At 51.1% G+C, this 62,130-nt stretch overlaps 1 protein-coding gene across 1 annotated transcript; it reads right to left on the reverse strand.

Annotated features, from left to right (window-relative positions):
* Positions 1-1,908: 1,908 nt before the first annotated feature.
* On the reverse strand, positions 1,909-39,137 carry LOC119109433 (mucin-5AC). The gene is made up of 5 exons (XM_037233049.1): positions 39,063-39,137; positions 19,457-19,586; positions 11,655-11,756; positions 8,703-8,892; positions 1,909-5,028 (listed from the first exon to the last, which is right to left on the reverse strand). Exons 2-5 carry the CDS (start codon positions 19,529-19,531, stop codon positions 2,897-2,899), a joined length of 2,499 nt encoding a protein of 832 aa, XP_037088944.1. The 5' UTR covers positions 19,532-19,586; positions 39,063-39,137; the 3' UTR covers positions 1,909-2,896.
* Positions 39,138-62,130: the final 22,993 nt, after the last annotated feature.

The raw sequence follows: 62,130 nt of genomic DNA on the forward strand, positions 1-62,130 counted from the left end.
GGTGCTACTCAACAAGTCTGTCAAAAAAGCCAGAAAACTTTGTCACGGAAGCGTTTTAGTTTTGCCGTTAGGAACCTGTTCGTCCTTTTACGTTTGAGACTTTGGCCTAGTGAAAGCCAGGCATAAACTGTCGACATGAAACGACGCATAGGTACATGGTGACGAAACAAAAACCCGTGTGAAGTAAAATTAAACGACTGTTTTGATTGGCTTGACGACAGTTGTTTCGCTCCCAGGTCCCGTACATTTCAGATTTGGTATAAAAAGTTCGCTGCCATGTCCAGCTGTCTAATAATGCTAATATGTTGAGTGCTGATGGAACGGACGCGTAAGTCACGTTGACACCAGCTCCAAGATCAAACCCATTGTCACCTTCACCTCGGATGGCCTATCAAGGCCATATGCAATGTTGCGGTTCATGCCTACCGATCGCTGGCGCGGCCGCCTCTTGCCAAACGACAAATGGCTGGGTAGATAGCATTACGGAGTCACAACGGCACGATTGGTGGAAAGCGTGGCAAAGATAGAAGCAGACGGACAGCAACCTTGTATGACAAACTTTTATTGTCATATTGGAGAAGCCGCAACGCCAGTTATTGGTGTAAATGGCCGAGAAGTCTGTATGACAGCCTGTCCTCAGGTGCGCATACTTTGATTTGAATTGAAACACCATACAACTGTGTGAAACGCCATGGTGTGATTTGTGGCAGCTTTTATTACAGAAAAGGGAATACCTCGCACGAGGTTTCTGCCTTCCTCTCTATTGACAGTGCATGTTTGCTTCAGAGCAGCCTCACTTATACCATCATTAATTGTTCACCAATCTTATGTAAGCAGAGTCTGTTCGATATTCATCAGTTGGAACGCAAGTTTTCCTTGTTTAGGCACCGAGTGTGCACGGCTTACAACTTTTTACCAAAAGAACTTGAGCTTTGGAGTGTTTATAACTTAAAAAATATGGCGTCCTCTTTGAAAACTTGTGCCAAATGGTTTGATTATTCTAAAGGAAAAGCGGGGACGCACCACAGGTCGCTACTAGGTTACTTTTCCCTCCATTGTTTTCGCACGAAGGTTGGTTTGTCACCCGGATGCAAATGCACGAGTGAAGTGAAAACTTATTTCCAGCCTGAGGCGTCACCCGGACATTTGATGTCTATAGAAGGGCAGGAAGCATGCAAACGATCACCGTAAGAATGTTACGTACACTTTACAGCATTTCTTCGGGACCTATGGGTTTTCTTCACCAACTCATTGATCATCAAGTTCCACTTACGTTGTGGGAATGTGAACGGTTTTGGTGACTTCATGCCTTTTCCTGTTGGCTATTACGCACTACCTCGGTCACAACACACGGCGTTGTCGGCATTGATACTGTGGCTCTTTTGAGCTTTATGCCGAGGGGCATGGAAGCAAGAAAATGTCATAAATATTTGCAGATTCTATCGGTAAAGTGATACCAACCTAATCAATCCCTCAAGCTCCCACATCGTAACAACGACCAAACAGTAGCATGTTGAGGCTGCCCGAACCACAGACGGGCAATCTGAAAGGTGTCGATAGTCCATGCCGTGTTTAAAGTCAGAAAGTACCTTGCTTTAGGACAACAAACGACTAGGAAGCTATTTCGAAATGCACCACTCCTGGAAAGCGAAGCAGAAATTACGTCCAAGACAATGATTTGGGACCGTTCGGGGCAGGAGAGGAAGCGTCGCGATTTTGTCCGCTTAGCCGTCTGCACGTGTCGCACAGCCCTACGCACATTAACAGAAATTGGATATTCTAACGTAAGGACTTCATTGGTTGGCTATCGTGGTTATACCTTTTTTTGGTAAAGTCTGCGCCGGCCAGGAGGTTTTTGTGTTTCACGCACCATGATTTTGAAATCTTGAAGCCAAAAGCAGTATCTCAGGTCCTGTCTGGTCAAGTCTTATGAAATCACGAAAAGCATAATGTCGACGCCACCGCGTAGCTTTTGTGCTGTTGTTAAATGCCGGCGCCACCGTGACTGTTCCGCATTATACCGGCCTCGAGTCTGCCGACCGCCTGCATTACATTTATCTTCAGCGATAATCTACAGGAATATCTTCAATCAATATACTGCACTCAGCCACTTTGCGATGCACAAAGCGACTTTTGGAGATTTTATTGTGAAAGAATTCACACCAGATGTCGATAGCATGCATGCGCATGCACATACAGCATTTCAATGTGATATAAACACCAGACATCTCCATTTACGTTCAGATGCACGTGCATAAATACGGTAACACCTCCGCTGATTGTCGCTGCCTATCTGTTTTAGCACAATCGTTTTGAATTGAGCAGGCTCGACCGCGCGGTTCTAATTTTTTTATGAAAAGATCGGCGAGCACACACACATGCTTCTAATCTATATAAGTGCTTAATGCTACGTACATCATGGTTGAAGCTACAAAATTGATCTGTAAGACAAGTGCGTGGCCAGAGAAATCAGAATCTTTAAATTTTATCAGCATGCGCAACCATTTTAAATGCGATAGAAAAGGACGTATCACTGACTGGTAAGCTGTGTAGTTAATGGAAACGGTCGGTAGCTGACAGCACATACGTGGATCTTGACAAATCCAACGTCACTTGACCCCATACGCTCCTCATGCAGAAGTTCCACGCCGTCTCATTAGCTCACTGACATGCGTCCGCCTGATCCACCGCGTCCGGATTCAACACTCGCTTCTCTACAACACCTCACGGAATCACAACACTCACCACTCAAGCCAACCACGATCAACGGAATTTGATTTGTTTTTCATCGCAGGCCCTAGACAGTAACTGCGAGTCAAGTCCAGATTTACCGAAAAAGTCAGTTTGACTCGTCTTACTTATTCGTTTTACCGGTCGGCTGACGCGCGCCGACCGCTCACCGGATTACGACGCACGGGTGGCAGTTATCCAGGTCCTTTATGAACGACTTCATGCAGGGATAACAAACCTCCTCCTTGGAACCGTGTGAGTCCCCCACCTTGAAACCCTTCTTCTTCGTCTTCTCGAACTTCATGGTGAGTCCGGGTGGATCCTCCTTCGGCGTCACCGTTCTTCGGGACGAAGGCGGTCGCTGCGACGTCGCCGACGTCGACGTCGCCTGCGTCGACGAGGCAGGAGTCGACGCCGAACTTTGTGTAGATGTCGCTGGCGTCGTGCCGCCAGGCGACACTAGCTGGCCCAGATCCGGCGGTAGCAGACTCTCCACGCCCCCCGTGGCCAGTAGGTCGTTGGTGCGGCTTCGCCGGACCGGCAGTGTCAGAGTGCTGATCATCCCGCCGTCTGGTTCATGATGCTCTGACAGCAGCGGCGGCAACAGGTTCAACGGCACCTTGAGTGAGGGGAAGTAGACGGGCTTCAGCTGGTCCACCATCATCTTGCGCAGCGCCATCTCGCCCGTGATGAGTTCGCCGCGCACCTTCATCTTGCGCTCCTCGTGCGGCCCGTCCTCCCTCAGCGCGAACTGCGGCGGCTCGATCGTAAAGGACAGCTTCAGCGCCTCCAGCTCGTCGGGGGCCGGGAGCTGTTTGGCCGGCGGCCGCCGTCTCCGCGCCAGCCTGGCGGGCTTCGCGGTCGTCGCTCGCCGAGATCCTGCGCTGGGCCTGGGGATCACACGCGCTCGCGCTGTTGAGGCGGCCGCCTCCGCCTTTCCTCTCTCTGTGGTCCGTCTCGTCACTGCTGGCCGCGGCGTGGTCGGTGGCGGCGTCTGGCGTGTGGTCGCCTTCCCCGCGGTGGCCGGCGGAAGCGTGGTCCTTCTGGGCGCCGACCGCGTTGTCGGGGGTCTCGGGGGTCGCGTGGCTTCCGTCGTAATCCGCCCGACAGTCGACCTGGCGGTCACCGACTTCGGAGTGGTTGTGCGCGTCCGGACGGTCCGAGCCGTCTTCGCGGTGGTTCGGCGAGTTGTCGTAGGTGACGCTGTGGTCGGCCGGGGCGTCGTGGTGCTTGGCGCTGCCTTGGCGGTGCGGGGTTTCGGAGGCAGGACCGCAACAGGCCTGCCCTCGTCCATCTCAATCCCAAACACGAAACTGCCCGGCAGACCGAACGTTTGGAATGTGTTCCTGGGCAGCGCCGGGTCCCGCCGCTCGAACGCCGCTAGTGCCGCGCTGAGGGCGGACGGCGGGCTCAGTGTCTTCTCCACCGCTGAAACTGCCTCGGCCGCGATGTCTGCGGCTGACGATGACGTCCTGTTCGCCGGTATTATGTCCGACAGCCGCAAGCGCGGCTTCATCCTCAGCGAGCCGCCTCTCGTTTTGTGCGCCTCGCCGCCGGACACCCGCGGCCGGTCGCCGGTCTTCGCCCGGGGTCCCGGCCTCTCCGTGACGGTCACAGCGCCGATCGCACCGACAGCGGGCGCCTTTGGCCGCTCCGTGCCGCGAAGCCGCGAACGGGTCTTCTCGCCGAACACCGGCGGCGACCGGGTCGTTGGCACTGCCGTCGTGGCGGCGGCCGCCGGCTGCCGGCGCCGCGGCGGCGCGTTTGTGCGTGCGGTGGTCCGCCTCGGTGCTGGGGTCGTCACTGTGCCAGCGCTGGCTCTGGTCAGCGTGGTGAACAGCGCGCGTCGCGTCGGCGCGGACGTAGGAGCCGTTGGTTTGGCTGGCTCGCCTCGGCCGCCGACTGTGGAAGGACTCGCAGCTCTGCCGGTAGGCGGCGCTGCAATTCTGCCGGCAGACGGCGCTGCTGTCGACGCCTTTGCACCCGCCGCATTAGAGACTGTTGCGCTTCCGGTCGCTGGGGCGGGTGTGGTGGCATTCGTTGGGCGTCGCCTTCTGGCGCTCGAGGCACCCGCGCGCCGGTGGCTCTGCACTCTCCTTGGGGCAGGGGTGGTGGTCGGAGACAGACTGGAGGCGGCAGCTTTCGTAGTCAGACGTTGACGGGGCCGGAGCCGCGGGCGTAACTTGGGAAGCGGCATGTCCAGCTTAGTCTCGAACTCGAACAGGACTTCACCGGCGGGCGCCGACACATCCACCTGATTGTCTGCTTTGGAGCCCTCCGTGTCCTTCTTTTTGTGATCTGCGGGCAAAGCGCATCGATCGTGAACGTCCAATACCGTAGTCAAGCATGCTGGAGAAACGCGACTAAGGTTCGGTCGTTTGGACGTTGGTCGGCCGTCGTCGAAAGCCCGTCGGAACGTCTGCATGCATTCACAAATGGATGTTTTAAAGTGCTCCTTTTGGAATTTTCACACATCACAGTCAATTTTGCAACGCTGTTGATGTCATGCTTGCACAAAAACTCATCGAAATACGTGTGGAAAGAATTTCAAGATTATATTGCACAGAAACCGTTCTGTCAGCTGACTCTGCTTCCTAGCGAGGTGAGAGGTCTTATCTCTCTGCATCACGCACCCGCGTGATCGACATGTTGCGTGATACCGTGCATCATTCCCTGTTTTCCGTTTAAGTACAGCCCGAGGCAGCCAGCGTCAACACTGCCACATGTAATAACCTCAAACGCCTGACAGACCATCAAACAAGGCCAAGCCTATTAAGAAGGAGGCATCCATGTGTGGTCTAAATTGCACACACAAACAAAGCTGAAGAATTGTGGTTAAAACAGTCTGTGGTGCTTTATCGGCAAAACAGTGGAGTTTGTCACTCACTGCTGTGACAGCACACGGCCACAAGTCCTTAGAAAGGCGCAGTTCATGGCGGCACGCCGGGAAGAACATCATGTCGACGTCCGCTACCATCTCTCCATCTATCCCCGCTCCTTCCTTTCCCTGATTTACTCCCTGCACGTCATCTTTCAGTCCAAGGTGAGATGCGTATCGGACCTCTTCAGAAGCGCTGGGTCAACCATAAGTGCGTTGCCTCGAAGCCGGTGAAGCGCTGTTGAGTCGTTAAAATATCCGTGTCAGCGGATATTGGAGCGGCGGTCGCGCCCTCAGAGAACCTTTTCAATGTTGGTGGAGAACGAACATCGCAATTTCCGGCGACGGCGTCTACTCAGCCAGAACACCTGAATACTCACGTACTTACATCGATACCTCTACACTGTAAGGCGTCAGCACTGATGTCAGTTTGGGCACGATAGTGAGGGATGGCACTTGTCGTGGGAGACTATACCTGTCCACCGGCGGAAGACGCAGAAGTCTATACATGCGATGTCATTCGACACAACACCGTGATAGCTGCAGAGCGCCACGTAAATGCAGCAGAATCGATGCGCTGTAAGTGTTTTGCAGAGGGTAGCTCATACCGATAAGGGAGATGGAAAGTAGGCAGAGCTTAAACGCCCGAGAACTTTCTGCACACCCGCGTAGCTGGTGTGCAGAAAGTGGTCACGGTCAAGTCATGGTCAAGCTGTAGCGCAAGGTTCTAACAATGTTGCCTCCGGCTGTTGTTGCTTCTCAGCAGCTATTCCCTTGACACTGCCGGCACCCCATTACGATGGAATTGCGGGGAGCGCTTTGCCTACTTTCACCGTTCCAGCACCGTAAGCCGCCGCGAGCCGCCGGAGGTCTTGCACAAGCTCCTTCTCAAGATCGACAACAGATGGACTATGACGGCAGATTCTCCGAATTGCACGGTACCATGCCCGCGTTCCCTCTGTCAAGAGGCTTCTGGCTGCGGTATCTGACCGCACCCAGCTCTCAATAAGTGCCTCGCCAAACACGTCGCCCGGCAGTCGGCATCATTGAAGGTAAGAATAATGTACCAATAAGGAGAATACTCACATGACATTTACTGTATGGTGTACGAAATACGTGTGAAATATGCAGGCATGTTATGAAACTGAAATAGCATCATAACTGCGTGCAATATCAGCCAGTGGGAGCTTCGCAAAGCGAGAGCAAATCAGCGCAGAGCGGGCCGTCTGGAGTAGAGAATGCTCCACGTATGGTACGAAGCGGAGCACATGGACGGTTACACTCCAAGCTAAACATCACTCGACGAAACGAGTGGCAGTGCAGGGTCGAGCGTGCCGACCTGCCTGCACTGTCCCTCTAGTACTCGCCGAGTAAACAGCTCAGGTCTTTGAAGAACCCTGGCTCTGAGAACAGAAGACGCCAGCTCTGCGAGATATAACGTGCGTCGTGTGAGAGCTCTCTAGTCAGCGTTGTCAGAGGTCCCCACCAAGACTCAAAAATCTTACTTCCGAACAAATTCATGCGTCCATTCTTCGTCCCTTTCCCACGCTTCTTGTCGTCCTCCCTCAATGGGCACACAAATCCCCACTAAACTCTCGGTCGCGCCTGATCACGTAAATCCGCCGTGAAACAGCAGCGGTGGCACCTGCGGCGGCCACACGAGCCAGCTGACCTCGCTCTCCGGGACCTGGGCGTTCTCGCCCGCAGCCCCGATCGCCTGACCACCAGCCGCGACCTTCTGCAGGCGAATCGACCCGATGACGACCGGCTGGCGGTTAACGCCGGCGGCGCCGCCCCGACTGGTGATGATGATGAAACATAACGGCAGCCGCGGCCCCGTGCACTCTGGGGGAGGGTTCAAGCGCGCAGCAAGAATGCCTTAAGACCGCGTTTCGTTTGCGAAAAAATCGCGCGTTCTTATCGGCCGTAAAAGTTCCTATAAGCCAAAGATGTAGTGCTTTTATCTTCTGATTCCTCACCTGTGCAATGAGCCTCATTAGCTTTCCAAACGCGTACGCCAAATCCGCGGAGTTAAGTTCCCGTTTTAGGGCTTTGTGAGTGAATTGATTGTACAGTATACGCCCTGACTCCTCCCCAGCCAGACTAGCAGAAGTCCTGATTAAGCGACCAGTGGTTCTGACGGACGTGCAAAGCCACTACTGCCAGGTTATCTGTCGACGAAGCGTGTGGCTGTGTGCCAGACAGATGGGACACGATCTGCACTAAATACTTTTTCAGACAGATCTCTGAAGTTGGCACATCATCCGCATATCCTAACGCGCCGGTCGGTTCTTCGTACAAGTAAGCCGTTAAGCGGGTGAAAGTCCCATTTTGCGGGACGCTGCAGACGGACAATGCCGAAGTTCCAAGTGACCAAATGTGTGCTTAGCTTACAGCCATCACGCCCCGTCCTTGTGTGCATGACTATCCGAAGTTAATCACTGGCTACCAATACCAAATGAATGACGTGCTTCGTTGGTTCATACACCGACATTCCAGATAGCGGCACGACAACATATATCTAAGCTTGAATGCAGTAACATTTAGACGACATTCTGCCCTTCATCCGCACCTTCATGTGCATACACATGCGATAATTCTACATTTGATTGGAAATGGCACTATATGTAAACAGCAGCGCTTGTGAATTTCATCTCACTGATCTTGCCATGGCTTTCCTACGTCCACTCAGCGAGGAAATTAATCATACAGCTAATTAAAGCTGCCACCTGTTGCGGACACGCGGCGGACCGACCGGCCGCTCTCCAGCTCCGGCACGTGCCATGCTCACCGGAAATCAACCACCGCCGACCTCCGGAGCGTTCACACAGGCGGGGGGTCACCTCAAAACGCACCTGGCACGGACGAGGCTCGGCCGGGCACCTGTGCCCTGCCTGGGTGAACCAATGTCGCTGTTTGTCAGGAGCCTTTAAAAAACTGACGTACGTGGCTGGCATTCTTTTTGCAGCGTCGGTGACTACAGAGGCAAAGTCAGCGATCTGGGCCAAGGCTCTACCGCGATTCGAACCAGGGCCTCCCGCGTATGAACCGAAGGTGCCGACCACTCGGCAATCAACCCCTTGCCAAGTCTCACCGTCGTGGTGCAGGCTGTGGAAGCGCATGCGGGGCTTGCCGATCATCTCGTTCATATGGTAGAACTTCTCCGACATGGAGCAGTTGACGCGCTCGTGCTGCACGCACGTCATGTAGAACTGGTTGAACTCGGTCAGCGCCGGGCACAGGTAGCTGTAGCGCTTCGACTGCGGGTCGCACATGTGGTACATCTGCCGGCAAGGCGCACGGCATGGTCACGTCCTGCGCCTTCAGCCTCCGGCTCTGGCACGACTGACACATCAGCCAATGGGAATGTGGCAAGCGTCAACGCGTCAGGGGTTGTGATCAGACGTTGCAGCCACCGGCGTTGGTATGTCGGCACAGTGAAAGCATCGGCCGCGACCACGACTCGGCCCACCGTGCAGCGGACCTGAACTGGTGAAGATAACGTACACGTGGCGATGCATGATGTTCAAGGATCGCATTGGCGCCTGAGCATTGATCAGGCTACTTCAAGAAAATGTGGAACTACCGTCTGGTAGATTAACGCCCTTGTTGGTAGAATGTGACTGGAAATGACGAAACAACACATAATTACTGGGACATTTCTCTCAGGACTTCTTCCGATTGCGAAGGGTAAATAATCTTATTGAACAGAGAAACCTCGTGTGGCTTCGGGTCATACAACCATTTAATATGTATATACAACTGAGAACATTTGTTGCATACATACACCACACGGATTCTGTCAGTCAAATGACACATCGGAGCGAATAAATCCATCCTAGCGTTTGTCCGTACTTGCTCGCTTCACTTGCAAGCACACATCATTGCACGCTCACTACAATTTGGAAGCAATCACTCTGCCTAACACGCTTCCAGAAGCATTGCGCATCGGGTCGTGCCATCCATCTTGGGGCCCGAGGCGCGGGCAATGTTCCGGCGTGGCTTATCATTTAAACAATATCTGTGCAAACATTATCTGAGGGGAAGAGAGCGTCGTCCTGTGGCAGACGATCAAGTAAGCTGGTGACGCCATGGTGGTACCGACTTGGGACTCAAACGAGCAGGCCCTTGTGTGTTTGCGAAACACATTACACGAGTATTTGGGGAATCAGCTGGCTTGGCGACAGCGAAGGGCGTCTGCAACAAATGTACACTGTAGCTTCTTTTGATTTGAAGCGACATGGATTGCGGGCCTCAAGTATAACATAGGCGCATATCCACTGGTGGTAGTAGCTGGCGCTCCTGTTTCCAGGCTAGCTGTCCAGCCCAATGTCCGTGCATGAGTACCTATGCGGTGCGCTGCGGGCTCCTCTCAGGCATCCTGCCGCACACGTGCGATGTATAAGATGCATGCACTCACGTTGCTTGTTTCGTCTGGTTTTAACTCGGGTCCTCGTGCCAAGTCTAGCCGAGACACCGGGTGGCTCTGAGCCCAAGGACCGGACTTGTGGGAGCCGCTGAACCGTTAGCAGCATCCTTGGTGCAAGCAAGCATGCATTCACCTTCTGGTCTTTTGGAATTTTGAGCCTTTCCGCCGAAAAGAACCGGCCATCCTTGATCAGGACGTGCTGATTAAGGATGATCACAGGCAATCGTCCAGCTTGTCATGAGAACACCAGACGCTCCCAGCAGTGTTCATGGCCCCAAAGCACGACTCATGACAAGTTGACTTGTATCTAGGGTCGTGAGTGAGTCGTGACAGGTGACCATGAACACCGCTGTGAAAAGGTTCGCTATTTACATAACATATTTTAATAATTGATCCACTCATCTGTTTACCACGACCACCTGATATGCTGAAGGTCGGTTCCGTTCAGTTTTACACAAATAATTGGTGCTGCTCTTTTTCATCCTGAAAGAAAATTATCTATGAGTAAAGGATCTTGGCAGCAACAAGAGCGGTTGTAAATCCCGTCAATTGAACCGTGCGATACCAAAAAGCCTTCAAAGGACGTACTGTTTTAATGTCACCAATCCCAGTTCTCACACCCCTCTGGCCTTCACTGCTTCCTTCTTTGGCAGATGCCTCCGGTCCGCCCGTGACCTTGAACGGCACGAGCCTCCGCAGGCCGATCACGTGACCCACTCCTCCCGGGCGGCAGCCGAGCCGCCCGCGCGGGCCGAGCCGTACACAATGCCAGTGGCAGCGGCGCCGCGTGTCGCGCAAAGGTCGCCGCCGGCGTCAAAGGTCGCCGTCCAGGGCACCTCGGACGCCACGTGCCGCGCGGGAGGGCGGCGGCCGTTCTGACGGGGACGCGCGCGTGGTGTCGGTGCTGACCGTTAGCGCTAGGCCGGCGCCCGCTGGGCACCGGAGGCGGGCCCGATCCGTCCCGCCGATGATTGGTCACCCGAGCCTCATCCTGCCGGGCGTCTCGTTATAACGCCACCCACGGTGGTGTCACCTGGGCCGCTGGCGGGGTCCGGGACGCGGGCGGGCTGTTCGGGGGAGGGGGGGGGGACTCCAGTACGTGACAGAGGGATGGATATGTCAGTCCTCCAATGGCAGCTCGCGGTCTGTCGCTGAGGTTGGCCTGTCAGACTGAACGTGGGGCCCAACGGCCTCCTCGCTGTCTCACTTTTACGTGGTTCGTGAATTTTAATATAAAAGCACCATATTTCTCATCTTTCTATGCTTGAGGGGGATTGAACGCATTTCCACAACCCACCGCTTTGCAATTTTGCTATCATCGTGGAGCATTTCAATTTTTAATGAAATGACGCGCCTCTGAGCATTCACGATTTTGCAGCGCCTTTTTCCAGACTCAGACTGGGTCGTACAAGGCGCTTGCAAATCATCGTCTCGCTTAAAGCAACCTAGAAAGCGCAAGTGTCAATGCCACTGCTGTGCCCACATCCTTGGGTCCACGGTCAGCCCCGAGAGGCCGCATGCACCCTCCCTCGCCATAAACAGCAAATGTGCATGCCGTTCAGTTGCAAGTTGGCTCTCTCGGCGCCCGCGCCTGCTCCGAGCGCCCCGCCCTCTCACCTGACAACCACTGTCGACGTCGGCGTAGTAACCGGGAACGCGACCTGCGCAGCTGAAGCTGATGTTGGTCGGCAGCAACGTCAGCCACTCACGCGGCGTGTCCTACCGGCGGAGAACGGTGCGGTTAGACACGATTAGACACGGCACGGTTAGACGCGAACATCTCACCGCCGGTGCACAACCCGAGATGACGTGAAGAAAGGCAGGATGTTTGTCTTTGCATTCGACTGTCTTTGTGAGACAGCTGTCTTACGAGGATGCTGCTGAGGAAAGCCAATGGGCTCACAGTTCGGGAACGGTGAGCTCTAAGCTGGACTTTCTACTAGCATATCCCACACCGCGAAAACACACAAAGGTGGAAGCGCAACAATCACGTCACCTTTTCGTTTTTTATCGCTTCCGTGGCAGACGATGATATAAATACAGGAAAATCGCAGTGTTTTGCAGTCGGTGTGAGCTCTGTCACATCGATATGCTTGACTTTCGAGAGCGGTTAGTTGACGCGATTCGTCCGAAATTAAGCCATTCTACATTTGTACCGGTCACATGCGATAATTAGTATGACCTTAGTATGTGTAATGATTGGACGATCCTTGGGATTGGCTTGCTGTGGCCACGCGCCTGTTTATAGCAACTATGATCAAGCTATTCCATGAATTATCGCGTCATTCTTGCAGACGAATGCAGCTTTTATCAGCAGGATTCTAGTGCTAAAACCAGCAGACTAGCACCGAATTGGCTACTTTGACAGGCTTCAGTTGACTGAGGCTATCTAAGCCGTGCATATCCCCTGGTTATCTCATGTTCTTCCAGGTAAAAGGTCTGGCCGGCAGACATAACCTTGGCAGGGATTCTGCTCAATCATCAAGCGTTCATTTCCACGGTGCCCGTTGTCGCCTCGAAATAGCTCGAAATTCTACGGCGCTCGCTTTCGCCTCTTATGTTCAATGCTTTGCATGTTGCAAAGATCTGCAGGAAATGTCGGATGAAAACTTAACAGTGAGATCGTCTGACAATAACAAACACAGATAATCCAGGCACTACCAATGAAGAGTCTACAGAAGGAGTGCAGAAGCGTTGGCGTGTGCTGTGCCCCCTCACAGCTGTTCGGGAGATAGCAAATGGCAATCTGCAAATCCAATACAATTTGAAGGCGCAGTGTTGTTCTCAGCAGGCGGTGATGGGCACATCGGGTGTATCGCCATGCGGCCCCGAACTGGAGTTCGAATCTGAATGGCCGCGGAGCTCCGTCTTGTTCGCGTCAGGTAACGAAAGAGGTGTCGATCTGCAGAACTCGCAGGCTACTGCTGCCGGTGTGTGTCTGAGTTGTAGCTCTCTCGCCGCACAGGAACCTCCCTCTAGCCCAGTTTTGTTTTTGCAGTACCAGAAGACTTCTTGCAACGTGATCACAAAAATGTTTTGCATTCGCAAGGTTTTCTATCAACAAAATTGGAATTCTGAACGTTCATGAGGTTACTTCGAGCAGGTCATGTGTCACCCAGCAGACTTCCGTCAGTACCAAGGAGCGCGATCATAGATCTCTGTACTACTTTGAAGCCTTTGAAGATTATGAATAAGTGTCCTGTAACCACGGTGGTCATGCGTGTCTTCTCATACGTGAAGGTCTCCAACTACCTCCCGAGGACGAAGAAAGGTGGCTGGTTCTGCAGGCCAAGGGCCCTTGGAAGCTTCACGATATTGATAGATTACTTCAAGGGCGACCCCTGGCGCCTGCGGCCCTTTCACAATGGTGTGACTCGTGTCTAGATGTGTATGCGTCAGATTTGCTTCAATAGTACGTATCGCTGTAGGATTACAGAGCTATTTCAGCTCTCGAACGTTTTACAACTGATCACGGCCATTTTTGCACTTTGGAGCGCTTGCGATCGACCGATTCCTTTTGGACGTGACGAGCATGACGTGAATCTGATTTCAGACCAGGACCCCGCTGGACGCTTCGGAGCCTTTCGGCTTTTGCACGGAGGCCCCTATCCTATAAGTACCTCTCTCAGGCGCCGGGGCCGTCTTAAGTGCTGTCGTTTTCTGCGTACTGTCCACGTTATACAGCAGCGCAACAATGCCATGCAACAGATCACGTTACACACAGTGCATTTTGTACTTCAATGAACGATACGCACGAAAGAAGGCAGGCCACCGACAGCGACGCTCAGAACACAGTCCCGACAGCAAGCCAGCCGTCTGTAAAAAGATTCTCCATCCGGATCTCACGTGAAAGACCCTGAAACACGCCCTAGATTACCAGGCGGACCGTGCCTTATATAGCCTGGTCTCAAAGCAAGCTCGTGGCCAAAGCCACCTGGTCACTGGATGCCAAAACTCGTAGCCCTGCTCCTTGTATGCAAAGCGGTCCCTGGAAAGTGTCACCTATAACCCGAGCCATATTGGTGCAGCTTTTCGCTGCATTTCCGGCTGTCGGCTGCGGAGAAGGGAGCGGGAGACAAAGAGCTCAAACACTGCTTGCAGGGTGAGACGATAGGGCCTTATCGAAGTCTGCCGTAGCTCAGTGACAGAATACTTAACTCATTTGCAATCATTTTGAGTGACAGACACCGCTCATTAGCAAGGAATGGTGCTCATATGCTTGTAAGGAATATAGGATTACTGGCGCTGTATAAAGCAGAGCACTGCCTGATTACCACATAAATCCACCTTTATAATATATTAACTGAGTACGACGGAACCTTACCATCCGTCACTAGTTGGCAGGTAGCCAAGGGCAATGCCTCCCGACACGCCTTGATGCAAAGCCTCGTCCTTCAGCTGAGCTTTAATCCCCGCAAAACAATCATACTAAATGTTGCGGCACCCCTAGCCAGCAAATGAGGAAAAGCATGACATCATGTTATTAAGCCATGCAAGAGGACTGTATGTAAGAGGGTTCGCATGACATGCTATTCGTTGCCCTTAGTTTGTCCGTTTATTTTGTTTATTTCAGCTGGCGTGCCATTCACTTTTGATACTTCCACAAAGGGCAAAATGGGCGAGTAGGCTAGCCGACTTTTTCACATGAAATCAGCGCCGTGCGAGTTTATGCTTGACTTGCGTTTTTGGCGCGTGCACACCACGTGCCGCCGCCATTAAAACTCGTTTTTGGTTAGGGGCGGGCCGGCCGACAGGACTTAGCATGTGCTCTTAAGTCTAGAAGAAGGCCTGAATGGATAGGACTGAATGGTGCCTGAGGTCCCACGTGCTGGGCATCACATCGTATTTGAATGTATCTATGTCATGTATTTCACGACGGAACTAATTGAAAATAATGATGACTTCATATCGATGCTAATAAATGTATCAAAGTGCTTTGCCCTTTTGTTTACGCCCAGAAAGGCTGCCCCTTCCCACTGAAACGTACCGGCAGTGTATTGGACATTCATTTGTGAAAATTTAACGCATGCTGTTGAATGAATTTTGAAATTGCAATAACTGTGGGCTGTCGGGGATACGCAATTATACAGCATATTTTCCAGTGGCTGTGGCAAGCTGAACCAAATGTTTGTGCAGTATTGCTCGGCATTGACCACCATAGCAAAGGTAGACGAAAGGAAATTGACTATCATCACAATGAAAGTCGTAAAAAATACGTTTAGTCGACTGCCGTGGAAAGGGAAACTGGAAACATTTTTGATATGGATGCAACTTTCTGAATGCCAAGAGGTCCAAGTTCCCAAGATTTTAAACTTTCGCACCGGACTTATATGCGCTGTGTGGAAGAAATAAACAGAACCTCTATTAAGCGCACCATTTCCTGATGGCGTAGTAAAATTTCACCTTTCAGATAATATCCAACAGGTTTTGTCACTATATTTGCTAATACTTACTGAGCGATCTCTTAATTATGAGAAAAACCTTGACCTCACCTAACAGGGTCGGAACTCCAGAATTGTCGTCATCTACTCACACTGCGTCACTCTTCTTATTTCTGGTAGAGGTCGCAGCAGGGGCAAGATACGCCCAAAGCGCAGGTATGGACAGACTGGATTTGAACGCTGCCACAAGTGCTCAGGTACAGCAAAACCAGCACCAGATGAAATTTTGAGCTATAGCTTGAGCGGAACTGCGTGATACACGAAATTTGGAATCCTTTCAGTTGTACCTAAGCGGGAAAGCTGCATCTTTAACATCACTTTTCACGACTCTGGCATAGATCATTTGCGGCGGTTATATGCCATATCGAGATGCGATAGATAACAGGGATTTGGTCATCCGTCATGGGGGACAAAAACACTGCCGTCTTTCTTGTGGGTATTGCAACACCAAAAATGACCGCAGAGGGATGACAAAGACGCCGGCGTGTTCCATCCAAAATATTCGTAATATTTGAGATCGCTTGGCCAACTAAGCCATCATTGTGATAATGCCAACTAATGATAATGCCAATCCACCACGCTCTCATTTGGGCCCTTCGCACCACATCCACGGCGCGCACTCTTCCCAAGTCAAAGCTGCCTCTTTCAAGAGGCAACTGTAGGCCAATGTATTCCAGAAGCGAAATTCCCCAGACAACTATGTTCGCTATGCTTTCAGTTACTCTTTTAGTACGTGTCACACTCGGTAGTCATCAAGGTCAAGCGAGTATGCGGTAATGTCACCGCCCTCTTTCATTCATAGATACGCTAACTCGAATGTCGTCGCAGTCTATGCGCGTGCAGTTTTTGCACGTTAACAATTCATGAATTCCCCTCGGCAAAGTCGCCTTTTAGTACATCAGTTCGACCCAGGGCACAGAGCGGGAGACCTTCGTCGGTAATTTGTGTCACCGCCCGGACGCGGTCCGTGTCCGCCGTCCTTGAAGAAGACGCGCCGCCCGGTATCGTCTACGCCAGCCAAGTGCCGATGCGCTATGCGGCCCAAACAATGCAATTAAGCGAGGTCATCTTGCTCGCCACACGACGGCACCAGCCGCGTGCTGCCCGCGAACGTGCAGACCGCAGTCAGGAAGGATCAATCGAGGGCGGACGAGCACATGCCGCCCGCAGGAGACGAAAACTGGACAAGATGCGTGCAGCACAAATCGCAAAAGAAACGTCATGAGCTTTCAACGCCCATGCTCTAAATGTATCAAAATACCTACGACTTTTGAGAAGCACTTGAGAAGCAGCTTCAGAAAATTCGTAGATCGCGGGGCTATCTCTGAACAAGAACGTTTCTTGAACGTCAGGTACATCCGAGTCGAAATGGCGGGACCAGTACTGTTCTATGCATGTCACGTTGCTATCTACACATCGACAATGTTTCCCTACTTCCCACATCCCTAGTGATGTGAGTGGACTTGCACGGGTTGAAACCAAAGAACGACAGTCACGCGCGATTGGCCAGATATACCCGCAGCCGGGCTGCATGACGCATTTATTGGTCGGGTTCTTTTCGGACGGAGCATGTCTCCTTCAAACATGGCTTATTGCACGATGCAACTGACCTCTGACCCCGTGACGTAATGTCGTGCTGGTGTTGCACAGTGACTGTGATGGAACGAGTTACAAACTTTGCATACGCGCCTGAAAGGCAAACACGCCATTCCGGGGACATTTCCTTTTAACAGTGTTGATGCGCATCTGATTCCCTTTATTTCACCATGTTAAACAATATATTACATTCATTTCCTTATCCTGAAATCTGGCTTTAATCGATCCACGACAGCTGAACTAGACAAACCATCGCGTATATATATACGCGACGGATATATATATATATATATATATATATATATATATATATATATATATATATATATATATATATATATATACATGTATATACATATATAAATATACAGATCTATATCTGTATATATATATATATTATATATATATATATATATATATATATATATATATATATATATATATGTATATATGTATATATATACTGTATATACATATATATATACAGATATATATATATATATATATATATATATATATATATATATATATATATATGCGTGCATGCGTGTGCATCTGTCACAAAATAAACGACTGGTCTCTGACAAACTATCACTAGCGTCGGATTGCACACAAGTGTCCGCAACCATAGGAATGCTTTATGCTGCAGCGCACGGATTATACTGTCCCTACGTCTCGATGTGTTTTCAAGACAACTTGAAATGAACTGATCAATAGCCCGCAATTAAGTAAAGATCAGATAGGTCTTATCACTAAAAACAAAAAGACGTGATTCTTCGTCAGGCACCGGTTCATAAGCAGAACGCGTGCATGTTTAGAACACAATCTCACGGTGCAGATGCTTGCCTAAAGTCAACGTGCCTAACTCGGATTGGGGAGCCAGCCTTCTTGAATTTGCCTTCTGTGTTCATGCCTTCCATTTGAAAGCCTCTTACAGAGTTTTCCACTGGAATCCACGTTTCGTGGTTGAATGGCGCCTCTACAACGAGACTATTTTCCCACTGTAATCCTAGTTCGCCACCATGACAAACAAAAGTTGCTGCCTGGTTAGATTAGCGTTGTTCTTGTACACCTGCCCAGATTTGTGTTCGACAGACTTTGGTCAATTCATTTCGCAATACTAACGTCGTTGCGAAAGTTATATTACCTTCTTTCGACACAGATGTCTTATATTATTTGTTTCATTGAAATTCCAACGGAATCCTAGGTAGCAAGAGCAATGCACGCAATTCTTGTCTATATTCACTACTTTTTGGGGTAATAACTGTTTATTTTTCATGGCGCTTTGCCACTTCACATACATTTCATCTCATCAGCACCGCAAAAACCTCTCTGCGAAGCAATGCGGCGAACGGGCACACGCATTTCAAACAGTTAATCAGAGATTGACTACCGGCCAGCAGACATGCACCTCGACTCCCAAAAAAAGATTCCGAGATCTGGTCCCATCACCCCATCAGCACGGAACCTTGGCATTCTGGGCCCATCCTTGGGATCCAGGGGCACCTCTGCCAGCCAGTTCACTGATGGTACCGGCCTTGCATGGACTAGGCTGAGCTTGGGCCCGTTTTCAGCCGTTGCCGGTTTTTAAAGTCATATGTAAAGGCAATGGTTTTTCTATCTATGCTCCGGGTAATGAGGTCAAAAGTAACAGCTCATTGGATGAGCGTTTGGAACCCAATATAACTTTCTAGCGACGCTTGTAGTACTTGTAGCTACTCTTGCGCGTTCATTACAAAGGGTTTCTGTGGCAGCATCGAAAAGTGGTAACAATTCTCCGGCTCTGATTGTTTACACGGATTCCGTCCCGTAAACTGAGCTGCAGCTCGATGCTCCATCACATGAAATCGTCTCACCGAAGGGTTGTTTATTGGCCTACGGTTGTTTTTCCGGGCCAATTAGTGAACCAATCGGAGCAGTATTTCACGCACGAGGATCATTTCTGCTTCATTTGTCACGAGGCACGAAAGTAAACACGCGTGAGAACTCGAGATCGTTGATGGATTTGGCCTTGTGAGAGCGGCCCTGAAGTGAAAACAAATTGATGTCAGAACATCCGATATGGGTGTGATATCACGAATGATCGATACGGAGAAAAGGTTGAAAACAGAACAAGGGACGAACAAGGGACTTAACATTTAGCAAAGCCAGTGAAATCTTCCCCGTGTCACTGCTGGTGTCCTTCCTCAAGCGGAACCAGTTCAAATCGAATATCAATATTATTTTAATGCGTAAATAAACTGTCTTTCCCGGCCAAGATCGACGACCGCCGCCAGCTTGGTGGCAGCAGGCTTCCAGCACAATCGCCACCGCTCTCTTCCCGCTGTGACGTCACAACCGGGACCAGGTCAGAAGGGGAGGGGCTGGGAGATGCGGTCTCACCTGGTCTGAAGGGAGGGGGGCGACAGCCGCGGTGGCGACCGCCGCCAGGGCGAGCAGTGACGTCACCGCTGTCATGGCCGGCGCTTGTCGACGACCGTGGCGCGCTCTTGGCGCATGTCCTCCCCGTACCCTGCCGGAGGAGCGGTGAGTCGGTCAGTCACGAGGCACAGGAAGAGCGGTGAGTCAGTATGACACGAGGCACAGGAGGAGCGGCGAGTCGGTATGACACGAGGTACAAGTGCTGCGTTGGGACCACTGCGTTTAAGTGCTGCGCTCGAATCTTCTCTACAAGCTCTAGTCACGGCAGCCAGCAGAGTTGTGTTGGCTGTGAGGAACGATACATGTGGATTGCTTAACACTCTGCGCTGTCGTGGTTTTGACCACAAGCACCACAGGTCTGCCAAGATGGCAAGAATGTGCAATTTTCTGTGGTCCATGCTGGTTGCGCTCAGGCTCTCTATTGCTCAGCCTTACCGAACCCAAATAAAACTTCCGGTGACTCTCCTGTTTTGGATGTGAAACAGGTCAAATGCGATACGTTCTCAGCTGTTGTTACATTTTTGTAAAAGGCCTGGTCATAAAATGAACAGCCAATGTACTGGCGCCATAAAACCACACCAATACAGGCTGGAATGGATCGCGTGATTCTAAAGCCGAGTTGCGATAGCCCGTCCAGGTGTCACAAAAAGCTAAAAGCTGCTTTTTTGTGTGTAATGTGAACGTAAGACTCTTACATGCCCACAACTAGACTCTAAACTAGAGTTTTGGGTTTGTTGAAAAACTGTTCAGTGTGGTTCAGTTTTAAACACGTCTATTTTAGTGTATTTCACTGCACATTCCACGGGTTCAACTATATACGTATTGGACCCGTGGAATATGCAGCAAAATACACCAAAATGTAGCTCTTTAGAATTGGACTACATTGAGTACTTTTCCCGATAAAACAGAGGCATAATAATGTATCCATATCAAAGACATGACGCTCCAGTCACACATTTCAAGCCTCTTAACCCAACGAGCGCGGGAAGAACGCAAATATCTCTACTGTTGCACAGTCTCTCTCGGTGTTCCCTCGGTCACGGCTTCCTGAGAACACAACGGTGCGGTTCAAAGTACCGCAAAAATTATGGCTGCAATAAAATACTGGCCTTCTACAGGGTTTACGTTAAATGCATCATGTTGTTGAAATATTGCAGCGTTAAAAGTGGAGGGGCAAAAAGAGCTATTCGATACGACTTGACGGTGCTGAAACTATATACGAGCAAAGCTAGCAAAACAATATCATGGGATGACTCCAGTTCCGTAAAAGGCAGGTTTTCCACTTAATGGGTATTCTCGAACTGGGGTAGGTTTGCAGTAGAGAGAGATCTACATAATCAATGCATTATTTATGCCCCACGTATTGCAGAAGTCATGCTGTAGTTCGTGAGCTTCAGGCTAACCAGTCCTATTCATAGGAATATTTTGTTTGAGCTATAAATTTGTCAATTTTCATGTTGTAATGACAAAGACAAAAACTCATTCGCTGCAATGTACTGCACCACACTTCCTGAGGAGCGCTCCATTCAAGCAGATCACTGGTCGTGGCATTGCGTGCAAAAGCGTTGCTTTCGGTCAGAATATATCAACGGTGACTGGCGATTGACGAGCAAGAGGGTGACGTTACCTCACTGGATGGTGTCGTCATGACAGGATGATGCAATAAGGCTGAATATTTCGCCTTCCAAAGCTGTGTTATCTGCACCGCTTCTGACAGCAACAGATGGCAGAACTGCTGCAGCGTGCTGTGATTGATCACACAAGAGTGGAGAGAAAAATACGATATTCTGCTCTCCGCTGACTATCCACAGAGCAGAGACATTCCATTTCAAAGTGCAAGTAATCTGCATATGAAATGACACCAAGGTGATAATGTGAGGGAGCGGTAGTTAATCCGATAAATCCAACGATGTTTCCGCTTCAGATTAATGAAGCCGCGTCGACCACGCCGCGTGGTGGCGTGAAACGAAAATAGCCTGTCACGGCGCAGGCCCCTTTTAATCACGCAATCAACAACACAGCGACGGGGCGGCTCGAATTCGGAGCCCACCGAGCCCGGCCACAGTCGGCTGAATCTATGTGCCGCATCACCGCCGCCGCGCACTGGGGCTCCCGTCGCCACCTCGCAGCGCCGCGCGCCCGCAGGACAACGCCTCTGTGAAATCCACGCGGATTTCTTGCGGGCAGTCCGATGGCCGTTCCCCAGTAGATCGATGACAGTCGCCTGGGTCGATGGAGCGTGTAGTCGCGTTTATTTCAGCTCAGATGCTCTCGGCTGCGGCTACCGTTGCAAGAGTATATTTTCGTGACAGCCGGAGTGTCCGGTGGGGGTGGGGGGGGGGGGGGGGGGGGGGCAGGTGCACGTGCGTGCGTGCGCTCGCATTGATACACAATTGTGCGCATGAATGCAGGTTTGTAAAGTCAAATTATTATTATCATACTGGCTAAAGGTCGCTTAGTGTACTATTAAGGCGGTTTGCAAAGGAGGTCCATAACAGATATCGTGCTTTACCTCATCCAGTGAATCCAGCGAAGAGCACGCAAACAGAACCCTGGCAAGAGGGCGCAATGGGTGCGAGCGCAGAGCCCCGGATTGTGATGACCTAACTCCGAAGAGTAGCTGGCCGTGACGCAAGACCGGGCTCGGGTCAGTGACTATCAGCAAACGGGCTACACCAGAGGCCGTCCGGTGCTGAAAGACGGCCAAGCTGACCCGGCGCCAGAGCACGCCCGGATGAGTTGCAGATCATGCTGACCCAGGTCACACGGCCGACCAAACAACATCGGTCGGACGGGGCCGGGAGCTGCCAGACGTGTGGATTGTATTGGGTTGAAGTGAAGCAGGACGGACGGGATCGGAAGAAGAAGATCCGGGCAGCACCGGATCAGACTGGCCCGGTGCTGAGTGCTTTTGGAAGGAAAGGTGCTGTATCAACTGTGCGATCAGCCCAAAGTGGATAAGGATGCTAGACGGGTTAATGTCAATTCACCGGCATCCTGTTGCATAATGGAAAGGATGCATTACCACTTTTTGTCTTTCAATGCAATAAAAAGGCCAGCTGCTCAGAGGTCATTTGTGCCGCATCCTCTCCCCACCCATGGCGGCGGGGACATAACGATCGCACCTGGACCCACGACCTCCCGTCCGAAGTCCGGCGCTCTACCCCAGAGCTACTCTTCTCTGGTTCAGCACTGCTCTATCCCCAACTGAGCATGTCATCCCTGTCGGACGGACATATTCGGCAGAAATGGGCCCCGCCTGTCCGTACTTCGCGGCCAGAGCCTGATCTGGCGATGTTGCGACACAGCAGCGGCACCCGCTTCAGGAGGAGCCTCATGCTTGCACGTACAGACGTGAATTCTGCATCGGACCGCCCGTGGGCCGCGCCTCCAGGTCAGGTCAGTTTCCGGTCTCGACCTTTAACGTCCCACTGACGTCACCGGCGTGCTGGAAATCCCATTCTGCTGCCACCTAGGCGCACGCGCGTCACGTTCTGATTGAGGTTTGAACATTGGACGGCGCCGGCGCCGATTGCGGGTCGCTGGGAGACCGATGCCCGACATCAGGAGGGGAGATCGATGCCCGACATCAGGAGCGCCGTTCAGCAGGCGGCAGAAGGGCTGTCGGTGTTGTCTCGCTCAGGCCGGGAGTCCTTGAAGCGCCTGAGACGAAAGTTGTCGGTTTTGTTCCACTTCTATCCAGTGCCAAACTTATTTTGCGCTGGCGAGCTTCCGTTTGGTTTGTCACATTTGACCGCCGCAGGTGTTGGTGGCATAGTGGCGTTGGCTGTGGGTGTCGCGTGCTTGATATCGGGGTTTGAGCTGCGCATGATTGAGGGTCAGTAATCTTGAGCTTCAAAGACCTGTATACGAAAATGCATGGATCACTGATGGCTGAGGAATTTGCACGTTTTGTTCGATATGATTTATCAGTCTCTTAATTGCCAGGTCCATTTGATCTTGTGAGGTTATCAAAGCTCCGACACGCCACATCTCCCCCGCAGGGAAGATATAGCTGGTGCTCTACATGGTTGCAAAGCTGGCCGCCCACCAAGATTGCTCTCTATTTCTTAACGTGGCAGTTTTCAGGACATTTTCGACATCCATCCTATCATCACATGATACCAACGATGGCAGCCTAACGAAATAACATTTTATTGATAATATCACTGGAATGTACTCTATTTGCTTGTGTTTACACGAACCCGCGAACCATGATTAGGTTTTATACAGATAATCATGTTGTGTGTTTTCTCTCAAAGTTTTTTGCTCAGTAATTTTTTCCGTGAAAATGGTTATGCTATCACATAATATAGTTTCCATGTTGGGCGGGGTCCAGTTGGGCCGGAAGGGCATCAGGGTTCCGTGCCTATGCGCGCGGAATGGCAGACCACAGCAGTGCACTGCCCGTCTGATCTAGGGCCTTCCGTCTACTGTAACCGATCCGAACGCCAAAAACCGCATGCATTTAAACATTGTTTCAGATTACCCAGCATTCCACGTTGCCACGTCTCTCGGCAGGTTCTGCCACATTTCTCAAGTTTTTGGCCCAGCACGTGAATGGGTTGAGCAGTGGACAGTATCAGCCGTCTAGCAAAGCTGCCGTTGTCTGCTTACTGCTCCAGTGCACATCCATTTGGCATCGTTTCACAAATTCCGATTCAACTATGCTCTCCAGTGTTAGGACATGTGCTACCATGCAAAGGTAAGATTTTTATCAGGAGTCCCTACATGTTCCCCCTAATCCACCCACGCATGCATGTTGCCACGCAAAGGGCTTGCAAATGATTCTGTAAGTGTTTCAAAACATTTCTAAGATCTAAATGCGTCAGCTGGAAACACGGCATCAGTACCATCGTAGTGTTGCAGCTTGTCGCAGCGGTGAAGTTCAGCATGCATGAACTGTTAGCAGCGCATTAGCACGACACACACGATACGTTTCCTGGTCGTACCCACGGTGGCCCATTTCCCCGCGCAGCGCCGGCCTTCAGTGCAAGCACGGAATATACGCATGCCGCACACGTGGTTTAGCGTTTACCAACGCTTTCCACAAGCGTACTAAACATGAACAACTACCTGATCAGAGAAGACAAGAGAGAGAAGAGAGAGAGAGAGAGAGAGAGGAGAGAGAGAAGAGAGAGAGATAGAGAGAGAGGAGAGAGAAGAGAGAGAGAAGAGATAGAGAGATATAGAGAGAGAGAGAGATAGAGCAGAGAGAGAGTAGGGAGAGAGATGGATATATATAGAGAGATAGAGAGGGAGAGAGAGCTATAAATAGAGAGAGAGAGAAGAGGGAGAGGATATAGATAGAGATAGAGAGAAATATAGAGAGAGAGAAGAGAAGAGAGAGGAGAGAGAGAGAGAGAGAGAGAGAGAGAGAGAGAGAGAGCGAGCTGCGTCTTACGCTGACCAGCGCCAGCCAGCCCGTCTTCAAAGGCGGCGGGTCAGAGACGCTCCTGATCGCATTCGTGAGCTGCAGTTGCCGCTGACATCCGCCGACCAATCGCCGTAACGCGTCGGTACCGCCGCCGACACCTGAGCGGTGAGGCTGTTGTGTGCCTGTATCGACCAGCGGACGGCGTCAACGCTGGTCTTCGAGCCCGCGCTCGCCTCCCAAGACAGCCTCCCAGGCTGTCTCGAACGTAAGTGCTATCCAAACAGTTCGAGCAGAAGGCGCGCCACGTGGCGTTTTGGGAATTCGGCGCGGCGAGCGCATCAGTCAGAGGCCCTCGGGCGCCGTGAACGGGGTTAAAGGAAGCTCTCGCTCCTCGGAAGCCGCGCTACAAGTGTGCGGAAGACGTGGCTGTTATTTCATTGTGAGATTGGTCTCGCCATTTATCAGGATTTACGGAATGGTGCGCCGAGCCGATTGATATCTCTGACAGCTGGCGCGATCCTGAAGATGTGAAAGAGATAACAAGTAATTACGAGCGAAGCCGCATACCGAGCGAGTTTTGACGTGACCTGACCTCCAATTTGGAAGCTTCGGCGGCTCGGCCCAGCCGAGTTAGGTCCTGTCAGTCACCCTTTTGACGGATAGTCTTTGCAATTACTGGCCATAACGGCGTTCAGTTGTTAGCAACAAGTGACACTTTTTTGAAGGATGCGCTGAAATGGGTCGGCAAAGGATGTATCGGTTAATGCAAGCGAAATTCTGCACGCTGCCATGCACAAACCATGGATCCATCCCTTTTGTGGAATTTGTAAGGACTGCTGCAAAAAAATCAACAACGCAGTGCGGATGAAAACGTGATGTAAACGTGAATGTGACTCGCGCGGCGTAGGCGAATATAACGGCTCTCACTCACCACCAGACCCGAAAGCTGCCTGGCCCGCAGGTGCGCCAAAAATCTTCCTGAAGGCTCCCAACGTCATCCTTTCCAAAACCGGTGCCGAATACAAGACACCGTGGCCCGATACAGAGTGGGCCACGAGAACTACCGAGGCGTGTACTCTGCCCCATCGCGACCAATATCCTCCAAAAACGTGTGCTCATTTCGCGATGCTGTGGTCGCAAAGACGTGTGAATGCATTTTTTGGCATTATCTATGTGGTGATGACAGTCACGTCTGCCGTCAGGACGTTCGTCCCGCGCCGCAGAAGATGTTTTTTTCTGATTTATCAGATTGCATCAGATTGCGCAGAGTGTTATTACATTGTCCCAAAAACTGCAACCGGACTAAGGGCTGTCTTTAGCACTTGCAGACAGCCTATTTAGTATATTTTGTAGCTTTAACTATCACATAACACGCGTTAAGTTCGCAGAACAAGTGAATGGGACCCCACGCACAGGATACTGGTTGTAAGAGAGGTTCCATCTTTCGATGGTATCGCAACACGGCTAAGGAGCACCCCGCGGCAAACGGCCTGGGGTCAGTTGGTGGGCAAAATTCGCAGCCAGCTACATGATGCTCGCCCATAAAGCACGAGACGCGAATGGACAGCCAACGAATCTGGAGGATATGCTCGGGACAGTTGTCAACCGCGGCTGACTCTCTGGTAGGCTGACAACACCGCATTGAGACAAGCGAATCGAAGCCATGCTGGATTTAGCTCCGTTTCCGTCTGCCTATCTGCACAGGCTCACATCGGTGATGGATTTCGGAAATCAAATGCGATATTCACAACGAGCCTGCCGCAGCGCTAGCGGGTAAAATTCGGACTACTCCACTAGCACATGCTGACCTGGCCTTGATATGATTTTCCCCTCCTGCGAAATGACACATCCCGAGAGTGACCGATGAGGTGCCGTATGCCATGCTCCGCTATTTCAATCACAGCCACGTACCGGATGCTCCACGTCACGTCCTGCTCCGAGACATTCGGAGTGTATTTGCCGCATGTCCCCCCCCCCCCCATAAGCTCGTTTTCAAAACTAAGGGACGAGGAGCTGAAAAAACTGTTTTTCGTTCCAACATATCAATAGGTAAAGCTTGGCTTCCTGGTCCATTTGTTTCGTTTGTCGTTACGATTTGCTTACGGAGTTTCTGTTACGCAGAAATGATTTCGCGAAGTGTTGGCTCTAACACCAGCAAGTGAATGTCATTGTTGGTGACTCCGTTTTGACAGCTCTTTGGCCCACGACGTCACAGTAGAATACAAAGACAAAAGTGATCATATTTTCGGCGTAGCTGATTTCCTGTCGTTGAAAACTCTCTACCATGGAGTCGAAATGCTTCCGCTTGTTCGAGGTAAATTTAAATTTTAAAATGTTTTTGTTGAGCCCCGGCTTTGAACCTCCCATGCGAGACTAAGAGCGCCCTGTATCCAGCCTGCGGCCGCTCTCCGGTCGGCGAGCTTGACCCCGCTCTCCGCCGCGGGCTCGGACGCGCGCCCTGAGAGGGCCCGAGAGGCCTCTCGCCGCTGCCGGACGTCGTGCCACCGCGGCGACGGCGGCGCGGCCGGTGAGCTGTCCGGCTGGCCTTGGTCTCGCCACTCCTGCGCGGCGCCGCGCCACGGTTACCTGGTGACTCGTGCCGGGCAGAGCTGGCTAGCCCGGCACGGTAAGACCGCACGCGGCGGGGCGGCCCGGGCCGGACCGCGGCAGGCGGAGGAGAGTGCTCCCCTCGGGACGCGGAGACTGCAGGAGCTCGAGACGCCTGACTGGGGCAGCTGGGGCCGGACCGCGGCAGGTGGTGGAGAGTGCTCCCCTCGCAACGCGGAGAATGCAGGAGCTCGAGACGCCTGACTGGGGCAGCTGGGGCGGGACTGCGGCGGCCGGCGGAGAGTGCTCCCCTCGGAACGCGGAGACTGCAAGAGCGCGAGACACCTGACTGGGGCAGCTGGGGCGGGACTGCGGCGGCCGGCGGAGAGTGCTCCCCTCGGAACGCGGAGACTGCAAGAGCGCGAGACACCTGACTGGGGCAGCTGGGGCGGGACTGCGGCGGCCGGCGGAGGGTGCTCCCCTCGGACCGCGGAGACTGCAAGAGCGCGAGACACCAGACTGTGGGCTTGCCGCGGTGGCGGCCGTTGGCAAATGTCCTGAGCTGGGCGGACAGCGATCTCACGTATGTAAAGTCTGCAACCCCCGGGACGGTCACGTTCGCCCTGCGGCTGCAAGTTAGCCTCGCCGGTAGGATGAAGGCCTGCCGGCTGGCCGGAGCCCGTCCGTGACGTGTCACCAGCACGAGGCTCCTGCGGGGCCGACGGGTCCGTCGGTCGACTTCCGCCGCCACGGCCGCAGCTGCCGACCCCGCCGCACCGATGACAGATGCTCGGAGGCGGGCTTTCCCATGAGAGCCGCCGACGCCGCCGGTTCGGAGAGGAGTCCCGAGAGGTCGGCGGCTCCCTCCCGGCGGCGGTCCGTTTATCAGTGCGGTCAGGCACGTCGAAGGCAGCGAACGGAGCGTGGCCGGCGCCCTGCAGCTCACCTTCGCCCAGTTTGCGGCGCTGAGTCATAACGGAGCTCGTCTGTTGTACAGCTAAAGAGGTACATCGTGGTGTAAGGATGGGGTCAACCTCGGCGCCTTCCTTTCATCATGAGCTGCCAATGATTTGCATCAACCGCCCGGTCATCAACGTCAGCGTCAAAGCCCATCAACCCACATCAGCTCCCCGGTCGAGTGCCTTGCAGCGCATTTATCTTCGGCCCCAGACTATTCCTCTGAAGCTGTGCGTGGTGCAGATTGGAGCCAGTATCGATGATATATCATGATTTGGAGCTGGCGGTCTCACGCGCTGAAAAATTCGGACTCTCCTGTATGGCACACGCATGGGCGTGTTGGGTTGTTTGTTGTTTATTTTTGACCATGAACAGGGAGCAGTGCATTGTGCGATGATTGGGCTGGCGCATCAGCGGAACAAACCTGAGCGTGCCTCCCAACAATAACGAAAAACAACCATCGCCAGCCAGGGAACACGCGACCAACCGGCCGCTGGTCCGACCTGCCAGCTGTAACAGGCCACGTGTTCGCCGCAGCTCCGGGTCGTACCTTGTCATCCTGCCCGCGTCCCCGTGTGGTGACGGACGCGTGCTCGACCGCGCGACCTCAAGACGCGAGCCGCGTCAAGATCAGAGGGAGAGCCGTCTCAGGCGAGTCGGACCACACCACACCGGAGCGATGAGACCGGATCACACCGGACCGGCAAGACCGGATCACACCGAACCAATGGGACCGGGCCAATAGAACCAGACCGTACTGGACCAATGAGACCGGACCGAACCGGATCAATGGGACCAGACCGCACTGGACCAATGGGACCGGACCGGACTGAACCAATGAGACCAGACCAAGCCGGATCAATGGGACCGGGCCAATAGAACCAGACCGCACTGGGCCAATGGGGCCAGACCGTGCTGGACCAATGAGACCAGGCCGAAATGGATCAATGGGACCAGGCCACACTGGACCAATGGGACCGGACGAAGACCGGGGCGGCGGCGGACCGCTAATCCCGTGCCGCAGCCGCAGCCGCCGACGGCCACCGGCGCCGGCCGGCCCCACACGGATGCAAAGTAGCGCCTCGGCTGTGTGGGTCAAGGTGGACCACACCAGGTGCCCGTGCCCGTCTGGCAGACGGACACGCCCCTGCGCAATGCATGGGGCCGCTGACAGGCAGGCGCCTGCCCTGACGGATGCACCGCGGCGGGAGATCGAGGACGAAATCTGGAGTGGAATCTTGACAGCGGGTCAGATGTCAGCAGCGCGGGCGTTTTTTATCCGGATACCTACCCGACGTGGGAACGAGTCTGCTGACTGACACTGGTGACTAACGCCGGAGCGCAAATCAAGCTGCCGCTCGTCGCCGCGTGATTGATGGACCCGGAGCCAGGAACTCTGAGAATTCGTCGCATGCGATTTGCAAACAGTTACTGTTACGGACGTGTCAGCTGTGTGAACAATGTAATTTAGGGCCTTGCGTATTATTGCTGGTTTGCGAACACGAGTAGCAAGAGAGCAGGACAGCGACACGTCCCTCCATCGACATTCGACAAGCGTCGCTCTGCCCCCTGGAATTGGGGTACTGCACTTCTTAGCCCCTGCCTCATCGATAACTGGTTGAATGCGCTACAACTTACGACATTGGAGAATCCAGACAAAAAGCTCCATTGATGGTCGTTTTGAAGGCACTACCGCATGCCTGAGTTATTTGCTTAGCTGCTATGGTAATAAGACTTAGGGTAAGAACCTGCAGCAGGCTGCTAGAAATGTATCTCACAATTCTCACTTGAGATACGAGATCATCGAGATATAAATAATTTGTTGCAGTCATCTTTGTGGCTGGTCAAGATGTGGGAAGCTGCTTCAAGACATAATAACGAACAGGCGGGCGAGATTCGAAGGACAAGTAAATGTAACTCAACGAAATTATAAAACCACCAAATGTAACTATGAAGCTGATGAGTTCGTATTATGTGATGTGCTTTCAAATACTGCAAGCGACGTTTGCAACATGTTCGTGAAATGCGTTACACGTAACATCACGATATGGTGTCAGAGAAACACATAACTTGTTGGCCTATGTATTGGTACAACCATTATTCGAAATGCTCGGCATGCTGTGCTAGTCCGCTCAAATTGAACAGGACCAAAGACACTGCGGCTGCATAGAAACGAGCCTATTAAACGGATCAATGCCTATGTTCGCCTGCATTGCTGACAAGTCGGCGAATGGGACCACATAGATGTCCTCGCTGAAGCAAAGCAACTCGTGCCCAGAACACCGTCGGAAAGTGAAGAGCACCCCGGCTGGTTGCAATTATTGAGTATAAATAGCCCCCTGGACGAGGATGCTCCCTGATGGTGTCTAGGAAAGGACACTTGACATACTCATGAAGAGTGCTTTGGGACTGGAATCAATTGATTTGGAGGCAGTGGTTTTTATGGATGAGCCACGCGTCGCCGGCCGCCCCATAGCGATTATTATAATCGTACGTTTGAATCGCATTCCTCGTGATTTCCGCATTCTCGATGTCGTCGAGATCGAGTGTTTTGCCATTTTGTGATTCTGGCAGACGACTTACAACAGCGTGAACAAAACCTGGAACCTGCACTGCCCTGCGACTTTCCAGTATGCTAGGAATTGGTCCCCGATCGATGCGCCTGAAGAAGTGTATAGTCAAAGCGATCCCAAAGTTTGTTGAGTGAACAAGAACAGCGTGAGAAAGAGAGTAATCGAACTACTCATAAACCACGATGATTCCTTAAAAGAACCTTTCCTTCTATTCGCCAAGTTACGAGAACAGTTGATTGAAAGTTTATGAATGTCGATGCATCTTGACCCTCTTGTCCTCGACCCGCGGAAAACGAACCGCGAAACATCGCGGGATTACGTGATTGTACGCCGCATGCAAAGACCTAAAGCCAGCGGAAAAGCAAGAAAACATCCTGGCCATTCACGTCACAGAATGTCATCAAGGTGCGGATGAGCCGGCCACGTGAATAGACATCATTGGCTTCATCAGGCGCCATACAGTGATGAGGTGGAGCAGAGGGTATCCCCCGCGGCCTGGAGGCATTTCTACGGTAACCTCATTAGGCGGGGCCCCTGAATGGCGTGCTCGCGACATCCGACTGCGGGTTTCGCCGACCGATCCGTCATCGGGGCAGTTGACAGCCACATCCCGTATGTAAAACGCGACGGCGCCACCCCTGCACGCGTCGCGTGCGTGGGAACCTCCTTTTCATCTGATGACTCAGCCTGGACACGGTCCTGACGCGTGCAACTTCCGTGAGAAGCGATGTCCATTTCATGAGCTTCGTCGGCTGACGTTCTGCATATCACGCAAGATCGGCGGAGCGGCTCCGTGGCGATGTACTCGCTTCACACCGGTGTCGTGTCAGCACACTGGCGCCGGTGACCCCGCCTGGTGCCGGGTGCGACTTCCGGCACCGTCATGACCGGACGACGAAAAATCCCACGGGTCCGTCCCGCCACGCCGAACAAGTTTGACCGCTTAGCCGAGCGCCCTGGCCGCCGCAGTGCGTCGGGTCCATTCCCAGCGACTCTTGCGCAGTGGCTCACGGCTGGAAAGGAATCTGCACCGTCCGCTAATTGCGCTGCAAGGAAAGTGCCATAGGCTGCGGGGGGGGGGGACAGGGAGAGGGGGCGGGCTGACTTCTGAATGCAACAGGACGCGATAACGTGTATCGCGCTGGCACACAATGGCGCTGGCGCCATAACTGGCCGCCGCGGACCGAGGTGACGCCCTGCCCCTGAACACAATGCGTCAGGAGATTGCGGGGCCGCGTGGGGACAGGAGCCGTGCGCGCGACTCCGGCCGGCCGACGGGCCTGAGGACCTCGAGCGGCACGGTCGAACGGCGGATGGCTGCGCGTGTGGGCGTGAAGGACTCGGTCGTGATCTGATAATAGCAGTGCCGTCAGCCAGTGTTCGCCGCAGCCAGGCACCATTAATCTGTTTTTTTTTCTAACCGCCCGCCACCCATGATCAGGCGACCTTGGCGCTCCCCCTCCCCCCCCCCAGGCGTTTCACCACGGCACTTAGCACTGAACTTCCACACCTATATGGAGAAAGAGAGGCTTGAAAACCGTGCCATTCTGAGCTAAGAACTCAGGAAGGAACATGGAAAAACAAAAGCGGCAAAAAAGAAGGCAAAACTCCAGGGTGGTAGTGCTAAAAAACAAAATATAGGATTATGAGATGACTGGAAGTAGCTAGTGGCTTCTTCGAACACTGACAGTCACTTCGTCACAAGTCACACGACTGACAGACATACAGTTGCAACGTTCGATGACGCAGGTACTACTAAACATCATTTAAGTCGCGTCAGTGAAATTAGTGGATTGGGTTGGTTCCCGTATAAGATCTAGGAGTGCCAAGGTCCGTCTGAACAACAAGGAGCGAGTTCAAAGTATAGTGGTGTTAGCACTATAAGCGGCCATTTAATCTGGTAACTTTACCTTTGGGTGCTTCCCGCCATCTTTGGAAGTGACGTTTACCCGTTGCTCCCCCCCCCCCCCCCCCCCTAACGCTGATGTGTGCCTTATTTTGTCCGCAACAGCCTTCTCTGGAAAGAAAAAAGTGACCCCCCCCCCCCCTCTAACGCTGATGTGTGCCTTATTTCGTTCACAACTGCCCTCTCTGGAGAGAAACAAGTGACCGGTGTGATGTCCTGACTCTTGGCAATTCCGTTATGTACGCCAATACCAGACGTGCTTCGATCAGCAAACACCAGTTCTATCTCAAAGCCCAAAGACTAGTCTTAGAAATCCTTATCCATAACACTGCACCTGTACCGAGCTCGGCCTGTAACCTCCCAGCTACTTAGTTACAAGACTGGTGTCATGTTTCCGCAATGGGGGGCTCCAAAATTCGCAGTGATAGCATCTGCTTCATTCTGGAAATCACGCAGCATGCCCAGTCTTGAACTGCAGCGCCGACAGTTAACGCCGATATAGAGTTTTTCAATTTTACAGCGCCGAAGTACCCTCTAGAGCCGTCGAGGGAATGTTCCACATCATGAAATATTAAAGCAAGCATCATATATGATGAAACAAACTCACTTGTAGCCATTGGTATACTTCTAGGTAGAAAATATTGCTGCAGACAGCACAATTTCTCTGTTTGATAAATATGTTCCTTAATACGCCATTGTTTATTTACGTCACAGAATCTTGCCCAACATTGATGGAGGGCCAATTGACGGTTGTTATATCTGAAAATCGTGCTTAGGAACGCCGACAACCCACAGACAGACCGGAAGCAATGCCCCCAGGATGAGATGACGTCACTTAAGAACGAGTTGGGAACGCCAACAACCTACAGACAGACCGAGAGCAATGCCCTCAGGATAGGATGACGTCACTTAGTTGTTTAGCATCGGCGACACCGACCACGGAGTTGAGAATGACATCGGGATCCACAGCGGTTTCGGGGCTTGCAGGCGATCCGAGATAACTCTGGCAGCCATCTGTAATGCATGTGCTACGAATGAGGTAGGACGCTGTAATGCATATGAATGAGCAGCTAAAATTGCGCACTGAAGCGAACTGGACTTTGCAGATACAGATCAGGAGAAAACACTAATAGCAACTGAACTGTAAATGCATGCAGATTCCCTTCCCCACTGCAAACGTTTCTTTGCCTCCTTGAGCTCGTCGTATTCTGCCTATCAACGAATTGATAACCCAATACTGGTGGCAGGCATCATTACGGGAAACTTAACTGATCTATGAGCCATATTAAAACCGCTCACCAGGTTCTTTCTTTAAAACGTCAAATTTAAATAATATTTTCTAAAATGTCCTAATGAGCCGATTGCTTGTGTATAAACCTATTTTGTGCACCTGCAAGGCTGTTTCTAAACTTGCCTCCTCCCCAGTATTACTTTACTTCGCACGCCCGCGAATTATGCGCGCAAACGTCGTGCACCTAAACGCGTAGTCGCAGTGCTCAGCTTTCAAGGTATTTGCTTTATTAAGAGACAAATCACTCCGTGGAGGAAAAACAACTTAAGATGTCGACTTGAAACATTTATGTTAATAATTCATCCAGCCTTCTCCTGATTCACACTTGTTATCGGACAAGATCGGAATCGTTCTTTTCCAGGCCATCTTCAAACATACGCTTGACACCAGTTTCCCCGCGCGCGATGCGGAGGGAACACACGAAGGCATTTTCCACCTATCGCGCAGGTGAGTCAGCAGGGGCGAGGTCCAGGCCGTAAGGTGGGTGTTCCAGCACCGCATGCAGAAGTTCTGCTCAAGACTTCTGCCATACAAGTGCAACGTTGGGGCGCGCAGTGTCATGACCCCCTTGTTCAGGATACTTGGGTACTTTGCCTGTATTGACTGTGAAGGCTGGTTTCATTAAGTGTGAGTAGTATGTGGCCGCGAAAGCTTGGTTGGCTATGGCTTGGTGCACTACTTGAATTTCCCCATTTCTACAACAAATGTGCATGGCCTTACTTCACGACCAGCGGCCGATCTCGGTCGGTGCATTTTCTTAGAGCGCGATCGAACTGCAGTGAGCATACGTTCTTCGGTTCTGTTTTTCTCCATTTGGTCATAAATGATCATGGCATGACTCACCGCCGGTGATGAAACGATCTACGAAATGTTTGCCCTCTCGTGCATGTATTGCAAAAGGTTTCTTCGAAAAATCGACACGGGCCTTCATCTGTCCGCCCTTCACTTTGTAAGGGCATCCACTTTGCAAAGACTTTCGCCATCAATGGTCAATCACATAGGCTGGTCCAAACAAAACTGGTTGAGATTCCAGCCTTTTCTATCTAAGCGCGAATACAAGCTCATTTATCTTCCGTTGATAACATGTGAACCAGTACGACATCGTTACCGACGGACAGCCGTCGGTTTCGGCCCGCGCCTTTGTGGCTGCGCGCCGTTCGTCCATTTTTGAATCTATCCATACACTATGAACCAGTGCGACATTGTTATCAACGGGCAGCCATCGGTTTCGGCTAACGTCTTTGTGGCTGCACGTCGTTCGTCCATTTTTGAATCTATCCATCCACTGTAAATCAGTGCGACGTTGTTATCAACGGGCAGCCATCGGTTTCGGTTAACGTCTTTGTGACTGCACGCCGTTCGTCCATTCTTGAATCTATCAATCCACTTACAGATGTCCGCTTTGTTTATGGATGTTTCGCCATAGAATTTGTGGATGCGCAACACGGTGTTAAAAGACTAGAAGCTCCTAAGACATGAAGTTGATCGTTGGAGGCGTTTCTGTGCGACCATAGTTGTGGTCTCCCCGATCCGTGCTGTTGCATTTATCAGCTGATTCCTGTGACAGACAAGGTACAGATAAACAGCCGAAAGAGTAGGCATTGTTGCCGAGATACTTTGCTTGGGAGCATCACGTGAGGGAGCACGTATCAAAGTTTTATGTTTTTGATTCCCATCTCGAGAGTCGCATTTCGCCATAAGCCGTTTTGTCATAAAGTAAACAGCCTAATACCATCCGATGAAGGTAGAACAATGCAACGTGACTTACGGACCAGCAAAATGCACGCACAAGGTTGCAGAATATGCAGGATATGGATAAGCCGTTTATGACAATGGTTAACTCAGAAAATCACTTACGGTATACTGTGTTGTGATCATCCCGCCCGTTGTGAAAGTCCCTTGGTGACTGCAAAAGGAACTTTAAGCGCATATCCTTACGAAGAACTTGAGCCATATCCACGTCATATTTTCTTTGATTTTGAACGCAAATGTTTGATACTCAGCATGTTGAAAGAAATTTACCGGCCGGAAGCTGAGCGATGGAAGCAATTCTGTTTTTCTTTTTCTTTTTTGTCAGCGGTGTTAAAGTTGTGCCGCCATTTTATGTAATATGAACGTGCAGTGACGGTGTTCTTGAATAATTTTATAGAACAATCAAAGTCGGGAATGCAACGATGGAAACAAAAGATTTAAGGGGTTTTATCCCTTGCAAAGACGCTGAAAAATCCTCCGGTTTTATCTTTTAATAGATTTCCGAAGAACCAGGGAAGGAACCATGCGCTTTTTGCAATTCGTCCCTTTCAGGCTTGCGATGTGATAAGTCATAAAATAAACCTTTTGATATATCTCAATTCCTCGCACCCTACCTTAAGGTCTTGCATTAGCGCCCATGACACTTGAACTCTGCTGGGGTGTCATAGTCAATTTGTTCCTGATAAAGAACCTGTTTGAATCGTACGAACTAAAATCAACGCCATCATCGTCATGAAACATTCCCTGGGATCCTTTCCCGCCTTCTCTTTCTTCGCCTGCTTGCTCTCAACATTGAGCACACGGGCGGTGACAGGCTATCAGCCACCATAACTGTGGGCTAACTAGCAGTGATCTAACGTCAATAACAACATTAATTTTGCATGGCATTCCTTGTACGTTCACTACATTCACCTTGGACAAGTCGGTCCAATAGACGTTGTTTATGGTTACGTATGATATTCTTAATATTATGAAAACATTTCCATCGGGCAGCGACTTTCAGTAGAAGGACGTAGCTTGCCAATGCCCCTGGACAGGACTATGGTTTGCTCCGACACGCCTCCGATAAACGAAACCTGGAACTGCCCCGGGCCATGAAGACCGCCAAACTTTTGCTCCAAAATGTGGGATTGGCAGGAGGAAGATGTCTGAGACTTACGTATCACTTGCGTGTCGCAACTGCCTATTCTAGTACGTCGCTGCCGGATGCTAACGCGATTTCTCATACCAAATAAGGCCGCATTTTTGCAGCAAACCGTCAGCACTGTGCCCGATGTGCCTGTGCAAGCGCACGATGATCGACGGCACCCCATCCCATGCGCATCAAATGGACGTGGGTCCATACTGCATTCGACAGGCACGCCCATCGTCCCGGACAGCCGACACGCAAAACAATGCCGGAGGACTCGGTGATGAAGTCCGTGCCACCGTTCGAGGAACTTCTAACGGGTAAGAGGGTGACTCATGTGGCGAGTCCGCGGACAAAGCCCCTGTCGCGCGAGTCGCGTCCAGATTCCAGAGCCATCGCTTAGGCGTTGTTCTCGACTCGAACTGGGCGGCTGGGCGTGCAGTGTGTGTGCGGAGTTGGCACGCAGAGCGCGTGTGATTGGCACCAAGCGCACATCTCTGCAAACACGTGCCAGGCTCCCAGCAATGACGTTTTTGCCCCGCTTCCCGCTTCTGCACAAAATGCTTGCCGTTTGAATCCGGGGATGGTAACGCCTCTCTCTCGCTTCTGCAAGCTGGAAGTGCGTCAATGAAATTTGAATTTCAATGGTGCATGTTTAAAGGGAGTGTTGCACGTTTGTATGAGGTCGTGAACATCTTGGAGGCCTTTAGACGCTGTTCACAACCCTGTCTGTCTTAAGACCTAAGGCAATCTAGTTTCTGAGCCAAACGCCCGCGAAAATAGAAGAATGTATATCGGGAAAAGTTTTTCAAAGTCACTTTGGCATTTATGACATCATAATAACGTAATTCAAATCCTGCCATTCCACAAGCCATGCGGCGATCAAGGCCAATAAAATACAGTTGCCCAGGCGTTCAAACCTGGCGCTCGTGAGCGCGATTTCCAGGCATAGAGGCCGTCAATTGGCTCTCAATCAATGCTGTGCAAGGTGCGATGGCGTAATCAAACCATTGCACATTGAGGAACATATTTATAAAACAGGGAATTGTGATGTCTAGAGCAGCCTTTTTCACTTCAAAAGTATACCAATAGTTGTAAGTAAGCTTGTTTCATCACACCTGATATTTGCTTCAATGTCTTCAAATGTGAAACACGCCCTTTAAGAATAGCAGCGCATCATGTCTGCAAAATTTCTCGCTATATTTCAGACCAAGCATCTTTTTCAAAAACTTGTAGAAATCCCACTTACGTGGCCTCAGAAAAGTCCCTGGTTCTTCCAATGGTCGTTTCTATGCATCATGCGCCGACACAATTGTAACATGGGCTGAACTAAAATCTATCGATTAATGACGATGTCTCGTCAGTTGTGCTAGCACACGATGTTCACATGTTCGGGGCCAACACTCACCACACTCTCCCATAATTATCCATTGCAGTGGCGTGCATCGCAACATTGTCACAGCTTAGTGAAGGGATACTTGCGTTTTTCCGATGGCAATCCCATGAAATGTTTGCAACGCTGTGTTCGAAGCCGGCTGCTGTAATAATGACTTGTGAAACACGCAGGCATGCATAGCGCGGTATAAAAGCAATGAAAACGTCTTCACTGCAATGCTTTCTCCGTTTTAACGCGTAATCTAGCCACGAAACACTCAGCGGGAAGCGAGCTCCGAGAACGAACGGTAAGCCGGCCAGACATCCAATCCTCAATACGGAAAGCGGCCCGATCGTGGCACAGCGAGCCACGCGCCCGACGTTCACTCCGCTCTCACCTCTGACCCCGGAGTGGCGCGGCAGGCCGGCACCCGTTGATAACAGCGGGCCGAAGCCGGCTACTTTGGCCGCTACCCGCCCGTGCGGCCTGTTTGCATTGGTTCGAACGGCTCGCGTCAAAAATTTACGCCTGATGCAGCCGGCCCGCGGCTGAGCCGGGAGCGTCGGGCGTCGTATCTGGCGCGGCTGCCAGGATCGTCTCCAGCTGCCACGCCCGAACAACACGTCGGGCGGCGCCGGCCGTACCTCCGGCCGCACCCACCTGCGATCAGCAATCCGGGCGGCGCTCCGATCTCGCTCCACGCGCTCTTCGCTCGCGGTGCACGCTCCCCACCGGCGCCACCTGAACTGCTGCTGGCGCCGCTGGGCCGCGCTAACCCCCCCCCCCCCCCCGCCCCCGCTCCCCTCGCCGGCTTCTCAAGGCCCGTCTGGCCAGGTCCGGCGGGCAGAGACGAGCTGGCGATCTGGCGGCGGCCGCAGCCAAGCGACTCTTCACCGGCTCTCCACGGTGGCCACGAGACGCGTGGGGGTCCGACCGCCGGCGGCGCTGCGCCATCCTCCGCACGGCGTGACGTCCTAGCGTGCTAATTACTGTTTTCCGGACGGGAAGCTACCCCCGAAGACAATCGCGTGCCGTGTGGTGACTAGATTTTCGCAGACGATGGCTTCAGCGCTCTCGGGTTTTTAGCTGCGTTTCGTCGAGCCTTTGTTGTGGAAAGAGGCTGGGGATACGGAAGTCACGTCTTAGCCGTGCATCGCTCGGAGGACAGTAGGAAGGCTTAGCTTTTTTTGAAGAACCAGATATTGTGCGCCGTGGAATGCCTACGTTCGCTGATACCCGACTCCCTACAATCGGTCTACGCGACGATCGCGGATAGCTGGGTCTGCATAACCGATGTTTTTATATATCGTATGTAAATGCGACATGGTGGTTAGCAGGCTGGTGAGCGTGCCGTTTTTGTACATGCATCAGCTCGTGGTATTTTCTGTGCATTTTAACGCCCTTATCTTTCCCATACGCACGGGTTAAAGCGATTTGCGCTAAGAGTTTTCTGGTGGTGAGCCGTTTTTTCAAGAGCTTTTGAGAGCTGAACGTCAAATAAAACTTAGATTCATTTTCCCGACATCGAGGTCAGTAATTGTGGCCCGTGCCTGCCGGACAGTTCTTGTGGTCCTGTCAGGCATAAGAAGCTTCACGTATTGGCCATTACCTCAGCTTTTAGCTTATGAAAAATGCGATATAAATGGATGCTCATTCTCGAGCACACGTTTTATCTCAGGATCGGTGACGCGCAAACCATTAACCCGCCTTACGTTGATGCTTACACCGAAATGGCGAATTGGCTCAGACGTGAACCTTGAACTCTAATGCACAAGTGCTCTTTTTGCGACCTTTTTGCCCACGTTCTAAACCCATCCCACGCCTCTTGAAACATGCATAAATGTGACCTGTAAATCATTGTTCACTCTCCAAAAGAAGTTAACGACTTACGTGGGAGTTTCCTTTGCATGGGCGTCCACGTTCTTTGAGAACGTGTGCCATTCTTTTAGCATCATTAAACAGCTAAAACAGAAAGCTATGACGTCATCGAAATAAAACACTCGGAAACAACATGCAACCCTATCGGCATCACATCAAAAGTTTGCGACATGTGTCTGGTGGCAACGGCATCAGCGAAACGTTCGCAATCTTTGCATTCACTGGTCAGCTTTGTGCATGCTTAACGCCTAGTTCCTGTCCAAGCGTCACCTGATCTGTATGAACACCCGTTAGTATCCACGTTCCACGATGTTCCACGACCCTTATGATGCCCGACTGTCGCACAGGTTCCAATGGCTCTGCAAGAGGCGACCGCTCGTAATTGTCATCAGATCCAGTTAAACCCGCATCCGCTAGCGCAACCGGCCATTCATGGCAATTGGGCAACCGACCACTACTGGTGGCCGGAGAAAGGCGCAGGTTTTCTGCCGCCTCAGCCGCGCCACGCTCGTGACACGGGCCATGAGCGGCGAGACGGCCCATTTGGCGGCTTGGGAGTGGCGCCCGGACCTTACCCTGCGCACCAGCCGCGTGGCGGTCGTCTGGCGGCGTGCGCCGCATATGCCACCTGCGCGGCGTGCGCGGCGGCCGCCTGCTGACGAAGGCCCGAGACCTCAGGTTCTGCAGAGCCCAGTCGGCGCCTGCCCCCCCCCCCCCCCCCCCCGTCAGAGGCGACGCGGCTGACGCGGCAGTCGGCCGACACATTCGTATGCGCCGGGGCAGCTGACGGCCTGTCGGCGCCAATCACGGCGCCAGGACCGGAGACATTCACGGCGCGCCGCCGGCACTCGCGGCGCACCAGCAATCTGCATCGGAGCGCCCGCCGGCGCGACCGCAGCGCCCCCCCCCCCCCTCCCCCCAGCTGACCCGGCCGTAACCCCGCGACGCCGTGCACGCGGACGGACTCTGCGTGACCGACGGTCGCCGACTCCCTGCCGAGCGCGGCGATGAGTCGGTGACCGGTCAGGTCGAAGAGGGGTGGCGTGTGACCGTTCGTGATTGAGGCGTGATCTCCGCGGTGTTGGGGTCACTTGTCACCGATTCGTGACGCCGCTGGATGATCCGTGCCGTAGCAGGGTGGGATGGTCTGATTCATGACGGAGTTTGTGAGTGGCGTATGGATCAGCTTCGGCAAAGCGGTCGTGCTCTATTATCACGCGATATCACGCGATATCTTTGACAACTGCACGCGCAGCACGAAACTCAGGCTTCCGAAGACGAAAAAGTAGCGGGTGATTTATCGAGGTAAAAAAAAATATGTCCGGCCGTCTGCGTCTGTAGAAAGATCTAACTGATTGCGAAACTTAACCTCGTCCATCTGGTGCCTCCAAATGAAAGCGCCAGTTAGTGGTCGATTTAACCACTGGGTCACATTGTTAGCTCACTCACCGTATCAACCACACAAAAGGCGCAAATGCGTGGGCGCTAAAACTCCGCCTTGTGTCCAATCCTTTCTCAATAGGAGCCTAACTGTCCGCCCAAGCGTACGACTTTCATGAAGCAATTTTACAACCTACACCATGTTTTAATCTCACCACGTGCGTAGATGAACCCCAAAAGGCCAACGCAGCTTATCCCTATCCAATAGATAACTGATAGGATATTAAGGAAGGTCTCAAATAAACAGCACAGCTCATAAGTTCATGGCGAGTAACTACGTCCATGCCATGCGCAATGTCGGACCCAGCTTGCAGTTCCGATTTATGACACTGGCCCTCATCCGCAAAACGAGCCAGATGCCGCCGTGGGCTCTGCACATTGCCACCGGCCGCGCCAACCGACGACGTAACGGGCCGACCGCAGATGACCGAGCTGGACCCCGGCTGGTGGGGTCCACTTGCACACGCGCCGGCCGCCGCGGGTTAGTAGGAGACGCAACGTCTTGGGCCCGCGGGATTGCGACGGGTCTAAATTGCGGCACGGCGTGTCCGCAGTGCGACCTAAGGTAAAGGAGTTCGCGCGCAGGTGGTGCCCAAAGAAACCACTGACAAAAATTTGACTTTCAGTTTTGAGACAAAACAGATGCTATCAAAAAAGCAAGCCCTCACGTTTATGAAAGCGTTCAGAATTTTAGATAGGCGTTTACAATATTATTATACAGCAATTAAGACTGGCAAGTGGCAAAAAAGGGAGCATAGTTTATCCAGATCCAGGAAAAGCAGACGGAAAATGCTCTTCTGCAACATCATTGCCTTTTGCCTTCACCTTCACAACTCCACTAATCGGTTAGTCGGTGAAAGGAGCGAGACTTTAGGGAAGTTGCTTGCCGGTCTTAGTTTTTGGAATTAATGCGTTTAAAACTTCACCTTTCATCTGTGTGCAGATTTTCAGGTCAATAAAAAGTACGCCGCCGGACGAATTGCGATCCGAGTTTGAATCTGGGTATGTTGCAAACTTGACGAACGTACTTGACATGGCAATATCACCTAAAACTTGTCCCCGCCCCCCCCCCCCCCCCCCCCCCATAAGGAGCTTTGCATTTCAGTCGCTCATGGTATTTGAGAGATATTTTAGTTTTTTTGTTATTCTTATTTTGTGACTCAAAACATTCTGACCAGGTGGAGTAAGGGACGGCTTACACGGTGCATTAATACATAAAACGCTGCCATGTGTGTCCGAGGGTTCCTATTTTTTAGGCAAAAAAAGGTAAAGCTGAATGCTAAAATCATCCCACTCAGGCACGATAAAGGACGCTGATAACTGTTTAGTTATCTTTTTGTGTGGTGAGACCACCATGGAAATGTCATGTTCAAGTCACTGAGCTTGTCTTGAGTGAATATGGACCAAAAAAACGCATTTTTTGGCCACGCAGCTTGGTGTAGCAGGTGATGCAAAGTGAAGGCTATCACATGAATTATAAATCGTGAACACGCAATTGACATCAAATGGCGCAAATGCCATTATCTTGGTGATAGATGAAAGTAGCGAAGGCAATTAAAATTGAGACTTGAGGCCATACATCGTCGTGTAGTAAACCACCGGGACAAATTCCTGAAATACACGCGAAAGGTTTTATTCGCGTATTGTTAAATGCTAATAAGCAATTACACCACCGAGGGAATAATTGTTTGGACTATCGTCCTGGTATGGAGCGTGAATATGTTTACAACGTTCTGGCCGGTCAGTTATTTGGCCGGGTTCAGGTGTTTCTGATTACTGAGAGGTACGGGATGGTGTTTAGCTTTCAGATATTATGCGTCACAACCAGATTTTTTCTTGGAATGACTAGAATTCGAAATAGGGTCTTCGGACCACAAGTCCAGCGTTCTGTCATTGGGTTCACCGAGCGGGACATTGTGAAACGCTGTACGCATACTAACACAACAAGGACAATTGTTAGGACAATAGTCCAAACAATAAATCGGTCTCTCGGTGACACTAATACCTCGTCCCGATCACTCCGAGAACCAGAGATAAGTAGGTATCGTGCTGCGTGTTTTGACTACATATTTTGAATAGGTGCGAAATTTGTCTGAAACTACACTCACACCACCCAAGTTTGCTCCTTGGTGTCAAACTCCAGGACATGGAGAAGCGGACGATGATTTGTGAATGCTTCGCTCGGGGGGGGGGGGGGGCTCAAGCGAGAACAAGACTTTCTTGACGATCCCGGGTTCACTGATAGGCTCATTTCTGCTCAGCGGCCAAGTCAAATAAAAAACAGCATGTGCTGGGGAGAAGCAAACCCCGATAACTCAGCTCCACCCTTTCCGTAGGGAAGGGAACCGCATGGGCTGCTACGTCTATGCATGCTTTTGGAGGATCACTGTGGTTCGAGGAAGGTGACGGCAGCGCGGCTGCAGTAAACACACAGCCATTCATTGAGTCTTGGGGAAGCTCTGAGAGCATCCAAGAAGGGCGCCCACGTACAGGCGCGCCAGTCAATGGCTTTCCCCGGACGGTACCACATCCCACTGTTCCGACGAGTCCTGGGAGCGGCTCCAGGGCCACCCCGGTGACAAGGCGACCGGCACTCACCCGGACGCTGAGCGGGCCGCTCATTTTCCCGATTTGTTGCCCCACGTCTTTCTGGGTCTGGGGTACCTGTGAAACCATGTCCGTAAAGATAGCCACAGACAACCGCTGAGGTCAAAGAAGCAACGAAAGGTAAGATTAGAGTGGTTCCAATCGATCTGTGCGTGAATATTGTTAAAAATTTGGCGAAGTGCATTTTGTGTTTTTGAGTCAGCGGGACGAACTTCAGCATGTGATACAACAGTCCTAAGTCAACACGACGTCTTATCACTATGACGTTAGTTGGGCTAAAGGGGTGTTCCATATTTGTGTGTGATTTTAAACTGAAATTGCCATCTTGAAGATAATTAGGTGCAGTACACAGCCCTGCCATTCTTAAGAACTAAGCCCGTCAAGTTTGTGACCTACACGCCCACGAAGATACGCAGGCTATTTGGGGAGGACATTTCGAGGTCATCCAGGCATCCAATAACGGTCATCAGGGTCATCCAGGCAATGACGTCACTTAAGCCCCGCCACTCCATTAGCCATACGGCGGGCAAGGCTGAGAAAGATACAAATGTAGGGTTGTTGATATCTGGCGTTCGTGACTACGATTTCAGATAAAACGGTCGTCAGCTAACGGCCGGTAAAACAAATGATCTGCTCAATTAATTTTTTGCAGGGTACGGTGAAGCCGTCAAACAATAGCGTATTACGAAGCAGATTTACTGAGCAGAAGAAATCAGGTTGCCAGAGCAGCATCCTTCACTAAAAAGTATACCAATAAGCAAAAGTGAGCTTATTTCATCATGTTTGATGCCTGCTTTAATATCGTCAAATGTGGAACAATCCCATTAAATAGGCAAAGCATCCCAACATGCTCCGTGGAAATCTGGTGTTTTTTTAATCAATAGATAAAGCAGATATTTCCGAAAGTTTTCAAGTGCATTTGTGATGGGCATTATGCATAAAAATAACTCAGAAGTTATCTCCTTATTCCTGGCAGAAAAATCAGGAGAATGAAAAAGAGAGATGCGTTGATATTTTGGCAACATGCCTTTATCAAAACGGATATCAGTGGTCTACTGATATTCCGTTTAATAAACGCATGTTGCTGGAATATCAAGGCATCTCTTTTCAGCATTTTCTTGTTTTGCTACGATGAATAAGAGCCTTGCTACTGTCTCTGCTATTTCCGACGTTGTGTGACAGATTTGTTCTTGGGACACACTTAATCTACAATCCACCATGTGTTGTGCGTCCAGCAGTGGTAGCCGAAGTGACCTGTTACCAACTATGTCTATAGGTGGATTAGTTGTTCAAAGATTTTCTACAAAGTTGGACATCAAAGGCAGAACAAATGATCTTCTTGACGCAATAACAACTTATTTCTCGAATCACCTCAGTGGAACGGTTTTTTGTACAAAGTTTCTTATGGATTCGGTATGTGCGCATTAACGCTAAAGTTACTGATTTGTTATAATCAATCGCTACTGTTTTTATACAAACAGAATGAAAATAGGAAGGTTTTAACAAGTGTGCATTTCTCCTATGACTTTTCGAGTGGTCTGTACTGTTCTCTTTTGCATGTACTATCGTTCTTGCCACTGATCAAAACAATACATGGTGTCGATGTTAGTGATGGTGATTCCGCCCTGGCCCCTAAATCCGCCCCTGGAATAATGTTAGCCCCGTGTTACGGTCAAGTGATCGCCTCCTCTGTTCCTCGATATCACGATAGCGTGAAAAGACACGATTTAACACGCTACGATGCAAAACAACATGTTCGCTTAAAGACTGCTCATTATTTGCTGACCAGCCATGGACCAGCCGCTGAGTGGACCCATAGCCTGAGCTAGTTACCCATCACGGTCTGAAGCTATGAACAGATAGAATGGTGGGAGGTGGCGATGTAACCATCTACCAATCTTCTCCTGGCCTTGCAATGGCTCCGTCACTCGGACCAAAACAGGACAACTGAAAAAGTGAAATTTATGCAAGATCGCTGCAGTAATAGCTCGGAGCTCCTGCGCAGAAGTTTCTTTGAGGTGCAGTGGCTGATGGGCCAAACATTCCATGACCTTTCATTCCATGACCTTTCAAAGGTCGGTCTCAAAGTGTGTCGACCTTTAACACTTTGAAAGGTCGACCACCTTTCAATCTAAGTGTTCGACCTAAATATAACGTAAATAAAAGGGAAAAACAATAAGGAAATAAGCATAAGATAAGAAAATACGAAAATGTTACGTGTAAAAAGAAAAATATCCAGTAGCGAAGATCCTATTTGACCACTTCTTACACCGGGGCACGTGTTGACGTGGATGCTCGACATTCTAATAAAGCAAATCATTTTTACCAAATTTGAAAATGAAATGGCCGAAATCCTGTGGGAAAGATGAGAAAGAATGAGAGAGAGAGAGAGAGAGAGGAGGAGAGAGAGAAGAGAGACGATAGAGCTAGATAGAGAGGAGAGAGAGAGAGAGAGAGAGAGAGAGAGAGAGAGAGAGAGAGAGAGAGATAGCTAGACGATAGAAAGAGAGCGAGATAGAGAGAGAGATAGAGAGAGAAGAGAGAGAGAGAAGATAGAGATAGGAGAAGAAGGAAGAGAGAGAGAGAGAGAGAAGAGAGAGAGAGAGAGAGAGAGAGGAGAGAAGAGAGAGAGAGAGTAGAGAGAGAGAGAGAGAGAGAAGAGAGAGAGAGAGAGAGAGAGAGAGGAGGAGAGAGATAGGAGAGAGGAGAGAGATAGAGAGAGAGAGAGAGAGGAGAGAAAGAGAGAGAGAGAGAGAGAGGGAGGAGAGAGAGAGAGAGGAGAGAGATAGATAGGAGAAGCAGAGAGAGAGAGAGAGAGAGAGAGAGGAGAGAGAGAGAGAGAGAGAGAGAGAGAGAGAGAGAGAGAGAGAGAGAGAGAGAGAGAGGAGAGAAGAGAGAGAGAGAGAGAGAGAGAGAGGAAGAGAGAGAGAGAGAGAGAGAGGAGAGAGAGAGAGAGGAGAGAGAGAGAGAAGAGAGCGGAGAGAGGAAGAGAGGAGAGAGAGAGAGAGAGAGAGAGAGAGAGAGAAGAGAGAGAGAGAGAGAGAGAGAGAGAGAGAGAGAGAGAGAGAGAGAGAGAGAGAGAGAGAGAGAGAGAGAGGAGAGAGAGAGAGAGAGAGAGAGAGAGAGAGAGAGAGAGAGAGATGTCGGACCGTTTTTTGTTTTGTTTTGTTTACCCGTAATTTCCAAAACGTTCCTGCATCCCTGGCTAACCCTTCCTAGAATCTTCTAATTTTGAATTGAGCACCAGGGTAATTGCAATTAGCAAGGTAATAAAGAGGCACATGTTGGAAATTTGTGACCACCACTTCACGGCGTGTTTGCCCTGATTAATTACTACCACACTAAAGGCAAACCGTATCCGGTCGCATCAAGCAATACCAAAGCAAAACAAAAGCCTTTGAGAAGGAATGGGCTGCTACACGGATTGAACACAATGATGAGAGCTGGTTTGTCAAAACAAGGCTACAAGCCACCTCCGAAGGCTGCGTTATGTATCGTATCGAAGGCTCGTATCACCCACAATAACGGTTGTGGAGCAAGAGCTAACCCCATCATGTCACGAGGGACCGGTTTGATGACGTCATGGGAAATGAATCATGAGCTTTCAATAGCCTATTGATCGAACTTGGTCAGGTGTGCTTGGTAAATTGACTGTAGTACAGTAGCTAAGCTGTCATGAAACAAAGTATCGTTTTGATGACGTCATGGAACATAAACTTACCGCTTTTTCAAGAGCTTGGGGCACCTTTTGATTGATGGCTAAAACAATGCTGTCTTCTTTGTAGGCATATTTGTTGTCGTGGGCATATGGGCATATTTTGGCCTGCGCAACTGAGTTATCAAAAGGCAAGTAGCCTCTTTTGACGCCCTGCTTATAAAGTGAGGGAACCACCAGCCCAACAGCTGATGCAGACATCTTTATTGTCCTTGCTACACAAGCTAGGTTTGCATTGCTGGAAGTCTCACGTGTTGCGTCAGTAGGTGAAATATTAGTGAAATGGCTTTGCGTGTCTTTCTGCCTACCTCAGTCAAAAGAGCCTTCCGGGCTCTGTGAGGCCCTTGAAGCAGCAAGTGTCGAACAGTTTCCGCAATGGGTGTGGAGGTTCTGTCGTCAAGCTGAAAGTGAGCAAGATTTTCTGTGAGGCCTAATATTTAACTGAAGCAAGACGAGGAAGCTGCGCTTACCATAGCTGGCAGGGTGATTTTTCAGCAGGTATATCAGTGATAAAAATGCTGTGCTGAACGTTCTTAAAGTGTGAGATTGTACTTTACTTTTGCTTATGTGTGAATCTAAATTGCTGACTTTCAACCACTGACAGCACGAGCAGCACTGATGCGCAGACCTTGCGTTGCCCTGGAGAAGCATGCATGTTTTACATCATAACATCGAGGCACGGCCGATGTCAGTATGGGTCGTATGAACATGTTTTAAGTGCTGTCAAAAGTTATTTCAACCATTTCATGTCTTAATAAGCGCGAAATAATGTTATTTAATCACAAACCCGGCATGCTAATGCAGCATAAAATATGCCGAGTTGCCTTGAACACAAAGGCAAAGCCTGTCGAACCCACCACGCGCCTCGCCGGCGTCAGCGCCGCTTCAGAGGCATGAAGCGTGGCCGGAGCCGGAGCATGGGCCAGCCTTTACAAAAACTTCGCAACTCTGCAATCAAGATGCGAGCCCAGACAAAACTTGTGCCCGGAGTATCCCTGCAGGTGAGAGGTAGCTCTGGTCTCCGCCGCCGCCGGCGAGCCGGCCCCCGACCTGATGGCGTACCAGCTGCCGACCTCTGTTTGCTGAGCGGATGATAACGGTCTGGGGATGTTTTTGCTGTGAGTGTGCCGTCGCGAGGACTGCTGGGATTGACAGTTTGCAGAACGTCTTGATCACTGCAGCGTCGTGCCTCGACATCACTAAATTGCTGGATGTGATCGTCGCGTTGTTTGCCTGGGTGATCCGTATCGAGTTTTGACCGGATGCTTGCGGTAAACCGCCACCGGTCACTTCCACGTGTCTCGCGGCATACTGATCATCGTCCGCCGCATACCCGGGATGATCCTCGAGATGCTGTCAACCTTCACGGCACTCGCACTAGTGAGAAAATGTGAGCTGATCCCGTTACCTAGCCTCAGAAGCAAAACAAGCATTTTGCCTTTTACCGCGGGAAGCACAACCACAATGAATACGTCGGCCGAAATCCTCATCCAAAGGCGAGACACGCAACATAAAAAACGAGCCTACTGGCACTGACAAGGACTCCCCAAGGACGGCTCGCTGTCGATGCAAAAGCGTTGCGTTCATGCGTACGTGTTTGTCACTCGTATGTCTTACTAGGGGTTTTCGGTTCTGGGAAACTCCCAAAGATGGTTTTTCAGGGGCGCCAGACCCGTTTTTCTACCGCGGACAACCACAAAAACATCATCCCAAACGAGGCACTTCCTGGATGGGTCGCCCGCTGTCGAAGGCTACTTCACGGGGCACACCACGGCCACGCGCTATCGAGAGAAATTACGCCGCCGGAGACAGCTCTGCCAGACGTTACCCGGCGCCCGACAGGTGGTCGACTGCCGAAGGCAACGCCGAAGGCGCGTCCTCCCTTCGCACCCGTCTGGCTATCAGCGGCCAAGGCGCCGCCACGAGGGGCGGCGGGACGACTCGCTCCGCCCCTGACCGCAAAATCAAACCACTAATTGTTCTGAAATCCTGTGAAACTGGGAGTGCGTGGTGCGGTTGCCCGCTCTGCATGTTCTGTGCCCTCGCCGTCCCTCTGAGTCCACGTTTTTGCAACTAATTCTGAAAACCCTGGCGACGCCTCTGATGAGCCGACCTTTGAAGGTCGCGCGTCTGCCGATCGCACGGCGACCGCTGATCTCCGCCGCTCCGAACTTCCACGCGCCGACCGTCAAACTCCCGCGGTCGGCCGGTACCCCCGACTGACCAGGTCGTGGGTGAGAACCCCGAGAACCGGGCGCCCGGCACCGTCGCCCTCCAAGGTCGGGCGGCGCAGACCCCGGCCGGAGGCCGGTCGCGCCGCCGCCGACCGCGCGGCTGTTGTGGAGGTAAAGTTCTAATGGCGGCGCTTATAGCGGCCATTAGTGGCACGTACCGCTGCAAAACAAACAGGAAGAGGACACTCGCTGCGCGGCCGGCAAACTTGAACCGGGAGTGAAGTGTGGGGATGCGCCGCTTCCACAGCGGCGTGTCACGTTAATTACCCGTGACCCTCATCGCCTCATGTTTAAACGCACTCGCCGTGGAATCTGAATGAATTAGCATAATTGTGGTTGTAGATAATTAGGAAGTCGGGGGCGCATGGTCGGTTTTATCCCGCGTTGTGAACGTAAACATTCATAAAGACTTTTCTGTTCAAACAACACAGCTCTTAAAGGACAGTCGGCGCAGTATACGACATGTCGGTGAAGCCAACCACGGTCGGCTGAAGCGGGCCGAGGGACAAGTTGATGTCTGCGCACGGCTACTGGACCATGACTAAAGAGCCTGCGCACGCAGCACTCACCGCTCTATGTTCATTATGTTGGCCTGAGCCGGCTTGAGCGCCCATTGTCTCGTCGCCGATTGTGGCGAGCTTCATACAGCGAAAACGCAACCTCCGCAAGGTAGGCATTGCACTGTGAAAGTATACTGCATTGTCCTTATCTCAAACCTTAAACTATTCATGAATATGCAGTGGGAGTCGGTGAAACCGCATAGTTTACGGTCTTTGCTTCCAGGCCGCGCAGATTGAAAAAGGTGAAGGCTGCAGCTTCTGTTGGTGAAACCGGCCAAACTGGTGTCGGTATTCACGGCCGCAATAAGCACCACGACTCAGCTGGTGTTCCCAGAGAGCCTCCATCCCAAACGCCTTCAGACTAGTGGGCGCTTGACCTTGGCTCCAGATGACATCCGGGATCGCCCCCCCCCCCCCCCCTCCTTGGCGTGAACGGAGAGCGCGCGGCGTGTCGCGCACAAACGGTACTACAGCGGGGCCCCCGCAGTGGCCACGACTGGCTCTGTTTCTGCAGGCTGCACTGTTTTACGGGCACAATGGAGCATTCACGCCACAGATTAGCCGGAGTCACCTTCACCTAGCTCAGATTGTGATGCGCATTTGCGATTCAGTTATACAGTGAACCGAATGCAGCTGTTGTGAAAGTGGCTTCAGAACAAGCAAATTTAGCAACGCACAGAAGAACGAAGTATTTCGTTTTGTGGATTCACTCCCGCAAGCGTGCCACGCGGAGGCAGTTGAAAGGGAACGTTTCATATTCGTAGATATTGAAACAAAGATCAGATGAGATGAAAGGCGCACACTTATAACTAGTGGTATTCTTTTAAGTGGAAAAGACTGCTTTAGACAGCACAATTTCCCTGTCTAATAAATACGCTCCTCGATGCATTGTCGTGTGATTACGCCGTCGTACCTCGCACAAACATTGAGAGCTAATTGACGACGCTACATCTGGAAACCATGCTAACGAATGTCAGATATGAATAACTCGGCCATTACATTTTTGTTGGTCTTGATCGTCGTGTTGCCTATGGATTGATAGGATTTGCATGATGTTATTATAACGTCATAAATACCATCGTTGCCTTGAAATACTCTCCTCGAAAAGTCTACCTATATTTGCGGCCGTGTAGCTCAGAAACTAGAGGGGTTTAGGTCTAAAGAAGAACAGGGATGTGAACTGCGCCGAATGGTCTTCAAGATGGCTATTTCAGTTGTTCAAAATCTCACAGAAATACGGAACACCCCTTTAAGTTTACGTAGATTACTAGTCTGAAGTCACCGATATATAAGGCAGCTGCGTAAAACTGAAACGTTCGTGTCTACACACCTGAACGTTGGGGTTAACAAGTGACGTGGTTTCACAAGAAGCATGCACTGTACAAAACTGAACTGAAATGAAAGTCACTTACGCATCTCGGATTATTCAGTGCTAACGGCATAACTTTGTTGGCTTGTGATCTTAGACTATGTGCCCTAGCATGGCATGACGGCAGTACAAACGTGGTCCTCAGTTGGCTCAGAATAGGGGCCTGGTAGTTGACGGTGATGTCGAGAAAGCACAGGTGGATCGTTTTAGAAACGTGAGCTTCAAAGCTCACTTTTGATCTCCCTTCGTATCGTTTCCCCAAAAGCAAATGACTAGAAGGGAAATTAATTGTACTACTCTGTAATTTCTGATACTCGTACGTTTTAGGGGTTATTTTATACTGCGGACCTAAATGGATCACTGTTGGTACAGTCAGAATAAAGGTGACTTGTGAAACAATGGTGGTATTTTTGAACGCGCAGGCGTTCACTGGATGTCCTTGGTAGCTTTGGCATACTTAACATGAAAACCAACGGACTTTTGGGCAACTATGGATTTGTATTATGTGTTCTCGTGCCGAAAACAAGCGACCTGTAACATGCCAAGTGGTACTGGTTAACCGACGTTACCGGGAAAACATTGGTGTATCTTACGAGGATGCTCTACGTTTTACGGCAATGCCCATGGGCAATGTTTGTGATCAGCAGCACTACCTTGTAGCATCAATGTTTCTCACAATGTATGCCGATGAGCACTTCATATCCTCGTTTGAGCAATATCTCATGGTGTATTGCAGACTTGCTATTTCAAGAAATGAATCAGAGTGTGGAAATGCCAGGAGGTTATTACCTGCGTTGTATATAGCAGCTACAGCAGGGCACCAGTACATTTGTGCTGAGCCGATGATTCATTTTCGAGTTTCAGTTGTATTTTTTTATTGAAATTTGAGTGGCCTTTCATAGCATAAAAGGATATTCCACAGTCAAAAACATAATTTTTCAACTTCAAATGAACTCTCTCAACAGCCAACTAACGGCGACACAATGACGAATGGCCTCTTCAAAACGTCCTTTTTAAACCATTATTGCCTGTTACGTTGATGCATCGCTACATTATGCGACCTTAATGTTGCATTCTAGCCATGGGCGCACTGGGGATTTCCCATCATCGCAAGTCAGGTTTAACCCTGCATTCCTTTGAGACTTGGGAAGGCTTCTTGTGGTAATCTGATTTAATTCTAGGTCACGCAGGGCACGCAACGTCTGAAAACGTCTTGCAGTGCAAGGAGAACGTCATGGATTCGATTTAAGGTTTTAAAAAGGATTTGAAATTCCGACTTTTCGTATGATTTGTGGACCACGAGAGACAACGTGCAACGGGGGCAGTTTCCAGGATTTTCCACTATCACCGTTACTCTTAGCATCGCAGGGAAAGGTTTAATCCATTATGTAATCTTATCTTCCTTTTTTTGCTAAAACCCTAAGAGATAATTCGTTCACTTTTCCATTGAATCGAAGTAGTGGCAGAAATCCCCGGCTGATGTGGTTGTCCAGATCCCCAGCAAGTGCATGTCGCTGACAGGCAGCAGCTTGGGATACCGGAGCAGCCTGAGGATAGGTGCCAGGCTGACCAGCCTAAGGGCAACGCCGACGCTAAGGAAGCAGCCGAGGAAGGAGGTCGCCAAATATGAGGCGTGGTTAACAACATCCAACGGGGGGGGGGGGGGGGGGGGGGGCAGCCAGAAGGTAGCAAATTCCAAACCTCACAGAATTTGTCATTACATAACAAACCCTTTCAAACCTTGCTGTACCCTTCCCCAGCCTTTTCCCGTGGTATGCTACAGAGCATGACGGCAGAGCTGATTACCCGTGATTCGTCACAGCCGTGACCGTGTTTCTTATTCATTACCACTCAAGCAGCACGGCCGTCGTGTGAACTGATACATGGCAGCGTTTTGTTCTTTTCTTTGTTTTGCAGATACTTGCAACAGTCGGCTTGCTCTCGGCCCTGATGGTGCTGATGTGATACCATAGGCGATAACGTAACAAGTTTGTGTGATTGCGATCAAACACCATCAGATCTGATAGAAGAAACTCTTCGAATGTCAAAAACTGTCTCGAGCTTGGTGCTTTCGTTTTTTTTATTATCAAATATTTGCGATTTCAAGCAGGTCATACAGCCTCAGGTGGACAAATGATTGCTAAAATGTGGCAACCGCAGCACCATATAACATGCCGTAATGAAGTTTTAATGGTATGATGGTATCGTTCATTTTACGCCCATCCATAAGCTTCACCTTACATAGATTATAAAAACGAATTGTGCCCGTTATGGCTATAGCCAGAAATAATATCGAGAAAATGACCGATTTGCTGGATTGATCATCATGATTTGATGATGATAATCATGATTGAAAATGATGATCATTTATCATCATTTTCCAGAGCACGTCGAATAATGGGGCGTTTCCCATATCTCAGCGAATGCTCATCGTATCAGTGAGTGCTTTTATTCATAATGTATGCACCACTCCTTCGAGAGCAAGCTTTCACTGACGCAGACGATAGGCCCAAAAACCACGACAATACCACAGCACGGCCAGCCGGTAGTGAATAAGAATCACCGGTCCTGGAGCAGTGCTCTTGCTGTCATTAGACGTGAGAGATCTGTGCTGGGAGGTGTTTATTCGCATTAGGGGCATTGAAAATTGGTACCAGACGCTGAATCGAATCCTGTGCTGGCACTGCTTAAACATCACCCATTTTACGTTAATACTCGGCACCCGTGTGTTTGGACAAGGCCTCAGGTGCTAGTGCGGGGCTGATGCCAGGTTTTTGCATTGCCGAATGTTTATAAATGCATCTAGCTCGGCACACTGTCTACTTATTATGTTATGTGAGTTAAGCACTTCTCCCGCAGGGGTCATGGGAAGTGAGCAGCAGAAGTACGACGGTCATGAGCTGTTCGGCTGCGATGCTCCTAGGATGAAACCAAGTGTAAGTAAAGCCGAGCGACACCCATGGGGGAAGCCGACAGTTACGACATTTATAATCCTGGCATTGTTTTTGTCTGGCGTCACGGGCGATGCCGCAGGCTAAACGAGTCTTCTTTAAACTATGGCAAAATGCCAACTTTGGGGCCTGGCCGGCCAGGCTGTCACGCTTTCTAGGAGTCCTTGCCATTTGCAACCGCTAACTGCATGTCAATTAAGTTTTCAGCAACACAAAGCGCACTTCTGTAAGAGTCGTGTTGTATATCTATGCATCTTTTAACGATGTACGTCATCTGTACATCGTTAGGCGCTGAGACGCAAGCTGTTAAATTGGATAGGTTTTTTCCTGGAACATTGCAGCATTGCAATGACCTCCTTTCCCGTCCCCTTACCATGAGAAATGCAACGTTTTCAGCTTGAAGCATAACAAGAAAAACATGGGTTATGACCGAGTCCAGATTTAGATGGCCCAGGGTTGAAGTCATAAGAAACATTCTTACGTCGGATAAAAAGGACAATGACATTGGAAGAGGTTAAGGTTGATGTGGGCAGACGGTGCGCAACCCATGGATCCACCCGTTTTCAGGTGTCTAAGGATTTGTGTCAGGTCTCGGTAGCCAGAATAGACAAACGGAAAACCAACGGCATGGTGTAACCGAATGTATCGGCATGTCACAAACGAATATCAAAGCTTTTCGACGCACAGGTGCGCCAGTAATCGGCCGGAAAGCGGCCAATGTTTCTCTTGTCGAGACCAATCTCGACAGCAATGTGCTGCGGCGTAAACCGGGTGATATTGTGTGGTTAGAACAATGCTGCCGTGCGATTCTGTTCATTGTAACTAATCGGTTACCAACTTATGTAACTTTTTCATCATGCTTTGGTCGCGTTGGCCAGGCCATAAATCACTACAAGCTCATCAAATTCTTGACTTACATGCATTGTCAACCATGATCACACTGATAGCACGCTGTTTTTTAAACGACATTATCACTGACCTAATGCAAAAATTTTGCATCATTGCAGCTCCGCTTTTCCGTGCACATTAACTTTTTTTGACGCATCGGTCAAACCTGTTGGAATTCGCTGGCAAAGGTGTCCAGGTCCATCAGCCGCGTTTCGGACAATACCTACATGAAAACAACGGACGACTCTCACAGAGCCTTCTGCCATGGCCTTCACAGGGCCTTCTGTCATGGCCTTCACAGGGCCTTCTGCCATGCTTCTGCCATGGCCGTGACCTCGCTCACCCCACGCCACACAAGGTGCCTGCTGGATTCAAAATGGCATGCAGCGAATTTTTTGGCTCTGCGGTCTAAGCGCGTTGCTTTGAGTGGCCAAGGGTCAGGTCAGGTCGAACGGACGAACGGTCATGGTAGGATGGGTAGAAGGTTATGGAGAGAGAGAGAGAGAGAGAGAGAGAGAGAGAGAGAGAGAGAGAGAGAGAGAGAGAGAGAGAGAGAGAGAGAGAGAGAGAGAGAGAGAGAGAGAGAGAGAGAGAGAGAGAGAGAGAGAGAGAGAGAGAGAGAGAGAGAGAGAGAGAGAGAGAGAGAGAGAGAGAGAGAGAGAGAGAGAGAGAGAGAAGAGAGAGAGACAGACAGATAGACAGACAGAGACAGAAAGAGAAAGGTCGAGGGATAGACTAAGAGAGAGAAGTGAAATTGAGAGGGAGATTCGATGTGCTGTTTTTTGTCAACATTTCCTATTCAGTTCCACAAAAGCTCACTGGATGGCAGCGTGATTTTATTTTAGATTGAAGATTTTATTCATGTCTGATGGCCTGCATGTCTCATGGAATGATAGGTAACTCTTACAAGAGCAGAGAAAGCAGCAGAGTTTCGGCCGCAAGCCTCGTGAAGTTTTGTCTCCCTGTCGCTACGCGGATAATTATTCGCTCTGCGTCTGGTTACATGTTGTTTGTTGCTATAGCGCAGCAACACAGCTGTAATGCTGTTCACTCGAATGGAGCCAACTAAGCGACGACCGGACAAGGATAGACTCCTTCGCCACGTTAAACACAGCCTTTTACCAGGACAGTCCATCATACGACTGTGACCCTGAAAGCGCGATCGAGTGGCCTTGGTTGCTCCTCGGAGCAGGCAATAGCGGGGTAACAAGCCAGCCCGGGGCAGCACACCAGCACACTGTAGTGGTTTATCAAAATCAATCTTCCCTTCCTTGAACGCTGATGGGCAGTTACTTGTACATGTTGGATCGCCGGTATTTCTTTTGCTGTCAATCATCATGACTAATTGGAAAATGATGTGTGTTATTTTCGAGCCATGGCACAGAAAAATGTGTGTCATGTTTTGTCCACAGGGTCCGGTAGGCAGAACGAGGAACGAACGGCTAACTAACTGAATAGACCAAGATTCGAGAACTGCAGAGAAACGTGTTGAAGACCAACAGATCACCATGACAACCATGCGGCTTGAATCGATGTGTGTGAGGGTGGTGATTTTGCCTGAGACCTTGAACGCTATTGTAGCGTTAATTATGAGAAGGTTTTAACAGTGACACCTATATTCGGCTATCATTTCCTAAGTGCGGGATTTTCTGTGTGATCATATACTGCTGATACCGCTTTGGACTTTAAATTATATTTGGTGCATGAGTGTCGTTCGGGAGAGTCGAAACCAAACAATAAACTAACAAGTCGGCTGGTTCTAAACACGTGTGCAAAGGGCGTTCACGCCACGAAGTTTTCCACCCTTGCCGTTCCAAACGTTTCCCCGAGAACTTCTGTTGGCTTCCGCGGGTCACCGAAGCTTAGGGACGAACTTTCAGGACATTGTTCTCAGTTGCACCTACTGATCCCATCATCTTTCCTCCATGAGCCGTCGCACCTCATGATCCCGGCCACGCGCCTAAATGCGCCCTCCCTGTTGCATCTGCTGGTCTCCCTCTCTCTATCAAGACGCCATCATCTAATGTGCTTGCTGGTCCCACTCCCATCTGTCCACACGCTATCCACTTTTGCACCTGCTGGTCCCACTCCCACCCGTCTAGACGTTATATCATGTTTTACCTGCTGGGCTCACTCCCACCTGTCCAGACGTTATCCCCTGTTGTACCTGCTGGGCTCACTCCCACTTGTTAAGATACCATCCCCGTTGCGTCTGCTCACCCTAGCCGAACTTCCCAAGAAGTGGCCCTCTTCAGCGCCTCTTAACCCCTGGGCCGCTTCCGCCTCGAGGGTTGGGCCGACCGGCGACGACAAGCGTCAGCTTGCTCCTCACCCCCCCCCCCCCCCCCCCCCACACACACACTCTCTCCTCGGCAGATGACATCAGACCACGTGTCCTGATCCGCCGCCGCCACCGCGCCCAGCGGTCACCGCCGGTCATCAGGTCACGGGTCCTGCTCCGCCACCGCCACCGGCTGTGCGCCGCCCAGCGGTCACCACCGGTCATCAGCGGGGGGCGATGCTGCTCTATCGCTGTAAGTCCACTATCAGCCAGGTCTGGAGGAGGGCGTGGCGCGGACCTGGCCGTCAGACCTCAGACGCGCCCATCTGCAGACAGTCAGTGGCGTGGGCGTCGCGCACGCGATGGAGCGGAACAGGTGCCGACACGCTCTCATGCACGCACGGCGAACGTGCGCACGCATGCAGCGTGGGAGTGCACGCGATGGGTGCCCTGCACGTGTGCAAATCGGTGCATCCGGCTTTGTTGATTTGATTCAAGTACTGACATACCTTCTGAACGCGGCAACGAACAAATGAAAACGGACGTGCACGTGGGAGTGATGGAACGTCGCCCGTTCCCTCAGTCGCGATCTGGCTCCCCGCGTGTTCGGCGTTCCAGCTAACCACCTGTGATTAATTGTCACTTCAAGGACAGCGGTAAATTAAATTCCATTAAAGGGATTAAGAGTGACTTTTGAAAAGTTCACTGCACACCTGACACCGTCATGCGATCTCCACACATCAGTAGCGTTCCGGAACCCGTGCCGTGACCAAAGGCCGGTCGAAAGATCGACCGAGGTGGGCGTAGTGGCTGAGCAGGTAACATCGCGAACCCCCACGCGCAGGATGGTGCGGGCGGCATCCGCTTGAGTCACGGTTGACGCTAGGGTCCATGGCGCTGTGATGAAGAACGCAATCATTGGGTTCCGCAGGAGGAAGAAAGAAAGACTGGCTGACGCTGCCAGGCGCAGGCGTCAGAGAGAACTTATTTTGTCATGGTTCTTCCACTGCAACGATTTGCCCAGCTTTTCCACATCACACGGTACATTCTTTGCCACAGCAGGCCTACTCTCTGGTGCGATGCACGTCCGTTAAGTAAACTGACACCCCGATTTGTCGCAGTCAGCTACCGATGACGTCATTGGGGTGTCAGGGCCGGAGACCTCACGCACGGCAGCACCGCTCAGATAAGCATCTCTGACCTCGGATCGCTTCTCGGTGGACGCGGATTGGTTACGGCCGAGATGTGCAATCTGTATAAGCCTCGTGAAGCTCCTAATGGGTAACCTGAAACCAGCGTTTTCAGAGGACTAAAATGCCTGGCTGGAAAAGTGCATGGCATGCATGCGCACGCTTGCCTCATCGTGCGCTCCCCACACATGGGTATGTTATGTGCACGTTAACGTCCCCACAGCTAGCAGCATTGCGGAGGATACATGTTAGCAGCTTCTTAATTCATATTAATCCCTCCACATGGTTCTTGCTCTGCGCTTGAGACGTTACAGCAGATGTGAAAAAAGGTGGCTGCTTTGTCACTGACAAAGTTGGAGCAGTCTAAACCGTCACCTGGAGCCAAATCTATCAGAAACCATTGCAATATGGCTCTAAATGCGATAACACACACAAAACAAAGATGAGTGAAATGCGGAGCGTCATAAATATCAATCATTTTCGTTCCGAGAGGCTTTTTTGGCCCTTAAGTACCATTCACTTGCCATGCCAAAAGTCCTGGTTGGGACACAGGTTTTAGCGCACAAGTGGCCGCAACAGCTGGCTTAAGACTGAGAAGTATGTCGCTTTTACAGGGCTTAGCCGATAAATAAAAATCACTCTAAACCGCTTTGCTGCCAGGATATACACTCTTTTTGATGCTGCAAACTACGTCATCGTAATTTGAGCATTGCTGTGCTGTTATAAACACAGTTATGACCTGTGTCTAAACTATGGTGTCTTAAATGGAGCTTCAAAGTTTTCCATAGTTCCTAAAGTACAAATTTGAGACTTCCCAATCCGCGTTTTGGAAATATTTGTTTCCCAACCGAGAACCACCAAACAGAAATAAAATACCGAATAACCTATTTCATGGCATGGGTTGCATGGATAATGTGCTAATGTTCACGTAACAGTCTGGCTCAGCGAGATTGGTTAATTGCTTCGGATTTTGGGCGCCGAGATTATTTCGTCATATGACGGTCTTGTTTAGTGTTTTGTAACAATCTTGGTTTCAACGCTACTCGTGGAACAAGATCGTGACAACATGCACGTGCATATACACATAGCATATAATATATAACATACATAGAAATAGCATAGCTTTTGTCTGCTTTGCTGTTGTGGGCATATTCACGTACAACAGATCACATGTTCCAGCTGTGGACCTAGGACCGAATGATCACAGATCACGAACTTTTAAAAAAAAAACAGGGCATGAAACACTTCTTGCATTAGCCCGCACCACACCATTATAATGCTCTGCATCTGACCGGAGCGTGCGGCGCCAGTGCATCACTGCAGCGGCGGCGAGTCGCTCACTGGAGCGTCGCTATTTCGATCACTGGGACTGTCGAATATCCGACACAGGAGCGGCCGGATTTCCGTGACAGAAGGGGCCGCCTGTTGGAGACAGGGGCGGCCGTCGGACACAGGACAGGCCGCGTATCCGGCACTGGAACGCCCCTGTGTCCGGCACTGGAACGGCCCTGTGTCCGGCACAGGAGAGGCTGCATGTCTGGCACAGGAGCAGCCGTTGTGCACTAGGGCGGCCGTGTGTCCGGCACAGGAGCAGCAGACCAGCATGGCGGCGGCCGTGCCCCGACACAGGAGAAGTCACGTATGCGGCAAAGGAGAGCTCACGTGTCTGACACAGGAGCGGCCGCTCAGCACTGGGGTGGGCGCGCCTTCGGCACTGGAGCTGCCGCGTGTCCGGCACAGCAGAGGCGGCATGTCCGGCATAGGAGAGGCAGTGTGTCCAGCACTGGAACGGGTGCGTGCCCGGCGCCCTAGGAGTGGACGCACGTTCGGCACTGAAGCGGACGCGTGTCAGGCACAGCAGGGGCCGCGTGTCAGAGGCAGGGCTGGGAAGCGCCGGCGCCGGACTGCCGAGCGTTTAGCCCTCAACCTGTAACGGTGTCGGATCGCCGCGCTCTTTCCGCGGGATCGTTGGTTTCCGCCCGGCGTCCGCGCCAGCCATGGATCGTCGTGCAGTGCTCCCAAACGACAGAAGCTACTCAGAAAGTAAAATCCCTATGCACGTCAAAACACCCGCGATGAATGCACAGATGGTACTGAAAGTTCGGGCGCGAATTAACGATATGCCAGCGAGGTATTCTCCGAAAACCTTAGCGGGTCGCGTGTCGAGCCGGTCGTTGTTTGGGAGCGCTGGAGGTTGTGCACAGTCTGCCGGCCTCGGACCTCGGCGTGTCCACGAGACCCATCTCATCGCGGATCTAAAATCAGGTCAGCGGCTGCCGGCAGGCGCGCATTCCGGCCAGATCCTTATCCAGTCTGCTAAAATACAGAGGTTGGTGCACGCATTGTATGATAAATTCATAGTCTGACTCTGCACTGGGGACTGGGTGATCCCAGTTACAATCATGGGAACGAAGCTTTTGACTGCCCGGCCAACGAAGTGGCAGATTTGGGCCAGGTCACCTGTACCGACAACCCGAGCAGGACTTACGCAACATAACTAGCCCTACAGGGGTGTAGTTTCCTATTCAGTTGCGGGAACTGATGAGTGGCTACTTTGTTATTTATCACTTTTACTATTCATAATTTCAAGGGCTCGGATGGCCCAAATTAATTTT

This window comes from Pollicipes pollicipes, unplaced genomic scaffold (assembly GCF_011947565.3).
Source record: "Pollicipes pollicipes isolate AB1234 unplaced genomic scaffold, Ppol_2.1 Scaffold_7231;HRSCAF=8579_pilon_pilon_pilon, whole genome shotgun sequence".
NCBI lineage: Eukaryota > Metazoa > Arthropoda > Thecostraca > Pollicipedomorpha > Pollicipedidae > Pollicipes > Pollicipes pollicipes.

What these genes read in the sequence shown, in the direction of transcription:
- LOC119109433 (XM_037233049.1), bottom strand. Translation starts at nt 19,531, where the DNA reads ATGACAGCGGTGACGTCACTGCTCGCCCTGGCGGCGGTCGCCACCGCG. An exon ending in CCCCCCTCCCTTCAGACCAG is followed by an intron (nt 11,757 to 19,456) that starts GTGAGACCGCAT and finishes CTCCGCCGGTAG; the next exon opens with GACACGCCGCGTGAGTGGCT. An exon ending in CCACAGCCTGCACCACGACG is followed by an intron (nt 5,029 to 8,702) that starts GTGAGACTTGGC and finishes CTTTGCCCGCAG; the next exon opens with ATCACAAAAAGAAGGACACG.